The sequence below is a fragment of the Camellia sinensis genome, chromosome 12, assembly GCF_055761805.1.
Source record: "Camellia sinensis isolate YWXY chromosome 12, ASM5576180v1, whole genome shotgun sequence".
In the NCBI taxonomy this organism is placed as follows: domain Eukaryota; kingdom Viridiplantae; phylum Streptophyta; class Magnoliopsida; order Ericales; family Theaceae; genus Camellia; species Camellia sinensis.
In genome coordinates, this window is record NC_138972.1 from 86,959,909 (window position 1) to 87,031,997 (window position 72,089).

Sequence of the window (72,089 nt, forward strand, 5' to 3'; positions counted from 1 at the left end):
ATTTTGTCTCTAAATTTTTACTTTTAAAATTTTAATTTTTTGTAATAAGTTCTTGAAAAGCTTTATTTGGTGGGGGCAAGAAACAAACAGAGATTTCTGGTTCCGTTGATGAAGATTTGGTGATTGATGAAATTGAGAAAGAAGAATTTATTATGGAAAATATAAACTACGGGTTATGGTCCAAAATTATCCCACAATTAAAAGTGTCGTTTTTTTTTTGGTGACTGGAAAGTCTGTTTGTGGGTGAGGCAAGATTGTTTACTATGGTGATCATCAAAATCTCACGCAACGCGAAGGCAAACCTGTCTAATGATCAACCATAACTGTCTCTGACGAATCGCATTCAAGCATATACTGCTTTAACTTTGCTCCAGCAGCCTTAAGCTCCTTCAAAGAAACCCCTTGATTAAATAGGTTCAACAATGGCAATTTTGAAGCCGGAGGCAACTTCTTACTGGGCAAAAATCTCCTAAAATCTTCCCTCATCAATGGAACCTCAAAGTCGCTCTTGTCATGCTTCACAACATTGTCTTTTGCTGCAATATGAGCCCCGGGCTCCATATGGTTGGCTGAAAAGCCAACCTGACCAGGAAAATTTGGGTACAAACTCAAATACCATCTCAAATACATCATATCAATCAAAAACTTTTTCCATGAAGCTTGCCACCCATTAGTCCTAGACTTTGGGATTTGAACCTGTTTTTTTTTTCTTTTTCTTTTTTGCATCATGGATGAACCTCATGTTCATATAGACATAAAACTCTCCCCATTGCTTTGGGAAAAAAAAGGGCTGCCCAACTGCACGGTAATTGGTGGAGATAAGGCGTGTTTGGGTGGATGTGCTTGAAAAACTCGATTGCATTCCATTTAGGACTTTCTTTGATAACTTCAACCAAACGTGGCATGTAAAGAGAGATCGGTGAAAGGTCAGAAACGGGTGCTTCTTATTTCAATAGGGCATATTTGATCCATAAATAATAGTAAGGGGAGACTTCGATGTCATCTTCAAGTAAGAGACCACAGTCGTCATTAGAGGCGGGGTACTCGCTTTCGCTGATGGTGCGGATGAGACCGCCTGGGAAGATTCTTCTCCTTATGATGTGTTTTGTTGGGGGATTTGATAAGAGATTTGGAAAGGGAAAGGGAAAAGTTAGGTGAAATATGAATAAAATATACTTACATTTCATCTAGTTTCACACATTTTTTTCCTTTTTCTTTTCAAATCCCTTCTCAAATTTCTCAACCAAACACAGCATTAGGGTTTTGGTACCATGGGGCCATTTGAATGAGTTTACTAGTTTTATGGTTGGTTCATCTACTTTGCTATCCATGTTGACGGTGATGGAGATTTCATCTCCAAGATAGTAGGAGTTGTTTAGAGAGTTTAGAAGCCTTGTCAATGAATGAGCACGGTTTTGAGTGATGGTGTTGATAGAAATCTTCATTTTGTTCCAGTCTGCACACAACAAATTGATTATTTAGGAAATTGTACGACTTGGGAGAGGAAAAAAATATGAATCAGTAAAACTTCAAAATAGATGTCGTAGTTATGTCGGACTTGTATAGGACATAGTACGGTAAGGACATAGTACGGTAAGGACATGTGGTGACATGTTTGGCATGCCATGTGTTGTGTCATTTTTTTAGATAATTTTATTTTTCGCTGAACACGATGAGACACAGACATAAACATATTTTAACATTTTAAAACTAACTTCAGGTGTCATGTTATAATATTTGAAAATATTAGGGTTGAATGTAAAAAAATTATAAAACTCATATCAAACCTAACCATCGATAGTACAACATAGATCTAGCCACAGTTGTGAAATTGAACAATCCTTGGAGCCCTAACGCAACAAAATATCTAGTCTTTAAATGATTTAAATTTAATATATTTTTTAATATTAAATTAAAGATAATTTTCATTAGTTTTGGTTGCTTATGAATGTAATATTCATATAGATAATAAATCATATATATATATATATATATATATAAATTCTTGTCGTATTCCCTCTGTGTTATCATTATTTTTTTTTTTTAAATTGTCATGTTTCGTGTCTATATCATGCGTCATTGAATGGACTTCTATTGTATTTATTTATTTTTGTGAGATTAGTTAGTGGGCTTCCATTCATAAAAAAATGTTCCAACAGAGTCCTTTGCTTAATAACTTTGGCCAATTCATAACTCAAAATTCAAAACTCAAAACTAGTACTAAAGCCTCGTTTGGCAACCTTCAGTTTTAGTTAAAAAGTCATTATAAGTTGTTACATTATGCTCTCTACTTTTCTACACATTTTTTCGTAAAAAGTCAAAAAATTACTAAAATAGCTTGGTTCCTAAGCTGCTATTTTTTTTTTTGTGTGTAACTTACATGAATTCAAGTTCACATTTTTAACTTGAATGCTGATTTCAGTATCTAGTCCTAGTGTCAATTTTTAGCTATGGCAGATATGAAAAAATTGAGATGATTGTTCTTATTTGGTAGCGCTGTAGACCAGAGATTAGCCATCCAAAGCACCTTTGACACAGAAGCCCTCGGCAACAGAACCAATGCCGAACCATTTTCACTACTCTCTGAGACCATCTCCAAAGCTTTCATTACATCAGAATCTATATTAGACACCGTAAGCACAACACTAGGGCTGTGAGTTCTCATCAATCCTTTTACACTTGCATAAACTCCTTGTACAACCGACACTTGAGAATTCGACATTCCTGGCAAAGCCCCCCAATACCTAAATCGAAAATCTTAAACCGCCTCTCTTTGCAAACCACCTTAGGCCAATTTAAAGTTGCTATAGCATCTTCATAGGAGAAAAATTGTCCTCCAGAGACGACAATGTAGGCCTTTTTGCCTATGGTGGACTTGAATTTGTTGAGGAGATGAGCGAGAAATTTCATTTCTTCGTGTTAGAAAAACAAACTCAATTTGAGTTTAAAGATGGTGAATTCTAGAGAAGAAAAGAAGTTGGTAGAGAATTCAAGAGTCAAGAAGAGAAGTTCAAAATAAAGAAGAAAATGGAAGCATTTAGAAGGAAAATGAAGCTTGAAGGAAGCTCCATATGAAGCTTAAGGAGGAAGAGAACATTGTAGCACATGCAGTTTGTACACGGATTGAAAGTTTATAAATAGATATGTTGTGTGATTGCTTTAGATAGAGTGGGAGAAAAATGTAATCTCTGGTGAGAAACACAAAATCTCCAAATAAGGAGAATTCTAAGAGAGTAGAGAATTTGAGAGTTAACAGAGAGATAGCTGTGTTTTGTATAATTTGTTTGTGATTCAATAAAATGAGTGTTTATTCAATTTAATTCCTCTCTTTGTATACCATCACAACCGGTATATACTCCCTCCCATTATTCAACAGTGGTATCAAAGCTAGAAGAGCCAATTAAGGCCAAATATCTTGAAGAAACAGAGAAGAACATAGTGATTTCAAAATTTATCTAGATTTTGAAAGTGTCGAAATCAATTTCTAAATATATTAGAGGGTTTGTGTTGCCTAGAAGAGTCCAAAACCATTAGTCAAAAGAGCCGAGAAGTATTTGATGTTCGCCAATAAACGCAACATCCGAAAACAAAACTTTTCAAAGTTGTCGAAATTTAATTTTGAGTATAGAAGATTAAAGCACTCGTCGAGAGGATTCTAACGCAAAAAATTGCGTTGAAATCAGAGTGAAAACGAAGCGCAGTTACCGAATCAAAGCTTGTTAGAAAAAAGACATGCTAGAGAAGATGAACCAGAGTGGTAACAAAATAAAAGGAATTATCCAGTGTTTCGCAGTTAAGCTATAACCGTCAATTTGAACTGTCCAGATTGTTTTGGCTAGATTTGAGCCATTTGAGGTCCGTTTTGGATGATCCAATAGTGCTTTTCAATTATTTGGACTATTCTGGACACATCCATATGATCAGATTTGAAAAATTCCATACCAAAAATTTGCAGATTTTATTTGAAGAAATGAAATGAAAAAATATTCTTCGAAGCAAGAGTCAAAGAATACAATAAAGAAAATATCACAGATAAAATGATAGAAAACGTCTCAGATATCGTGGACAAGATAAACAACAAATTGTTGTTTCTAGCAACAAAAGACAACAGTTGATTGTTTCGCACAATAGAGAACAACATGTGATTATTTCACAAGCACCGAATAATAAGTGGTTGTTCCAAGAGACATATGTCAACAAGTGGTTGATAGTACTGACAACAAGAGGTTGTTTCGAGAGAGATAAAAGTCAATAAAAGATTGACTAAAAAGACCAGACAATAGGTCATAATGAACTCCACGAGTAGATATGAGGCATTGTGTAGAGAATCTAACAAATTCAGTTTGAGGGGGGATGTTGAAAGAACAGACTCAATTTGAGTTTAAAGATGGTGAATTCTAGAGAAGGAAAGAAGCTGCCAGAGAATTGAAGAGTCAAGAAGAGAAGTTCAAAATGAAGAAGAAAATGGAAGTAGTTAGTATGAAAAGGAAGCTTCAAGAAAGCTCCATTGATAAAGCTTAAGGAGGAAGAGAACACTGTAGCACACAGTTTGTACACGGATTAAGAGTCTATAACTAGATAGGTTGTGTGATTGCTTTAGATAGAGTGGGAGAAAAATGTAATCTCTAGGGAGAAATATAACATCTCCAAATAAGGAGAATTCTAAGAGAGTAGAGAATTTGAGAGTTAACAAAGAGATAGCTCTGTTTTGTATAATTTGTTTATGATTGAATAAAATGAGTGTTTACTCAATTTATTCATCTCTTTGTATCTATACAACAAGTATACACCCATCTCCCATTTCCAATACTTCGATGGAGTGGGCGTAGAAGAGGGTATCGATTTTTTGAGGGTGCATTTTAGCCCATTGTGTGATATAACTGGTGGATAGAGTTTTCCACCATTGGTCATTGCAGACTTGCATGATGTCTTTGAAGATTATTGTGGTTTCAGAGACATAGGTGAGTTTGTACTCACTGTCTCCCCATGTTTCTTTGTCATTTGGATTGATTGGTTAAACAAATGAGTCGGTATTTCTGTACTTTTGAACCTGATAGCTATAAAAATTATAGGGTAGAATTAGAAGTAGAAAAACAAATTGTTGTGAAAAAAAGTTTACAGTGGCAAGTTGTAACAACCCCGACCTGTGATTAGCTAATGATATTTGATTAAGAATGCCTAATAAGTAATTAAGACGAAATTCTGAATTAATTACATGTGCATTGCATTATTTGTGTTTATATCTGTCTGTTGTAGAAATATGTGTCTGTGTTTCTGTTTTGTTTTGCGAATTGAAGACTTATCGGCATTTGATCACAAAATTGACTTGATTTACGTGTTATTCAGAATTTTTAAAATATTATGGTAGGTTCAATTGAAATTCGATTCGGAACGAAGAAATTAGAATAAAGTACTTGTCATTAACTAGTCTTAAGCCAAGTTTAATTAAACTTCTTAATCAAGCCTATATAAGGCTTGTAAGCACTTGCTAGACTCATCACTTTCTACCATCCTTGAACTAAACGTGAGAGAGAGAGAGAGAGAGAGAGAGAGAGAGAGAGAGTAGGCTAGAATTGAACTCAAATAGAAGAGGTAATGAGTTGCTAAGGTTTGAAAAGAATATGCTAGGAGACTTGAAGAGTTGTTCAAAATCACCGCTAAACCTTAAAGAATTGAAAACTCTAGGTAAGATTCTTATCCTTAAACTTTGTATTCAAGACATATATACAAGAATTCTAGAGGTTTACGTGCTTAATCAATGATAATTGAGTTTAGATTAAGGAAATTGGGAACATTCACGCATGCATGTGCATACCATGAAGTTTTGAAGTTGTTTTTATAGGAATCTTCACATGCATGACCTTGCCTTGGCTATGTTCTAGGAATTCAACATGTTTTTGTACTTAACATCTCAATTGATCATGGTTTGAAAGGTTGAAGCTCATATCATTACATGCATGTCATGTTTCCAAAGTGTCAAGCTTGATTTTGTACCATCGACATGCTTTTGGGTTTTGATTTTGCGAAATGATTTTGAATTCACAATGTTTTACAAGTTCCATGTGTTTCCTTAAGCTTTTGGCCCAAAAGAACATGTTTTGCAACTTTGAATTTTTGAGTTTTGAGCTTGTATCAGTAATCTAGAAATTACAGAATTTGCATCATTCGCTCGAGCGGTACAGTCTGTGTTCAAGCAGAAAATGTGAGCTCCCAGTAGGTTTGGAGAGTTTGGGAGTGGCTCGAGTGGCAGAACCTACGCTCGAGCGGCCACCCTTGACCTTCCGCTCGAGTGACCGAGGTTGCGCTCAAGCGTGAAATGAGAGCTCCCAGAAGTTTTACAAACTTTTGTAGACCGCTTAAGCGACCGAAGTTGCACTCGAATAGAGATCCTCTTTGCTCACTCTTACGCTTGAGCGACCGTTGAGCATTTATCAAACGAAAAATCCATGCAACTAGTACTTTTGCAGACTTTACATATCGCTTGAGCTACCGAAGTTGTGCTCTAGCGGACTGTCTTGTTTTTGAAAATTTGGCTAAGTGTTTCAAAGCACATTTTGGCATTCTCATTGCATTTTAGGCATTCCTAAGCCCTAATTAAGACATAATAATGAGAATAAGGATTAGAAACACACCAAGATAGAAAAAAATTGAGTTAAGTGTTTTCCGAGCATGTGTTTCAGTGTGTGTGTCCGTTATTTGTTTGTGTAGGTCACGCACCGTGAGCTATTTGATACGTCTGCTTTTGGAGCCAACTGTGAGTAATAACTTAGTAAAGTTATTTTTAACATTATTTATTTTATGTATAATGAAATAAGATCTGTTTTCTGAAATGCTATGTTCTGTACAATGAATGATTGTCCAATTTTCGAAATGTTATTGTGGCATCCTCAGCATTATGTGATATTTGTTAGCTGTTACCCGGTATCGGAGGTTCCATTATGGAACTTAATATGTCTAAAATCTATTACCCGTATTGGAGGCTCCATTATGGAGCTTAGCATATTTGTTATCTGTTACCGAGATCCGGAGGGTTCATTATGGAACTAGTTACTTATAACCACCATCTGCTTTGTATCTACTCTGTATCTGTTCTATTAACACTAATGGATGTACCATATATGATTAAGCATGAGACTCTGTATTCTGTATATGATGTGAACATGAATATTAATCTGTTTTCCAAATCTGGTTTGGGACATTATTCAATTAAACCTCTTTACTTTGTTATTATTTACTGGGCTTCCACTGACTCTATTATTTATGTATGTAGCTGATCAGGTGTGCGACTGGGCTCACTGATGATTGCTTGGAATTTCATTTTGTCGGCCAACCTTTGTGTCTCCTGAGGAGTTCCGGAAAAAGTAAAGTGGTCATGTTTTGTGAGTGAAGTTTAAGACCTTGTTTTCTTTTTGTCAATTTCGAACAAGTCTCTGTTTATCTGTGTATTGGGGTAAGTCCTTTTTTGGCTTGATCTGTATGAGTGTGTGACGTAAGATTACTATATATATATATAACGTCACATGTACATGTATAAAGTTTTAAATTTTTGTCCTATATATGTTTGCACAGCTCAATGGACTATGTATGTTTTATATATTTGCTTCCGTAGCCCCTTATTACGTGTTGATCTGCTCAAAGGCCTTTGGTAATCCTAGGATTACTGGCCGGTTACGGCGCTAAATCTATAAAGGTGGGTTTGGGTCGTGACACAAACTATGTAGGCTTTCATCCTTGTGGTGGCATAGATATAATATGTTTGTTACCCTATTGATAAAGTCACATTGCTATCTATAATAGTAAGCTTGTGATAAAGTCACATTGTATCCCTGGCCTATTTTGACCAAAACTTTCTATAGCTTGGAATAATAAAATCCTTTTGTCAAAAAGGCAGAATCCTTCCTATGCTTCCAAAAACTGAGGTTTAGTACTTCTCTGTGCCCGTCACATGCGGTAAGATCTCCAACATTTTTCTACTGGGGATCATATCATCGTCCATGATGTACACAAGGTCAGATTTTGTCTGTAGAGCCATTTGGAACCTTCTATAGTACTTGAAATCGTTGCTTGATGCAATGAAACTTATTCATGTGTCGTTGTTGCTTTCGACAATTTGCTTGAGTGAGGCCTCATTTGGGCTTCCAAATGAAAGTACCCAAGCATGGTGGAAAGAAAGGGTTTGGTGAAGCAAAAAATCAAGTTGTGCACAAAGTGTTTTTATCTTGAAATTGTTTAGAATTACTCATTGTGATTTTTTGGGGGGGGGGGTGTTTCGCTTATCCCATTTTGATTTTATTGCCATAATCTCAGATAGTGTCTCGTGCCAAAGGATTTTTTTTGAAAGTCCAATACCTCCTTATAGAGCTCTCTCTTGAACCTGATCATGAGAGCATCATTTGACTTTTTCTGCTCGAAATCTATCTTTTTGTGCTCACAAACTTCACTAGGACTAATGGCTAATCGATTCACTACGTGTGGCTAGATTATGAACTGTTTCCAATGCCGTGAGATTCTTGTGGCCTAGGAAAAGTCCGGTTTTGGGCTTAAATCGATGGTTGGGCTCATGTAGTATAGATGGAATGTCCCGTAAATTGCAAAGGCAAATTGAAGACATGCAAGCGTGGTGACAAGATGAGTAGAGAGACTTTTTAAGATTTTATTTTTGCTTTTCCACCAACAAAGTCACTGAGCATTCATTCACTACAAGAAAATCAAGTTTTAGTAGCGTTTTTTATTGCAGTGGCCTGAAAAATGCTACTATGTATGAGCTATTGTAGCTGTTATTGACTGCAGCATTTTTTTCCTAAAATGTTGCCACATATATTTTTTGGCAACGGTTTGACCTCAAGCGTTACAAAAACCAAGCAAAATAAAGGCTGCCAAATAAAACAAATATTTCATGCCAAATCAGATTTTTTTTTTTGTAGTAAACAACATATCAGAATTTCAGTCCAAAAAAAAACAAAAACAAAAACAAAAACCATTCAACTATCCTTGATTACAATTTGTGCCCTAGTCTATCAAGACTTCTCTCCTGCAAGTATCATAGCCTTCGTTCATCCTTCATCACGGTATACGTTGACGACGTCAAGCTACAACACCACTGTGATTTCAAGGTCAGCATGCTCTTTCTATTTCTGTTTCTCTATCCCCCTCTTTCTTGTGGTCTCTCAATTTTTGTCTCTACCCCTCTCTGTTTCTTCTACTGTTTTCGGACAAGTTTGGATCTATGGAATTCATTGTTAAGATGAGATACTTGCCATTCCATGCATTGCTTCTAATATCTCCAAAACTTCTCTACTTTGAATGATTTCAGGAACATCTTGAATGATTTTGATTTGGGAAAATAATTTGGAAAATAGATTGATTAACATGATATGTATTATGATTATGATATTCACACACACACACACACACATTTGATCATCTATGATATTTATATTTCAACCAATATAATTAGTGAAGTGAATGGACAACAAAATCTCATGCTTGAGGAATCATTAGTCTAGTAGATATTTGATGAAGTGCCACAATGGAGTAATAGTGCCTACCTTTTTGTTTATTGGTTTGTTCTTTTTTTTTTTTTTTAGGAATCATTCCAATTACAAAATTTATCTCTTCTCGAAATTTACTTCACATTGAGCCTTTTATGATAGCATCACTTAACATTACTGATCATGTGGCTTGGTAGGTTGTTAAAACATCATCAGATATGTTTTTGCTTGTTCCTAACATCTTGGTGTATATTTAAGAAGGTCTTTAAGATGACTGCTAATGTGATGCTCAATATTGCTGGAGTTGATTGGAGTTAAATTTATCTAATGTAGGACACAATAGCTAGATTTTTACTTTACCTACCCCCCTTCCTTCCTTAGTCTTGCCTACCAAATGAAGCATGATGCCTATGAACTAATTAACTAGCAAACTTAAACCCATTTAATGGATTTTCCTTTATAATAGACCAGATGTAGAAAAAAAAAATATAATAGTTTCAAATGATGTCTACCAAAAAACTAAGTACGCATGGGCATGGTTACACAATGAATTAAGCATTAAGTTACAGTCAGAAACCATTATCTGTGTTTTTTAGATAAAACTGGAGTGTTCCAATTGACCACTTCAACTTCTTACATATTAGTGCTTCAGTAGGGCTCTAGAAAAATGGATCCAAATTGCACACATATTGTCAAGAATCTAAAAAATTTTGATCTACCACACACATTTATATTGAAAGCTGACACTATGTTTTATCTTTTATTTAATATTCTTTTTCTTCTTTTCTTTCTAAAAGTGAAGTGAAGCTGAGGTTATTACAAACAATTAAAACCAAATTGAATTTTAATGGAAAAATCATTGTGATAAATGAGGGTTAATCCATTGCTGATACCCAAATCCAAAATCACAACCTTGCCCAAAAACCCAAAAAATAAAATAAAAATAAAAGTATGACCAAACAGTACATACGCTTGGATTGAACCCACTGGCTCTGTTTACTTGAAGATGCAAACAGTTCCATACTTTCCTTGGTTCCTACCAAATATATTTATATTTAAATCTATAACAATAAAAAAATTAAAATATGAAAAAAAAAATCTCCAAGAAAATTCTCTAAATTTAGCTGGTGAGTTATTTGATTGGGATTGACCAACTACATGTTAATATAAAAGTCCTAGCCAACAGCGACTGTTTTAGAGATTCACAATAATTTGTTTAGAGCAATAACAAAAAGAAAGGGAGTGTTGTAAAGACAAGATCCCTTTAAATAAGAACTATACCTATTTTTAATAGTAAAAATACACACACCCACAAAAAAAAAAAAAATAATAAATAAAATGGCCCTATTAAGCAAGGTTAGGTCCATTTGCTTTAGAAATTAGATTTAAGCAATTCTAAATCATATTCTTCTTTTCAATTTTTGATGATTATATAATTAGAATTTAGATCTTAATGTCTTCAAAAAATTATCTTCCTTAACATTTCAAATGTATGACTAGCCTTTTTTTTCAAATTACAAAATTTACATCTAGTAGCCATATCATAAAACCACTTTTCACCTACTTGTCCTGTTTGAGTATATTAGGGATGGCAATTTGAACCCGGCCCGACGGGGACTCGACCCCCTGACCCCGATTTAAGCGGTTTTTCCTCGAAAAATATCATTGATGGGACGGGGTTGGTATTAAAAAATCAATCCCTGATCACTTTCGGGCCAGGGACGGGGATCAGTGTTCTGGCCCCGTCCCCGGCCCCGCCCCGCCCCGATTTGTCCTTGAAATAAAATTACCATTTTACCCATATATATATATATATATATATATAACTAAACCCTAAAACATTACCCAATGACCAGACCACCGCTTCTCTCCATCTTCTCTCTCGGTTTCTCTCTTTCTCCCTCTCTCTCTCTTTCTCTCTCCATCTTCTCTCTCAGTTTCTCTCTTCCCTTTCTCTCTTTTAGTAGATCGAGCAGCAGTAGTAACGAAGGGATGGTGTCGCAGTCTTTGATCGTGGACAGGGGGAAGCAGTCGGCGTCGGAGGCAGTGTACGTGACTAAGCGCCTCCTCAAGATCTTAGATCTGTTTGTGTATCGACGCCGGAGCAGTCGGCGTCGGAGGCGATTTCTCTCTTCCCTCTCTCTCTTTTTCTTGTCCACTCTCTTTCTCTCTCTGTGATAAAGATCTCAGATCTGTTTGTGTACTGTGTGCATCTATCCATTTTTTTTTTTGGTTTATGATTTGTTGATGTTTTTGTTGATATGTTGATGTTGATGATTCAGTTGATGATGATGGTTTTGTTGTTGTTGTTGTTGTTGTTGTTGATGGTGGTGTTGAAACATATTTGGGGGGCGGGGAATTTTCGGGGTTAGCGGGGATAGGGAGGGTGGTAGGTTCCTCGTTGGGGATTGGGGCCGGGGCCGGGGACATTTTCACAATCGGGGATCGGGGATGGGGAGTGTGATCCCCGGCCCGGTCCCGCCCCATTGCCATTCCTAGAGCATATAACTTTTTCCCTTATCTAATTAGCTTTTTTCAATGGTTTTGAATAAGCCAATCATAGATAACTCTATTATGTGTACCTACACTAAATTGTGTAGTGTTTTTTTATGTTAGTATAGATAACTCTTTATATAATATATTTAACTTTTTATTTTGTTTCTTGGTACTTTAATTTAGTTAATTATCAATAGATAAGACTTGGATGAAGAAAAGTAGATTGTCAAGAGATTATGTGCAAGGGATTAAAGAATTTTGGAGTTTGCTTCTCGCAATGTATCTAATGATGGAACAATTCTATGTCCATGTATGAGATGTGTCAATTCATACATGTTGGTCTAGAAGTTGTACATGATCACATGGTATCCTATGAATTAGTCCAGGTTATAATTGTTGGTATCATCACGGGGAAATTATGTCTGTAATGACTTATAGTAGAACTAGTCAAAGCCATGTTGAAGAAATATGACTTGAGTATGGTGATATACGTGACATGTTGCAGGACGTGTTTCCCATGCACACCTAAAATATGGATGAATATGCAGAAGAATGTAGTTTACCAGAGCCATCTGATCAAGGTCCAAGCGTGCAACGATCTCAAGAAGATCCTAACAAAGATGCACAAAAATTTTATAACTTACTCAAAGATGCTGAGAAGCCTTTGTATGAAGGGTGAAAGAATTTTAGCAAGTTATCAGCAATCGTGCATCTGTATCACTTGAAATGTCTTAATGGATAGAGTAACCATTCATTCACAATGTTGCTTCAAATTTTGAAAGATATGATTCCTTTAGATGCAAATTTGCCGAAAGACCCTTATGATGCCAAGAAGATTATTAAGGATTTCGGTCTCAGTTATGAAAAGATTCACGCTTGTCCTAATGATTGTATGTTATTTTGGAAGGAACATGCAAATGATGAAGTGTGTCATTGTGATGCTTCAAGGTGGACAACAAATGAGAATGATTTGCTGCATAATATGAGTACTTCATCTAAAAAGAGAAAGAAAAAGGCTGCAAAGGTTTTACGGTGGATTCCCTTGAAGTCTCGATTGCGGAGGTTGTTCATGTCTTAAAAAATAGCTGCTTCTATGAAATGACATGCTGAAGGTCGTACAAATGATGGCACAATGAGGCATCCTGCCGATTCTATGGCTTGGAAAACATTCGACTCTCGATATGTAGATTTTTCCTTTGACTCCCGTAATGTCAGGTTGGGGTTGGCATCAGATGGATTTAACCCTTATGGGAATATGAGTACTAGTTATAGTATATGGCCGATCATATTAGTTCGATATAATTTGCCTCAGTAGATGTGCATGAAAAGATCTTCTTTCATCCTATCATTGCTTATTCTTGGTCCAAGCTCCCCTTCGAATGACATAGATGTGTATATGCAGCCCTTAGTTGAAGAATTGAAGGAATTATGGGATGTTGAAGTACAAACTTATGATATTTCTTCCAAAGAGAACTTTCAAATGCATGCAACTCTAATGTGGACTATAAATGACTTTCCCGCATATGGTGATTTGTTTGGTTGGAATACCAAGGGTGCTCTTGCATGTCCTTCTTGTAATTATGAGACTCATTCTCAATGGTTAAAACATGGAGGAAAAATATTGTTTTATGGGCCATAGGCGTTTCTTGGATAAAGATCATAAATTTCGTAAAGATAGAGCATCATTTGATGGCAAATAAGAAATAAAACCAACTCCCAATATGCTATCTAGCTTTGAGATCATGATACAAACAGAAGACCTTGATTACAAATTTGGGAAGACAAAGGCAAATGAAAAAAACAAAAAAAGAAAGAAACAAGCGAATGGTGATGAGATACAACCATGGAAGAAAAAAGGTATATTGTTTATGTCACGACCCAAACCCGGCCCTATGGGTTTAGCACCGTAACCGGCCAGTAATCCGAGATTACCGAAGGCCTACAGAACAGAAATACAGTAAAACAGAGTACAGGGCCTGGCGGAAGCTAATACAGTAATTAAACAATGTCCAATGAGCTGTGACAGTCTGTATGCCAAAAAGATTTTTCATGCATTCATACATAAACAGTACAGAACAGTATGTACAATATATACATTCATTCAAACTAGGGACTCAACCCTAGGTAGCGGTACAGTGAACAGTCAGTCTATACAAAACAGTGAAACAGTACAGAAGGGGAATTCTTAAAACACCCCTAAGCCTTAGCAGATAGGCTCGGAACCTCGCAGTGAGGCACAAAGGCTGGCTTGACAAAACTGAAGTTACCCTGACGCTCCTAGCTCCGATCTGGTGCCTGTACACCTACATATATATATGAGCAGTGAGCTAAAGCCCAGTGAATAACATAAAGCGTAAAGGGGTTTAGAACGAATGTCCTTACAGTAATGAAAACAGTTCAATTCAATCAGTATTTCAGTTGTTCAGTACAGTAAACAGTCATATGTGGTACATCCATTAGCATAACAGTAACAGTAGGTCTTAAAGACCAAACAGTAATGATGGCCATCAGTCAGTAAATAGTAGTGGTTCCACGAGGGAACCGACAGAGAATTCTGTCACAGTAACAGTAAGCAGTAGGTGCTAAGGATGCCACAATACAGTTCAGAATATAGGACATACATTCATTCAAATAACAGTATCAGTTCAGAAAGCAGTACAGTTCAGTTGTTCAGAAAATAATCATTTGTGAACATATCTTTACACAATCGTTACTCACAGAGTTCTGGGCTACGGTATGCTAGAGCGTGTCTCCCCAGTCGCCAACCCTACACAGTTAACAGGTTGAACACACTAAGCTACACAGTTGGGAAATCTCATAACTTAATCCCTAATTTGCCTTGGTGTGTTCTACATCTATATCCTCATTGAGATGCCTTAAACTAGGCCTAAGAATGCCTAGGATGGGATGAGGATGCAAAAATACACTTAGAAAACATTTTGCAAAGTTTGCTGAAAATGGGAGCCTCGCTCGAGCGAGACTTTCTCCGCTCGAGCGGGCTTCCAAAATCAAAGGCTTCGCTCGAGCGAGTAGTCCTTCGCTCGAGCGGTCTGTCGAAATAGTAAAAATACTGGATGCTGTGATTTTACGCGCGATGGTCGCTCGAGCGGATTCCTGGACAAAGGTGCTCGCTCGAGCGGGGAATCCTTCGCTCGAGCGAGGAAGCCAAATCTGGGATTTCCAGATCTGCTTCCCAAGCTCAAACCAAGCATTCTACCACTCCAAACTCGACCTCTTGGGCCCAAATTCTGGAAAACATAACTAAATTCAATGTATAACAAGTTTCAAAGCTCAATTTATGAATTCAAGCCCCAAAGGTGAGTCAATTAAAACCACATTCAAACCCATTTTCAAGAATATGAAGAACATGCAAACATGCATGAATTCAAATCATTTCAAAGCTTCAATTTGATGCTCTAAGGAGCCAATTGATCCAAAAACAAGTTGAAAACATGAACCATTACAAAATTATGAACATGCATGCAACATTTCACCATGAATTCAACTCAAACTTCTACATTAACAACATGCATGCATGAATTACACTCTATAACAACATGTATGCACCAAAACATGGCTTAGCTCTACAATTGAAGCATGAATTGTGCAAGAATGAATTCTAAGACAACAACAAGGAGATGGATGTCCTACCTTAGTCTTGTGTTCCAGGTCTAGGAGCTCAAAGTAGCAATCAACACTTCAATCCTCAAGCAATTCCAAACAATTCAAGATGAAAACCAACTCCTCAAGTCTCTCTCTCTCTAGGGTCGGTTGAGGCTCCAAAATGTGAGAAGAAATGTTGGTTTAATCAAATACGTGGAGTGTATACAAGTTCCAAGTGTGTGTATTGAGTGGGCCACTAAGGGTGGCGATTCGGTAAATAAGTCCAACTCTTTAATTAGCTTATTTTAATCTAATTTAATCATACCTAATCAGTTTTCAGATAATTATACTATAAAATCACATTAATTCAGACGATCATAGAACACTAATCGGTTTCTGATTCGGCCGCCGATAAGGCCTTCAATTAGCAGTTTAAACACATAAGCATGAACAGATAACCATACAGTCAAACAGATAGAATGCAATTAACTAACATATACTCAGTCAATTCGGTTTCCAACTTCAGTCAGTCAGTTCAGTATTTTTAATCAGTCCAATTATCAGTCATGATCAGTTCAGTTATCAGTAATCAATGTTTAATGGTAATCAGTGGTGAGGGTTATTACAGTTTACATTGCCGTGTTGGGCAAATCAAAAATTGTGTCATAATCTTGACGTGATACATATAGAGAAAAATGTGATTGATAATGTATATGGAACATTGTTGAATTTAGATGGGAAGACAAAGGATAACTTGAAGGCACGTCTTGACTTACAAGAGATGGGTATAAGACGTGAACTTCACCCACAAAAGATTAGTTTCAATAAGACATATTTGCCTCCAACTTGCTTCTCAATGATTTTAAAAGAGAATGATGACTTCTTGAAAGTTTTAAAAAGGGTAAAAGTCCTAGACGGTTATGCTTCAAATATTTCACGTTGTACCCAAGTTAGACAACGTAAGATTATAGGTTTGAAGAGTCATGATGGTCATATTTTCATGCAATAACTTCTTCTATCGCATTATGAGGAGCATTACAAAAAAAGTCGTTTTATCTCTAATTAAGTTATCTTGTTTCTTTAGGGAACTATGTTCCTAAGTCTTGCAAGTGGAAGAGCTTGAATGACTTGCATTTCGAATTGTAGTTACTTTATGCAATTTGGAGAGAATCTTCCCTCCCTCATTTTTTACTATTATGGTGCATTTAGTCGTCCATTTGGCTACTGAGGCTAAAATTGTTGGCCTAGTTCATTATAGGTAGATGTATCCCATTGAGAGGTTAGGCGTGATGACTTATATCCATTTGTGTTTTTAATCTACATCACATTGACATCCAATTTAGTCGATCTATAATTATACGATTTTTTATGTAGGTATCTCCAACGACTAAAATCTTATGTTCGTAACAAAGCCCATCCAGAGGGCTCTATTGCAGAAGGATATATAGCTGAAGAGTGCTTAATATTTTGTTCGCGGTATTTGGAATCTGCTGAAACTATATTCAATCGACCCTTAAGAAATGTTGAAGATTCTACAGGGGCAATAATGAATATCGAACTTGATCAAAAGTTATAGATACAAGCACATCGTTATGTGCTATTTAACAAAGATGAAATTCAACCACATCGGATGTAAGTAATATTTATGAGTTATGGCATATAAATAAGTTTGAGTTTCTCATTTTACTACTTGCAATAGTAACACAAGTTAGGTTTGTATATACAGAGAACACCAGGAGCATATAAAGAGACAAAGTCGTCTACGTCGTCTAATTGATAAAGTTCTTAATAAGATGCATATGGAAAAGTTTTGTGTGTGGTTTCAATCATATGTAAGTATATGGCTATTAAATAATACTATTGCCATATACAATTTTTAGCGTAGATTAATGTAATCATTTAATGGATCCTATAATATATCAGGTTGTAGCTATGGATGACACAAGAAAGCAACAACTTACTGATGAAATCAAGTGGCTTGCTCAAGGCCCAAACACTCTAGCTAGACGATTCAAATGATATGTTGTTAATGGTTTTAATTTTTGAATTAAAAATGACGAGGAAGCAAAACTCAAAATAGTGGGGTTTGTGTGGCTACTGAAGGAGGCACCATGTATTATGGTGTTTTATGTGATATCATTGAGTTGAATTATTTTGACAAGTTGAAATATGTTCTATTCAAATACAATTGGGCTGATGTAAACACAGGCAGACGCTACAAGATAGATGAATGAATTTTTCGCATTTAATACATACTGGGGAACGGTTAAATGATGAACCATTTGTCTTGTTATCTCAAGCTTCATAAGTTTATTATGTGGGAGATGTAAGGCATGAAAATTGGCCGGTTATTGTTAAAACAAAAGTGAGGGATGTGTTTGATGTTGGTATTAATGAATTGTGTAATGGTGATGTTGACACTTACTATGATAACGAACTGTATAATGTGATAGTTGAAGACACTCATGTATATACGAATGAAAACCTCAATTAGGCTAGAAATGATGCAGATGGAATGACAATCAATATACCACTTCCACTTGATAACCAACTAATCGATGAAGATGATTTAGATGAGGATGTCTAGTTGTTGAGTTGAACTAGTTTGATTTTAATTTATTTATTGTGATGTTAATATTTGAAACATTATTTGGTTTTGAATATAAATTTCAAATTTCTTAGCTTCATATATGTATGGCAACCCATGTTTTGCATTTTCTTTCTTTTATGCATTATAGATATTGCTTGTCTTTTTTGTTATAGAATTCTGTGTGTGAATAAAAGTTACATCATACCCTTCTAACCATGAAACAAAATGACCTGATCAACAGAGTTCCAAAAGGTTCACGTCCTACTCTTCTATACCATCAACCAACAAACGACAAAAAGGAAAAACCATAGGACTTAATCACATACCCTACCCTAATTGATCAAAGTTGTCCCCAATCACATATTTCTTCCTCTAATGGACTAAACCTTATGCACCAGCTCATGGACTTACAATCAAAGTTTCCCCCAATCACATACTCTGGTCTAGTTGAGAACCAATGAACTTACAATCATTTTTTCCCTTCCACAAATACCACAGTGCAACAAAAGGCAACACATCTCATATTTTCCTTTCCAAGATTCTAAATTTATAGCCAATCCACCATTGTAACAAACCTCTTTCTCTTCTCATGCATTGTGTACAAAAATCTCCTTAGAAGTAGACAAAGAAAATAATCTTGTGAGGTGTATATGAGCTTTTCCTATGGCTTACGTTCTTTAATATCTTTAGTATACTATGATAAATGCTCATTTAATTTGATTAATATCTTTGTTTTTGATTAATTACATCTATTGTTTGTCTAGTAGATATGGCAAAGAAACGATTTCGAACTTGCAATATTGAGAATAAGTCACAGCTCAAACGATCAAATGGCTCTTCATAGCCTAGCTAGCTAAATAACTCTTCACAACTTAACTCACCAAGAGGAACTTCACAACCTAGTCACTCAACTAGCTCTCCACAGCTGAATTGGCCAAATAGAACCTCATAACCTAGTAGTTCAAATGACTATTTACATCTTAATTGGCCAAATGGAACTTCACAACCTGGTCGATCAAATGCCTCTTCGCACTCTAGTTGGTCATATCCCTCCTCACATGCTCGATCACATGTTCCACATCCTCAACCTCAAGAATCAAAGGTTAACCCTTCGTTTGAAGATGATTTAGATGAGGACTGGTTAAGGGAAGAAGAAATGCAATGTACAGGTATTATTAGATTTTTAGTTGAGGTACAAAGTACAAGTCAACCTTTACTTCCATGATATATTTCATTGTTGTATTGCAATAGATGAATTGACTAAACGAAACACGCGGGAATTACATGTATGGTTGAAGTGTGGAATTTGCCTCCAGAAGAACGTATTTGTAGACGTGCCTCGAGGGCCTTATGCTACAGTTCGGACTCAAATTGTCACGGTTCTTAATATGATCTCACAATGTGCGATGTGAGATTGATAAATCACCAAAGAGTCCAAATCCGGCAAATCATTTTGGAAAACTGATTTTTAAGAAAGAAGTGCCAAACATGGACTGCTTTGCCAGATACAGAGTAGTCACCTAAATATTTTATTTTGGGAGAATTTAAGAAATCCTGACTCGTGCCTAAGGCCATGTGTCCGTCATTACCAAAGTTGCCTCGGCTCGGGAACTTGGGTACGATTGGGGAAGGTTAGCTACGAGCACCCCCGCTTGCCCGATCAAAGATTGGCCACTACTAAACATGATATCTTGTTTTTGAAACCACATGCGTTCTTATTTCGGTTAATTAGCTAGAATTACTATGTGATGCGCACAATAAAACAAGTATAGACTAGATCGCCTAATTTGGAACAAAGCATTGCATATCCATTTGTTTGGAAAATAGTTTGAAGTTTGCTACTCGTAAGCAGGCTAAATCGAGGATTTTGATGAATTGTTCCAACTCAAGCAATCCAACCTTCACCCACAGGTATTCAGGCAGTTATATCACATAAGCAGTTAGCCTCATGGCAAGCATGCTATTATGGCAATATTAACACATATGCAGTATGCTAAAGCGTAAACACTGACAGTGTACTCCGTGCCAAAACAGAAACTAGTTAGTAATCAATGCATGATCCTAGTTCATGTTAAGATGGCTAATGTAACACATGCAAAATGCAACTAGAAATAGGCTCGACTGTTCTAATATGGCATAGAAAATGCGACATTTGATACATGTATTCAACTTGGAATTGAAATACAATGCAGTTAGTACGATGCGCCGAGCCCGGTGCATGCAAAATAGATGAATGGATGCAAACATGCAGGCATAAGTATTCTAGACAAATGAATAGATGCAAACATGCAAAGCATAAGTATGCCGATTAAAAAATGACCTAAAACTAACCAACAAAAGCGGGTAAGTAAAAGGGAGAAAGACGTGGGGTTGGAAGACATGCACACACGCACGCACACTTATTACAAAATTGGCCCTCTTGACGGAGGGTCCGAATAAATAATACACGCCGGCTAATTAACTAACTAACAAGCTAATTAATTATTACATAACCGAATTGAATAACTAGTTACAACTAATTATTACAACACTTAATTAATTAACAAATTAACTAACTACAAAATGAAAAAGCAACAAATAAATCTGCCCCAGCTCTGTTCACAGAAGCAGAAGGGTATGCATGTTCGCATTCGGTTTCTCGCCTCGAAACGCTCTCCGGTTGCTCTTTAGAGGCTTTGTCTGTAAGGTGTCCTCAAGGAATTCTTGCTGAACCTTACCAAAACCAGTTTGGGGAATGCATCTGTGGCCTGCCGGCCATGGGGAGACACTGCCGACCAAAAATAAAGGGGTGCTGGCCAACAACAAGGCATTACCGGCCATCTGCAAGGCACTGCCGGCCACTGATGTGCTGGGACACCAAGCTGCAGTAGAGCACAAAATAGAGAAAATGGAGGGTCTCCCAAGGGTATGTACACACTATGCCACCCCATATCATCTCAAAACATTAAGGGAGAGGCATAGTCAGATCTACGACCATCAATTACGCATCCCGATGCATGATGGCCAAAGATCCAACTTGTGCAAATCAATATGAAATGAATGCACAAATAAACACACAAAGCCTAAAACTCTATCATGAATCATCAAGAGCGTCGACGACCGAGAATTGAGACACGTTTCATCACTTGAAGTATGAAACGCCCCTCGTTCCTCATGCTCGGATTAACACTTTAATCCAAACGACAATGCAAAACAAGCACGGCATAGACAATGCTAACTCGAACACGCAATCATGCAATATGACTTAAGCATGCAAAATGCAGTGTAATAAACATGCAACAACATGTAATGGAACTAGCATGCGACAACATGCAAAGGTAGAGCAAGCATACGACAATATGCAAGACGAGCATGCAACAACATGCAGGGATGGACTTAAACCAAGATGGGCAGACCTCAACTATGCCCAAATCGGTGGCCATTAGTGTTGAAATGATGGTATGAAAAGCATGAAAAGGCAAGACAAACATGCATGCCAATGGGCCCAAGAATTAAGGCATAAAGATGCAACTCTTAAGCACACTTGAGGAGTGAAAAGCATGCAAGTATGACAATACTACATCCTCTGAAATCTCATGTAAATTGATGCCAAATCAACTAAACAATGCATGCATAGCATGTTAGAAAGCTCGAAACTCAAAACTAACAAAGGGATTTAAGTCATGACCATGCAAGGCAAGCCCCAAAGGGCTAAGGGAACCTAAAACAATTCCAATGCAGGTCCAAACAAGACCAACAATAAGCTCGAAGCTAGCCAACACAAGCTAAAACACAAGGCCAAAAACATGGAGCATGCAAGGCTACAAAAGAGGCAATGCACTACACCTATTAAAACCAAACATGGCATGACTTGGACAACATAAAACAGAGTTACATCATGATATAACAATACCAAAAATGCACTGATATGATGACCCAAAGGCCTAGGCTTAATGGCATGCACAATGATCCATTCCTGAGGCATAAAGAGCCAAGGCTTCAAGGCATTAAAAGCATATCAAATGCAAGTGTATGGCCATATTTCATGGACTGAAATAACATTTAGAATGATGGCAAAGCATGTAAACATCACATGTATGGCATGGTGGGGGCCTCAAAACCCAAGGCTAGCCTAAGCATTTGTACTATAGCTATACAAAGCATGAGTGATATGGCCATGGAAGCCTAAAACAGTCTAAGAACAGCCCAAAATAAGAACAAAATCATGCTAGAGCAAAGCCAAAATATGCTAGGATGATGAGTCAAGACATCATGCACATAAAGCTAGTAAGCAAGATTTGTTCTACAAGTATATGGAGCATGCAAAATATGACCAAACCAGTAAAAGATAGAGTCATGACATGCCAAATGATGACCAAATACATGCTGAAATGGACTAAACATAAGCTAGGATGACATGCTAAAGCAAGAAGCATATAAAGCTAGTTTATGAGATTTACACTACAAGTGTATTGCACATGCATGGAGTGACAAAACCAACTAAAAAAAGATCTAAGGCATGGTAAAACATCACCAAAAACCTACTGAAATGTACTCAACACAAGCTAGGCAAACATGCTACTTTGATAAGCTACAAATGGGATTACACTACACATACAAGATGCATGCAAAAGGTGACCAAACCAGCCATGGACAGAGCTAAGGCAGGTCCTAAAAGTCACAAAAAAGGGCCTGAACCAAGTCTCAAAAGTACAGAGAGGCATGCTCCTTTGGAAGGCCAAAAATGCAAGCAAACAAAAACCAAAAGAGAGGGGGCCACCCCCTCTGATTTGAGGCCTCAAAACCATATGTCTACCACTGAAAATCCATTGGATTTCAGTGGTCAGAAGGACAAACCAAGGCTAGCTCTGAGGCCTTAAGGCATGGCTCAAAACAAGGCCAAACAAGGCCAACAAGAGGGTTGAAGACCCTCAACAGCCAAAAGACCTTAAACAAACTTCAAAAGCACTTAAATACAAGACTTTTTTTAGTTGAAGGCAAGGCCTAAAATAGTATGCAAGGATGGCCAAAATGAGGTACAAAAAAAGCTAAAAAGGGAAAGAAACTCACCCTTGAAGATCAACTTCGAAACCAGCAACTTCAAGGGGTAAAACCTCACTTTCAGAGCTCAAGAAGTCCTCCCAAGAACCTCAACCCAAAGATGGTGGTGTATCTCTAAGTGTTGTAGTGTAAAAGTGCAAGGAAATAGACTTCAAGGCACAAATGAACAACAATATATATAGAGAGAGATATTTCTTCTCAAAAATGCTGAACCTCTGTTAAGGAGAGAGGCTCTCTCCTTATATAGAAGAAAAGAAATGCAAAGCTTCTTCAAGTAGCTTGGCAAGAGCTTCATCCCTCCATACACGTGTATGGAGGGTAGATAAAAGGATTCCAGCTGGCTCAAAAGATCTGAAGTGAAACCTGCTGAGACAGGGGTTCTGCCGGATGGCCGGCAGTGGCTCATTGATGGTCGACAGGCTCAATCAATGGCCGGCAGTAACAAAGTGAAGGTAGGCAGGGCCAAAAGGTGGCCGGCAGTGCACCAAGAAACACATTCTGAAAGGACCAAGTCATGGTCTAAGAATGGGGCAGAAAGGATACAGGGTTTGGAAAGCTCGAACCTGTGACGTTCCGCCGCAAAAGTCGAATACCCGATGAGCAATCGAACTTGTGTCCGGATGTACCTGCAAGCACAACCGAGTCTTGAGGACGGTCAAAAATGGGGTGTCTACAGTATTGTGCTCACCTTCAATAACAATTTGCAAGTTGTTTCTACAGAGGGTGGTATATTCAGTCGTTTCATACGCACCATTGCTAGGAAGCCACACTTATGCCCAATTAAGTACAAGAATTGGCATGAAGTGCCAGATCAGTATAAAGAAGATTTTTGGAATATTATCGAGGTAATTTTCTAACCCCATTTGATGGGACTTAAGGCATGGTTTGGTTTGGTTTAACGAGGTAATTTTCTAACTACAAGTATTTTGTGATAATTCTACTATAAGAGAGATCATATGTATGTGAAAAAGATAATCTTCCATGCTATTATAGTTCAAGTAAAAATAAAAATGTGAGAATTAGGCAAAGAAATGCACAAATTCAGTTTATATTATTGTATTCATAATTTTAAGAATGTTCATAATATGAAAAAACATATAATTGTAGTCTAAGTTTGCCATTCCTCAAGATGAGAGAAGGGATATGATTAGGCATCAAACATTGAAGTCAATGGAAAAGAATTGGAGAAATTGGAAATGTAGTTTAAAAGCAAAGTATTATGATGAGACAAAGACAGAAGCACAGATAGTAGCTATTGCGCCTTTGACGGTTAACCGTGAGCATTATGCTAACCTTGTCACGTATTGGTTTTCAAAGGAAGGACATGTATGCATAGATGTATGTATAGACACCCCATTTTGACCGGCTCTAAGACTTAGGTGCTTTCTTTTGATTACCTGATGATGAAATCAAGGTGTTTCTCACAAAATTCTCAATAAGAAAACTTAAAATTTGAGCCCTATTTCCAACCCTAAACAACCATAAATTATCTTTCCAAGGAAATATTTTGACGTCACAGTTGTGTCCAGAATGGTTCGTTTAGCTAGGATCAACCTTCGCTGCATTTCCAGGGACTTCACTGAAAAATTCTCCCGAAATTTGGGTTACACCACAAATATTTGAAACTTCTGGGCCAAATTGTAATTTTCAAAACTCAAGGAATATTATGTTATGTGAGGGAATATTTTGTTAAAGTCACGGAATATTTCGTCCATATGCAGAATATTCCGTCAATGCTGATGTGGCATGACTAGATTGGTCATTGCTGATGATGTGGCGCTAACATGTCTTTTCCCAAAAAAATGAATTTAAGGAATGCTTAGAAGAGGGTTTGAACACCTAACTTATTACTCAACACCCGACATCTTAACCACTATTCCAAAGCTTTGCCTTGTGTTATATTTCTCTTAAATAATATTTGACCATTTCAAAGCAGCAGGCAAAGAAGGTGTATTTTTGTATTTTTTTTCTTGTGTGTAGGACACTCCCTTACCTCATTGGCCGACCCATATATCACCAAAGACATACCCAATCATCCCCCATTATCAAAAAGAGGTTTTGTTTACATCCATAAAAGAGTATCCCATGTAACCACTTTGAAAATTTGTCCTCCTATCACATTCTTGTATCCCACCTTGCCTCCTACCTTCTTTTTGACCTTAACTCTCCCTCATTGCCTTTATAGATTGATCAAATTGTAAGAGAGAGGGAGGACCACAAAATTGAAGAGAAAATAGTGAGAAAAAAAGAGAGAAAATTCAAGTTTTGAGCCAAAAACACTTTCATCTTCCATATACACCTTCCATGGCTTATACACACTAAAATTTCACCTTTTATACATCCAAAACAACTCCAAAAATTTTGAAATAGCTAAATTTCAGTAGTGATTGATCAAAGGAAAGAGTGAGTCTTGTTGAAAGTGAGGAAAAATAAGAGAGTTAGGCACTTTTCCACCACACATGTCCAGAGCTCCATTCTAGTTTTGGATTGAGGATTGAGAACACACTTCCTAAACTTGAGGGTGATCAAGAGGAAGTTTGGAAATCAAGGAGTTCAATCTTTCTTTGGAAGGTGAATTTCTAGTCTTTCATTTTATTATATTTTCTATCTCATATTTATTTTCTTATTTCTTATTTCATAGTATTTTGTTATAATCCAAGTGGTTTGTTTATCTTGTATTTATTTTCTTGCTTCTTATTTCGTAGTGCTTTGTTATAATCCAAGTGGTTTGTTTATCTCATATTTATTTTCTTACTTTATAGTTCATAATGTTTTGTTATAATCCAAGTGGTTTGTTCATCTCATATTTATTTTCTTACTTTATATTTCATAGTGTTTTTTCATAATCCAACTCATATTTATTTTCTTGTTTCTTGTTTCTTATTTCATAGTGTTTTGTCATAATCCAAGTGGTTTGTTTATCTCATATTTATTTTCTTACTTTATATTTCATAGTGTGTTGTTATAATCCAAGTGGTTTGTTTAGCTCATAATTATTATTATTACTTATTTGCTTACTCTTTCTCCATATTAGTTGTGTTGTAAGCTAACCGGTAGTGGTTAGTTGAGCCACCTACATATTTATTGTTTATTCCTTTTCTTGATTTTGCAACAAGATAGGTTTTGCTCGACCTAGTTGGCCGGCTGGTTAGCTTCTTTGGACAAGATGGCATAATTTCCCAATGTTGACCAATCTCCGCCAATGGTTCCAATGAACATGAAGTTTTTATTTTGTTTCTTTTTATTTTGATTGTTTTGTGAGGTTATATTTTATTTTATTGTAATATTTGCTCATTTCTCTCTTATTTGGTTTGTAATAATTTATTCAAAGTGTTGTAATAATTTTCCACCCCACTTCTTTCTATCTCGTTCTTTTACTTGCTTTCCTTATTTGTGGATATGCATCATGTTTATTTTATTTTATTTTTTTCGTTATATCCATGCTTTGCATCCATGTGTCATGCATCTTGATTTGGCTAAGTTTGCATTTGTGGATTTAATTAATTCGTATGTGATTATGTGTGCTACCTCATGTTCTTGAGATGATTCACATGTCATATCTTAGAAACCGAATCTTTAGTTGTATCTCATGAGTGAATTGCATTAAGATTTTGTATATAAGATCATGCATGTTTTACTAACTTTGTTTTGTAGCTGTTCGCGGACGTTGATAAATATGTAATTTTTTATGCTTTAGCATCCCGTTTGTATATGTTTTTCCTATTATGTTTAAGCATCCTACCATATGGTTACTTGTTTACTTGATATAACTGTATGAATGCCAGTGGATGAAGGTTATGTCGCTTAATTTGAAATAATGTTGATTTTTCATGTTTGTAAACTCAATTTATTTGAGTTATACATCTTCAAAACTCTTTCAAAATACAAGAAATCAAATTATTCCAAAATAAATGACATAATCTATACTTGGATGCTTCACATAGCAATTTTTAAGATTTATTAAATAATCAAAATATGAATATATAAAATAAATAAAATTCATATCATGGTTTAATAAAGACCGATCTTTTGATCGGGTGAGAAGGGGTGCTCAATTAATGACCTTTCCTCTCATACCTAAGGTTTTGAATCGAGACAACTTTGGTTATGACGAACAGTGGCCTTGGCACGAGTCATGGGTTTCTTTATTTCCCAAAATATTAGGTGGCGACTCTGAGATCTGATGACGCAATCCATTTTTGGCAAAAGGTTTTGCAATAAAATGGATTTTCTAAAAGTTGCCAAATCTGGACTCTCATATATGTTTCACATTGCACTAGTAAGACTAGATCAAAGAGATCGAGGGTTCGAACTATTTAATGCACACGGGTACCCCCCGGGCATGTTACAGTTACTAGCGACTCTGCTAGGGATTTTATAAAACCTTGACTTGAATTCCATGATATGACTTTTATTTTCAATTATATGTTTATTGCATTGCATGCATTGGTGCACTTCAAGTCCCTGTGTTACCCAGATACTGGTGGGAGCACGTGCAAGCTTTTTGTGACACTACACCTATCTCTACGTTACTTTGGAGGCCTTGTGTTATAACCTTTTGAGATCTGTCAAAAAGGTAGCTCTGCTATCTAAGGTTCTCAGATTTCAAAGAGAGGCTATATTGACACTTCTGATTTCCTGGGATCTTCATTGGTTATGACCTAAAGTACTCTTTGGTAATGTCACCTTGACTTCAACCCCTAGAGTAGAGCCAAGCTTGTGTATATAATGAGCTATAGTACCTTTCAAAATTAGGACAAGATGCTCTCCCATTTCTAGGATGTATGATACCGCTTGTTTGAATAGTGAAGCCTTAGATCATTTCAAAGCTAGGACAGGGTAACCCTAGCCCCATAGGGGTGTTTGTTCTTTTTCTTACCATGTGCAATGTTTGGGATCTAGGGTTCTCAAATTCTGAACAGTAGTTCAGGCATTGCAGTTTGTGGGAGTGTTGCCAGAATTCTAATTAGAGGTCCTATTTTTGTTTTTGCAAAGTGCTTGTAGCACTATAGCTTTAAAGTGGTCTATTATCCCTAAAGTCCTATAAGACTCGCACCGGTAGACTGTTCAAAGTACCCTTCCTTTGCCAACTAGATCATCCATAATTTCCTCCCTAGAATCAGTGATGGCTCAAATTCCAGAGAATATAACAAACATGTTTTTATCCCTCCAAAGAAGTATAGATGCCATCGCCAATATGGTTGCCACTCACAGTGATGCTCTCGTTAAATTGCAACACAAATCTAGAATGTCCACTGTCCAACCACCTCTGGTGACCTATCTCGATCCACCTCCACTTGCTAATGCCAACTCCTCAAAAATTAACATAGTCGCTGCCACCGCTACCACCATTGCCAATCCCTTTAGCAATACTGGTCCACAAACAGTTGAGTCAGCCCGACCCCTAAATAAACCCTTTCATCCACTCAATATGTCCCCAAATCGTGCCATGGAAATCCTCATAGAAAAGGGACACCTCAAGCTCCATGATCCCTGACCTCTCCCTAATATTCTACCAGCCAGACATGACCCCAATAAATACTGCGCCTTTCACCAACAACATGGTCATGAGACTGATCATTATTTTCACTTACGCCATGAGATTCAAGATCTCATCAACAGTAAAGCCATAGTTCCACCTCAACTCTAAAGACCCAAGGTCATCACCGCACCTAAAAAACCCTTAAAACCTATCGATGAAGTGTCAATAAACTTGGGGGATAATGCGACTAGCTTTGTGATCGAGGGATGAATCACCTGCTGATTGCACACATTTTGTTCCAGGCGTGGTGGATGACACGCATTGTTTTAGCAATTTGAGAATGATTTCATTTGACTTTCTGAATTGAGTGTTGAGTCTAAGTTTGATTCCACCAAGTTTGTAGAGTTGGGATTAGGCTCGAGTCATTCTAGTGAGTCAAAGTCTGTTACTTTCGAGAGTGCTAACGTAGACATTTCTGTCATGTCTAGGTCTTCTTTGTCATTTTCTTTTGAGTCTGTTGTTATCATTGAGTCGTAGTTTCTTTTTAATAAAAGTGCTATAGATTTTCCTTACTTCTCTGTGCCTTTAATTCATTACATTGACCAAAAATTCCAAAACTTTTTTCCAAAACTTTGATAAAAATGAAGAGGAAATTTTTTTTCGGGATTTGTAAATTTTGATCGACTGAGAGGAAGAGAGGTGTGCTAAGCCCTTGATGAATGAGATCATTTCTGTTAATGTGGGTACTGAGAAGGATCTGAGCTTGGTCTAAATTGGTTCTATATTGTCTTCATAAGAGCACGAGCGATTAGTCACTTTGTTAAAAGATTTCAAAAAAATGTTTTTGCGTGGTCCTATGAAGACATGCCTGTAATTGATCTTGAGATTATACAACATAAAATCCCTCTCGACTTGAGGTCTGACCTCCGTAGCTTTCAAACCTTGATTCAGAATGTTCAATAATCAACCAAAGTATAAGGCTTGCATAGTCGAAATGGAGGCAGCCCTTGAACTAGGGGTAATAAGATCGAATGTAATTTAGATTGGAAGTAGCCCTTGAATTAGGGGCAATAAGGTTGAATGTGACAAAGATTCAAACTGGATCGTTTGTCAAGTTAATGAGGACTGGAAAAGAAGTCAAATCCCGGAATATGAGAGAATGTGTTTTATTACTGAAGAACAATCAAGTTTTTATCCACTACACTAGGGGAAAATTTAGACCCAATTAGCCTAGTCCTTACATCATCATGTCTATCTAGTCAAGTATCGCAGTCATTCTTATAGATTTAGATAGCCTAGAGATCTCACAACCAATCAACATGGACAAGCTAAAATGAAAGTACCACCCTTGAGAGGCTCGCTGGGCTGAAAATCCGGAAGGACGACCCAAGCAAAAGTTAGAGCAGAAAAAAAAAAGAAAATAAAAAAGAAACTAAATTTTTTTTTCAAAAAAATGAAAAAGCTCGCAAGATTGAAAACCTGGAAGGGCGGCTTTGGCAAAAGTTAGAGCACAAAAGGAGAGTGTTAATACCTGAGTGAATCTTAACCGGAACTACGTAAGGCTTGATTCCTATCTTTAAGATACGTAGGTAGCTTCATCCTGAAGTTCGGCCATAGCCATTTTTAACTCACTCATCCTGTCCACATTGTCTGATGTATCTTTAGTCGACTTGGCTGTTATATCCGCGGTTGCTTGGCTTGTCTCCGTTCCACTTAATTCAGTTCGGTTCGATTCAACTTGGCTTCGTTCAATTCGGTTGGGTCTAGTTTTGCTCGGCTTTGTTTGGTTCGGATTAGCTCAGTTCGGTTATCACCATTGCTACATCAGAACCAATTCGGGATTATCTGGCTTGGGACTAGGCACCCCAATGGTTGATTCCATGTTGGTTGGGTAATGGCCATTTGTAAAAATAGGTTTTGATTATGTTGAATGAAGCTGACTAATTTTTCTCAAAAATTATTCCATTTTTTGCAAAACCAGACCATTCTTTGGACTTAAAAAAGGGAAAAATTTCCAGTGCTCACAGCTTGACTTACATAATTTCAAAATAGAAACTGGAATAAGTATGCTAATCTAACTCTTATGTTGATCAAAACATTTTTACAAAAAATCAAAAGAAAAAAAGTCAAGGCAATGAATTAGAGGCATAGTCGAGTTAGAGATTTTGTCGTCTCCCTACTCGAGTCAACTATTAACCGCCAGAAGTTACTATTTATTTAGCGGGGTTCGATTCCAGTCGTGTTGTTTCATCTTTTAGCTGGCACGACAACTCTTTGGCCAGTTCATCAGTTCATCGGCCAACTTTTTGGTCAGTCCACCAGTTTTAATTTCAAACCATCATGACAAATTGCAGAATCACTTAGGCTCAATGGTTGTGTTTCACAATCACGTTTTTAAGTTCCTTTCATACCAGTCAGTGTATATAAGTGTGTTTGGATTGTTTTGCTAAGTTTTTCTTTCGTTAAGTCATTCTTTGATTTTGGTCAGTATGGAATCAGTGTCCAATTTAGAGTTCAAAATTCAATCATTCTCAAATTCAATCAAACAAATTGTTTTCAAGCTTAAAATGATATGCCAGTCAAGCCATTGATGTGTAAAAACAAAAATTATTTTATTAAAGTTAAGGGATGCAATCCCCGACTACTGAAAAAATGAAAAAAAAGAAAAAAAAGAGAGGAGGTAATTATTTTCTCAGTTTTCCGGTTGCTGGCGAAGATTACAACGGTTTTATTTGCACACAGCTCCGTTGCTCGACTTTACTATCAGCTGCCTCGCTTTATCTTTACTCTCGGGGAGCTCTTGAAGACTGTGCCTCAGCATTGGCAGAGCTTCTAAAAGAAATTACTCTTCGTCGGCCATCAAATTGGTTGTGCGAGAGAACTCCGAATTGGGCCGCGGAGGTGGCTGTCGTTTCAATTCTTTGTTTTGCTTTTTCAGTGCACTAATTTCTACTCGAAAGTCCTTGTACATACGTTGGAGCGGGGAGAGTTGTGTATTTAACTGATGTACATTAAACATCCTGTTCTGTAGTTGTTAGGACAAGTTGGAGACCGCAGTGACGGTCTCTACACATGACCTCAGCATATACGAGTTAGCTTCAATGTCAGACTGTGCTGTCATTATTTGCTCAACTGACATCGCTGGAAAGCTAAAAACAAGAAAAAGAGGAAGAGCACGTGGTTGAGGTTCAGGGGAGTCAGAATCGGTCATCTCTGTCGTGGACTTGTTAAGGTCTAGAAAGAGAGTGAGAGAACCGCGAGAAAAGGCCATGTTAGAGGAGAGTGAGGCAAAAGAAAGGGGTTGCAGAGTGGTAGCAGAAAGAGTTTGCAGCCGTTTGCTATGCCTCTCCCACATGCCTCAGTTTAAAAAGAGAACAAAGAAAGAGAAGAAGACAAGGGGGTGAAGGTGCCAAGGCAATCGTTAAAAAAATCAGTGAGGGTCTGCTCTGTTGGTCAGGCACCGTGTTTGTTGAAATCACGTGCCAGACACGACGTTCGAAGAAGACAAAGACGGAGAGTGAGACAAAAACAAGGGGGGTGGGAAAAATATAGATTTGTATATGTATTGTGTCTATATGCATATATCTTGTATATATATATTATTTGTGTATATATATATATATTTTGTCAAAAGAATTGGTTTGGCTTAGTGGTCAAGGATTGAGAGGCTAAACCTGAGGTCAGAGGTTTGAACCTCCATAGTAGTAAGTGTTTCTTTTTGTGTTTTGGTTTTGTGTGTATATCGTGTATATATATGTATGAATTTTGTATATATATATATATGTATATAATTTTCAAAAAAAAAAATCAAAAATTAGAAATTTTCCTCAAAAAAAAAAAAAAAAAAAACAACAACAAAGAAAAAAAAAATCATTTTGTGTATTGCATCCGTATTCATCTGTTGTGCATCTGTATGTATTTGTATTTTGTTGTCTCACATTGCCCTTTTTGTTTTTGTATTCACTATCACACTTACACGAACTATTACATCTATCTGCATGGTTACAACTATTACACTGTTGTATCGCTTGGCTACAATCAATTTACATTATTTGCTTATAGTTGTTCAAACACATTGGTTACAACCCTTTTCTCCTTTCACTCAGTTAAAACCTCCCCCATTTCCTCATGAGATATGGTTAGGTATGCCTGTTGGTTACACCACATTTTCTTTTTGCACGTGAAACGTGTTAGGATTTGATATTTACCCGGTTAAAGTATTCCTCCTCTCCGTATCAGATACGATTAGGTATGTCTGTTCATTACACCATCTTTGTTCTTTTCATGTGAAATGTGTTAGGATTTGGCGTTTACCCGGTTAAACTTTCTCCCTCTCTGTATGAGATACGGTTAAGTACGCCTATTGGTTACACCACATTTGTTCCTTTCACGTGAAACGTGTTAGGATTTGATGTTTGTCTGGTTAAAATCTTTCCCCTTTTCGTATGAAATACGGTTAGGTACGCCTGTTGGTTACACCACCTTTGTTCTTTTCACATGAAATATGTTAACATTTGATGTTTACTAGGTTAAAACCTTCCTCCTTTCTGTATGAGATACGGTTAGGTACACTTGTTGGTTACACCACCATTTCACCTTTCACGTGAAATGTGTTAGGATTTGATGTTTACCCAGTTAAAATCTTCCCCCTTTCCGTATCAAATACGGTTAGGTACGCCTGTTGGTTATACCACCTTTGTTCCTTTCACGTGAAACGTGTTAGCATTTGATGTTTACCAGGTTAAAACCTTCCCCATCTCCATATGAGATATGGTTAGGTACGCTTGTTGGTTACACCGCCTTTTCACCTTTCATGTGAAACGTGTCAGGATTTGATGTTTGCCCCAATTAAAACCTTCTCCCTCTCCGTATGAGATACGGTTAGGTACGTTTGTTGGTTATACCACATTTTCTCATCTCGTGTGTAACCCCTTTGGATTTCAAATTACTCGGTTGAAACATTCCCCCTCTCCGTATGAGATATGGTTAGGTACGTTTGTTGGTTATACCACATTTCTTTATCTCGCATAAAATGCGTTCGGATTTTAAATTACTTGGTTAAAGCCTTCCCCTTTTACCGTATGAGATACGATTAGATACGTCTGTTGGTTATACCACCTTTTCTCCTCTCGCGTGAGACGCGTTTAGATTTGTTCACTATTTCTCCTCTCGCATGAGATGCGTTTGGATTTGTACACCATTTTTCCTCTCGCATGAGACACGTTTGGATCTCAAGTTCACTTTTCTTCTCTCGCGTGAGACGCGTTTGGATTTGTTCAACATTTCCTCCTTTCGCATGAAACAGGTTATGTTATTGTTTTACTCAGTTAAAAACATCAGGTACGCTTGAAGTTCATACCATCTTTCATCCTTTTGCGTGAGATGCGTTAGGTTGTTGATTTACTCAGTTAAAAACATTAGGTGTGCCTGGTGTTCACACCATCTTTTCTCCTTTCGCATGAGACGTGTTAGGTTGTTGATTTACTTGGTTAAAAACATCAGGTGCACCTAATGTTCACACCATCTTTCCTCCTTTCGTGTGAGACGTATTAGGTTGTTGATTTACTCGGTTAAAAACATTAGATGCTCTTGGTGTTCACACTATTTTTCCTCCTTTCGCGTGAAACACGTAAGGTTGTTGATTTACTTGATTAAAAACATCAGGTGTGCCTGGTGTTCGCACTATCTTTCTTCCTCTCGCATGAGATATGTTTGGATTTCAAGTTTATCATTTGTGTTGTGGTACATTTGTATGTGATGCACCCCTCTTGTATTTGTGCGGTATGCACATTTGTATGCAATGTACCCCCTTCTTTCATTTGTACGGTATGCTTATTTATACGTGATGCACCCCCTTCTTTCATTTGTGCGGTATGCACATTTGTATGCGATGCACCTTCCTTTCTTTCATATCATTTGCATGAGGCTTGCTTCACTATATATTATATCTTGCATTGTATACATCATGTGTTTTCAAAATAAAAGAAGAAAAAGAAAAAATCGACTTTCACTTGAATTATTATATCATTTGCATAGTTACATGTTGCATCACTTGGCTACAATCTATTCACATCACTATTTGACACAGTTTATGCCGGCTCCCATTTTTTGGGTTGTAAAAGTCACTTGTTTGTATTGGCTCTTTATCAGGATGGCGAAACTATCCTTTTCTCAGTTGACAGTCCAAACAATTATTAGTTAATACCTCTCTTTTCTTGGGTTGTCGGTTAAGACTATTCCTTGGTTAATACCTTCCTTGTTTTGGGACCATTCATCGGTTACATTTCGTTCTCTTACGTGGATGTATTCGGGTTATATCCTTTTTTATGCTTCATATTACTTGTTGTATTACAATAGTTACGCACTTTTTCAAAAAAGACAAAAAAAAAAAGAAAGTTCAATTTTCAATTGCATATCATTTGCATTCTGTCCCTAAACTACACTAGTTTGATTCCTTGCAAAGGGATACGTAGGCAACCTTTGGGTTTAACCAATTGCATTTGCATCTTATTTGTTTGCCCAAGGCTTACGACATTGTCAAAAGAATCGTCTTCGGGCTTTGACATTCACTTATGTCAAGAAATGACTTTAAACTCTGTCAAAGAGGGGCAACTGTAAACACCCCATTTTGATCGGTCCTAAGACTTAGGTGCTTTCTTTTGATTACTTGATGATGAAATCAAGAAGGTTTTTCTCACAAAATCCTTAATAAGAAAACTTAGAATTTGAGTCCTGTTTCTAATGTTGTATTGTGTGTTACGTAATGTTGTATTTGTCTTTGGATTTGTGCCGTATTGTTGTTGTAGTAAGTATTTACATACGTGTCACGTTACATTTCACAAACTTATTGGTTTTTTAATTTTTTTTAATTGAATGTGAAAATGTTGCTGGTTTGTGAAAAATGGTATATCTATACGTTGGCACACTTTCATTAGCCTCCAATGACGTAACATTTAGGTTGTAATATTTTTGTATTATGTGTGTTACGTAATGTCGTATTTGTCTTTGGATTTGTGCCGTGTCGTTGTTGTAGTAAGTGTTTACATATGTATTGTGTGCATTGTGTGTGTTACGTAAGAAATCTACAATGTGGTTATGTATTGTGTGTTACGTAATGTTGTATTTGTCATTAGATTTATGCTGTGTCGTTGTTGTAATAAGTTTTTACATACGTGTCACGTTACGTTTCACAAAATTATTGGTTTTTTAATTTTTTGAATTGAATGTGAAAATGTTGCTGGTTTATGAAAAATGGTATATCCATACGTTGGCACACTTTCATTGGCCTCCAATGACATAACATTTAGGTTGTAATGTTAACCCACATTTGCAATGTTGTCATGTTTTGTGTGTGTTATGTTCGGTTGTGTTGTGATGTTGTTGTATTCAGTGTTTACGTACATGTCACATTACGTTTCGTAAACTTACTAAATTTTTAATTCTTTTAATTGAATATGAAAATGTTGCTAGTTTATGAAAAATGGTACATCCATACATTGTCACACTTTCATTAGTCTCCAATGACGTTACATTTAGGTTATAATGTTAACCCACATCTGCAATGTTGTCATGTTTTGTACGTGTTACGTTCGGTTGTATTTGTCTTTGAATTTGTGTTATGACGTTGTTGTATTCAGTTTTTACATATGAGTCACGTTACGTTTCGCAAACTTACTGGGCTTTTGATTTTTTTAATTGAATTTGAAAATGTTAATGGTTTATGAAAACTAGTACAACCATACATTGACATACTTTCATTAGCCTCTAATGACGTTACATTTAGGTTGTAATGTTAACCCATATCTACAATGTTGTCATGTTTTGTGTGTGTTATATTCGGTTGTGTTTGTCTTTGCATTTGTGTTGTGACGTTGTTGTATTCAGTGTTTGTGTACGGGTCACATTACGTTTCGCAAACTTAATGGGTTTTTGATTTTTTTAATTGCATGTGAAAATGTTGCTTGTTCGTGGAAAGTCTTGGAATCTATGTGAATGAAACTCTTGGTTTTCATTATATATTATTGAATTCAGAGTTAGATTGTTTCTCTGTAATCTTTCTTATGATGGCGTGTGAAATGAGTTGTGAATATCGGAACCTTGGTTCGTTCGTTCATGTTTAGAAGCAAAACGACCGTATTGAAATCCAAGCATAAAAAAAAAAATATAGTGTCTGGTTGCTCTAGGTATACCTTGTGCCTCTTGAATTTGATTTTGGTCAGGATATCTCTTATTTTTTGTTTACCATTTAATCCCATGTTTGGTTCATTGGCGTTCTTGTAAAGATTATTAACATATTTATTTTTCTTAGTTTACCATCAAATCAAGATTATGTAAGAAAAAAAATTTACTGTGTTTTTAATTTTTTTAATTGAATGTTTGTTGGACCTCGTAGTATGATGTCAAAGTTAATGTGCTCACATTTGATTATACATCTCATATGTTGCATGTTGTTTTTTTTTTTTTGTTTGGTTGCGGAATGTAGTAACACGTTTACTGTTTCATTTATTTTGTTGCTACGAATGTGGACATTATGCTATTGTGCAAGTTTGGTTCATCCACTGTTGCTGTTAGGGGTGTTAATAGACTAACATTCACGCAGTTGGATAGTAATTTATGTGAAAGGTGGGTGGACGTGACACCATCATCAATTTCCATATCTTACAAATTACCTTGTCACGAGAACTAATTCATGATGAGCACTGATGTGGACGTTGAAAACATGTTTTCCCTTACAAGATTCTTTGGCGTTACCCATATCTACGTTATGGTTGGCTCACAAAATAGGATAAATGATCTGATTTGAGGTAATCAATATGGTAGGACTACATCCGCAAGTCAAATGGATCATAACACGGAACAATTTTCAGAGGCAGAAACGGACGTAGATTTGTTGCCCAGTTATTGTTGCCACAGTGATAAAATGTTGATGACAGTTGATTGGTCACATGGTATTAGTCACGTAGGCCAATATTTCGAAGGGGGTGTTGCTGCATTCCGTTTGGTCCTATCCAAATATGCTATTGAGTGTGGGTTTGACTACAAATTCATTAAAAATGATTCAGTGTGGGTCACGGTTGTGTGCACGTTGTGAAAGCAAAAAGGGTGTACATGGTTGATATATGGAAGGGTTCAAACATGCAATGGATGCTTTTACTTGAAGAGGTTGAACAACTTGCATAATTGTGGTGTTGTTGTTCGCACTGGGAAGAATAGTAGAATTAACTCTGAATTGGTTTGCAATGTTTTTGGTGATCGGGTGCGTGACAAGTCACTTACATGTCCCACTGATGTCGTGTTTGACCTAAAAAAGAGTACGGATTGACTGTTAGTTACCACATAGTCTGGTTAGGTGTAGAGAAGGCAAAAGGCGAAGTGTATGGTGACTATTATGTTTCATTCGATCAACTTAGGTGGTATGCTGATGTAGTTATGCAATACAATCATGGGAGTTATGTGAACTTGGATTTCGAGCAGTCAACCGGCCGATTTTAGCGGTTCTTCATATCATTCAAAGCTTACATTGATAGATTCAACCATATCTGCCCATTATTGTTCCTTGATGGCACATTCTTGAAAGGAATATTTAAAGGCAATTTGCTCACAATGACGGGGAAGGATGGTAATAAAGGTACATGTCTTATTATAATTACTGCAGTATTTTATATAGTAATGCGTTACGTGGCCACTAAACACTTGATTAGTATTCCACTACAGCGGTGGGGGAATTTCCATGGAAAATGTGTTTCTAAATTAATGTTATTTTTTTACCATTGCCCATGTTGCGGATTCAAATGTGAGCAATTCTTAATGTGAATGTAAATATTGTTGAACCCATTACACATCTAACTTAACACTTGTCATAACTCCCAGGTTTATTCCTATTAGCTTTCGCTATCGTTGACTCGAAAACGACTGCAAATTGGACTTGGTTTTTACAGCAACTCGCTAACGTTGTCAAAAGTGATTGAACATTAACTTTCGTATCTAATCGGAATGCTAGGTTGCTCGAACCCTTGCCTACTGTATTTCCATCTGCACATCATGTGTACTGTTTGTAACATTTTCAAGCAAATTTGAGGGACAAATAATGGTGGGTTGACAACTGTATCCGTTTTGGTTTAATGGCCAAGTTGCGTAAATGTGCATACGCTCCAACCGAGGCTTCGTTTCAGCACCATTTTGCCAAGCTAAAAGGATTAGGATGATCTAGGATAAATAATTTTTTGGAAGATATGCCACCAAACCACTGAGTCAACGCATTTTTCAGGTTTGTATGATATTTACATGTACTACTTGCATTTGCTTGTCAGTACATATTTTACACTGTAAACCCAATTTACATTTGAAAATATCCAATATTTGGTAACATCGTCATGTTGTTTTCAAAATGTTGACAGGGGCAAATGCTATGAGAAGATGACCTCCAACGCTTCAAAGTCATTCAATAAGTGCATACTTGATGCCCATAATTACCCAATCACTAAGTTGGTTGATATTATCAGAAATCAAATAATGACAATGAGGGCAGAGCATAAATTATTGGTTACTAATTGGAATGGCTTACTTTGTCCAAAATTGGAAAGCCGCATAAGGGAGGCATACTCTAGTGGTTGCACGTGGATTGTTAGCCAGGCAAATGAAGACATATATGAGGTCCATTCATTTCCAACGGTGTTGGTAGACATTGGCAAGCGTTCATGTTCATGTTTCCAGTGGCAATTGAATAGATTCCCATGTGCACATGCGGTGGTTGCAATATAGAATAATGGAAGGGATTTTAGTATATGTGTTGAACCATTTTTCACCATCGATCAGTACAAAACTGTTTATTTCAGATACATTTAGCCAATACCAACAATTGACAAACCGTCATTTTTTGGAAGATGATTTCATCATATATCCATCGGTAGTTAAATGTCCTCTAGAGTGACTGAAGAAGAATCAGTTACCATCTCGGGCAGAGAAACTAAGTCAGATCAGATGCATGCGATGTAGCCGTTTGAGGAGTCACAGCCGAAAGACATGTAAAGAACAATATAGTAATGGACACTTAGCGGCAAAGTTTTATAATCACTTTTGATTATCAGCATCGTATTATCGTAGTAGAATGTAGCGAAACACAATGATGACAAATTTTAATAAGTCAACACATTGTTGACATGTGACAGTTTAGCTGGTGTTGTCCTTCACACCACTTTCATTCATATATTAATGTTATATGTTTATGTTATGCTTCATGAAATTGTATTTTTGAAACCAGCAATACACGTTTGCGTAGTGCGTTGCACACTGGCCTTCTATGTGATAATCCATAGTTTTTGAAGCCATGTCACGTTGGTGTTGTTATGTCGGTGTGACATAGGTGATCTCACAATCGGTTCGTCAATCTTAATTTACAGCATATCCTTTAAAAATTAAATTGACAAAGCACATTTACCATTTGAAAAGTATATGTTTTGCCAATGTGACATATGTCATTTGATACATGAACCAAATCTACACAAACCACAAACCACCACCTGAAGTTGCACTATTCGTCACGCATGACACAATTGACGTTGTAATGGAAATTACATGACCACATATTTCACAAACCAATCACATAATAACATACCCACATTTCAAAATACGTTCACAAATGTGCCACCAAAGTGCTTAACGTAAATGTACCTAATGTGACATATGCCATTTATTGTTCAGTTGGATCACCATTTTTGTTTATAAAAATTGGGTTCACTATATACTTCAACAGTGGGAATAAATTGTTAATCGAATCAAATCATTTAGAATTCACAAAACAATATTGTTTACAAAGTTTTTTAAAAAAATTAGAATTTCTAGTCTTGGGAATTGTTGGAATTGTAATTTTTAGCAAAAAAAACGAACATCGTTTTCAAACAAATGTGATTTTAACTATAATATTTTTTAGAAAAAAACTAAAAATGTGATTCGCCAAACAAACCTTAGTATCATTGAACAGTATGACCATATGAACGATAATGTGCTACATGAGGGGTGACATATAGCACACTACGAACACGAATGAGACACCATATAATATAAGACAATACGCAAATTGACATATACCAACAATGTCAAGCATGATATAACAACATATAAAATAACGGTACACATGTCGATTTATCGAACAATACAACAGTATAAACGAAAATGTGAGGTGCAACGATTGATGTATGACACACCCCCAACATTAATGTGACAACACATATACTGGGTATATGACAATTTGAAAATGTGACACATTTAAAGACAATGTGACATTTGATATTTGAAATATGAACCAAATCTGCCCAACAAAACCCACTACCCTTAACACCCTGTGACAAGTAAGAAACATTCTAATATAATCACACTCACAATCTGGGTAGTAGACATGGAAAGTCAAAATTGGTTAGAACAATCCACCATTGACACGTAACATGAATGAAATTTAGACAACCTAGATAACAAATTAACTCGTATAATGTGCTTTACAAAAAATCAAAGACAAATCTCGTATTATACTATTCAAATGTCAGATCATCAATCCTCAATTGTGTTAGTTGTATTTTTCAACTCCCTTTGACAAGTAACAAACACTCAAATACATTCACATTCACAATTTGGGTATTAGAGATAGGAAGTCAAATTTGGTCAGAACAATCCACCATTGATACACAACATGAATGTCAAAACTAAAAAATTAGACAATCAAGATTCGTACTGACATTAACATTCCTACTCACATTACTAACTGAGACAAACCGCCTTATTGCAGCAAATAAGTGCACACAAAAAATTATGAATGAAACATTTTAACATATTCCCAACAAAAATGTACGAATCCTCAAACCGAATTGACAATGCTACCCAAAACATCCAAAAACATGATAACAACAAAATTTGTTTTGATGTCAAACGTACTGTGCCATTCAAAAACTAAGTAAACGTGAATTTAGACAAAAAAAAAAAAAAAACGATGCACCCACTTGGCACCGTTGGAAGATTGTTCCGATTGTCAACTGTTATCAACAAATGACCTTTTTGGATCGCTCACAAATGACTTCACCATATCGGCTCGCATCGTCTTGCAGCTCTTCCCTTCCATTGACTTGTCCACATTTAGGTGACACACAAGTTACTTCATAATGAAGCATACTATAATTCCACAATCAACCCTATCAAGAATATTTTAAACATTAGTAAATACGTTATGGAAACATCAACGACATTCATTGCAAATAAACATAATTCACACTTGCGAGTCTGCTTTTTGTTGCGGACAATAATCAACCACTAAAAGTTCCTTAACCAAATCTTGCATTTCAACTGCTCCAACCTTCAGTCTCTACCTTATGTAATCCTCAAAGTATCACTTCTACATTATTGTCAAATTTATATTACCAAGTAATTAGTATTGTTGTTAAATATAAAATACAAAGACTAGTGAAATTAACTAATTCACATTTACTAACCAACAACGATGTTTCCCAGTAATGTTTGTTTTCCCTCCCACGTCTTGGTTTCATTGAGTTGTAATGTATCCAAAAGCCCTCTTCGGTGTCATAAACCATTAGTGTCCAATTGTTATCTAAGTGGATTGGAAATTGAATATATTTAGCTTTGAGGGCATGAAGGGCACAGACCGCCAAGTACCTGTCATGTACATCTTCAACCACATCTCTAATCGTAGGCTGCACGCATTCGATTTTGTGTTACTTACCACAAACATAAAGGCTCTGTTTGGATGTGTTTTGAAACTACATTTCTACCCTATCACTCCCGCTTCATGTTTGGATACCACTTTCAAAATAGAATTCCACTTTATAATTCAAACTACAATTTGAAAACCCATTTGGTAGCTTTGTGATTCATTTCTCCACTTTCAACATCTTCAGCCTTCTTCCTCTTCCTTTCTGAAAAGCTTCAATGTTCATCGTCTCTGAAAAGGTTCACGTGAACTGATCTACTCATCTTTCTCTATTTCAAAGATCATGACTGAAGATTCGTCACGGGTTGTGTTCATAGAGAACTCAGACCATTTATAAATCATGAATCCTATGAACTCGTTCCCTACTCATACCATCTCCCACAAATCAAGTGAGTTACAATTTGTGCGTTGTGGAAGATTCATTCTACGGGCAACCAAATAACGACGACACCAAGGTCAAATAAATCACAAATTTATTTCACATATTTTCTTACAGGTCACTGATTTGAAAAAAATATCCCTAATTTTATTCCCAATTTTTTTTGTCTCAAGTCAAATTTATCAAACCTATTGTCGAATCAAAAGACTACCAAAGAGTCGCACATTCAGTCATGATACCCACTCCATCACCGGTGATAACTATTCAACTCCCACTAATCTGGTAAGTATATCCTTCAATCATCTGTTATGTGCAAATGAGTTCTGAAATGATTTTTGAGAAGTCCAAACGAGTATAGAGATAGTTTCTGATTTGTTTGAACTCTTTGAACGGTTGAAGCTGAGCTGGTCGTCCCCCGAGTCATCCGGCTGGTCGACCGGCCGGTCGACCTCCCTGCTCATCCTTCTCTTTAACTCTTCTTCTGTTCTTCTTCTTCTTCTCTTTTTCTGCTCTTCTGTTTATTTCTTCTTGTGGCCTTCTTCTTCTTCTGCTTATTTGTGGTTATTTTTTTACTGTGTAAACTTGCTCACAAACTTTTTACAGACAATGTTATGTGATTTTTGTTTTGTCTATGTTTTGACCTTCAAATCATCTGTCTTTCCTACAGTTCAAATAAACATTAATGTTACGTGTTTTTATTTTCTCTCTGTGTTGCCCTTCAAATCATCTACTTCTCCTAACATTATTTGACAAGTTGAAGTAAACACTAACGTTATGTGGTTTTATTTATTTTTATCCGTGTTGTCCTTCAAACCATATGCTTTTCCTAACATTATTTACCAAGTTCAAATAAATATTAATTTTGGTTCCTACATAAATAATTGTAATTGGTTTTTGCTCTGTTATTTTTTTATATCCACTCCAGAGTAGTTTAAATATAAATTGTATGTTTATAGATGGATGGAAACAATTCCGATGACAATCAGGATACAAAAATGTGGACTCCCAAAATTGAAATTAAATTAATAAACATGTTAAGAGAAGAGGTTAAAAAAAATCAAACAACGGGCCGTACTATTGTGTGGACAATTAGGCATTGGAATCAATTTGCAAATCACTTGCACAATCTGTATGGATTTCGGTATACAGCAAAGCAGGTGCGACAAAAATATCAGCGATTAAAAGCTGATTACCAGACATTTAAGCGACTGTAGGCACAGACTGGTCTGGGATGGGATCCCATTGTAGGCACTGTTGTTGCACCCGATGAATTTTGGGATAAGGTTTTTCATTAACCTGTACCATTTTCAAATTCTTTTTTTTAACATTTCATCACACATACAGTATGCTTAATTCAATATTTTCAATTGTTGTAGGCTACCAAAAATGTAAAGAAGTTTAGGACAAAAGGATTTGAGTATTTTCAAGAAATGACAGAAATTATTGAAAATTGTTGTGCCACAGGGGCGTTGTCTCATGTATCCACACAAGGAGCCCTTGGCTCAGATGAAGAAGATGAAATGCTAAATAAATTTTGGAACCCTAAAGTTGGTGGGAGTAATGTTGCTGAAGCCATTCCTGTTGACTTATTCGACGATGAGTACATGGATCCAGCGAATGACAAAAGTCACAAGAGAGACCCTACAAGCAGCCAGTCTGACAGTGGTCATTCGAAAAAGTCACGATCAAGTGGGTTCGATGATGTGTGCACAGCTTTCACATCCTACGTATAGGCAAAAACAGAACATTCATGTGCACGATCAAATGAGACAGAGGCTGTAAGTGCAGGTGGTGATGAGTATTCCCTTGATGCATGTCAAGATGCATTTCTAGAGCTTGGGGACATACCACCGGTGCAGTACGTTAGGGCACTAACACTATTTAAAGACAAGGAATGACGAAGGTTTTTTATGTGTACTCCTACCCATATGCGCCTAGCTATGATCCTCGCTTTGTAGTGAAGTGAGAAGTTGTGTTTTGATTGTGTTAGCGAATCTCCTTGCCGTTCTGCAAGATGATTTGATGATTCTTGATTTTTTTTTTTATCATTTTTTTTCATCCCATGAGATGCTCTTTCTTTTCCATCTTCGTATGTTTAATTTTATTGAACTTTTAAGTAGTTTTTGTTTTACATCAATATGTTGTGTTAAGATGACTACATATTAAACAAATTTTCTTCTCGTATATATTTTAGTGGATGCTGGTAAATGACTAAGGCCGACTATTCATGTAGCCGCTTTTTAATTCAGTTTCACCAATAATGGTAAGCGTTAGCATATTGTCAAATATTATTTTATAATTATGCTTTTACTGTGATGTAGATGAAACAATATGTCATCCGACACAGAAAACAATGCAATGGAGATCTCATCAGAGGAGGATGAGGTTATTGAAGATTTTATGGATTTTTTGATGATTGCTTTTATGCATGACCATATCAACGCGTCAAGTAGTTGCCGACCGCAGCGAACTTGTCCATTCAAAGGTGATGATTACATCTTTAGCTTATTAAATGGCCATCCAGAAACAATGATGGGCATTATGCGAATGGATGCACAAACATTCATTTTATTGAAAGACACCTTACTCTAAAATGGCTTTATCGATACTGAACATATGCATATCAGTGTCGAGGAATCGCTTGGAATTTTTTTATACACTTTTGCACAAAATGATCGCCATCGACTACTAGCAGATAGATTTCAACACTCCACGGAAACAATTTGTCGGCACATCAAAATTGTTATGCGGGCATTATGCAAGCTTGCATCAACGGTTATCAAACCACGTAACCAAGACGAGATACTGGCAAAAATTTTAAATAACAGGAGGTTTTTTCCCTGGTTCAAGGTATGAATTTAATGATTGTCCTGTAAGTTTTAAATAACAATAAGGGACGATATATTTTTTTTCTCCTGTTATAAAAGTAATATCCAAGTTTGTTTCGCTTTTAATGTCAAACAAATATTTTTCAATTAGGATTGTGTCGGTGTTATCGACGGCACATTGGTGGATGCATGGGTCCCTGCTTCAAGACAAAATACATTCCGCGGTTGCAAATCTATGGTATCGTAAAATGTACTCACAGCTTGCGAGTTCGACATGTTGTTCATATTTATTAATTTTGGATGGGAAGGTAACGCTCATGACAACGCTATTTTAGTTGACTCTATTACAAGAGCTGATCTACAGTTCCCACACCCACCCAATGGTGAGTGCCACGAAATAACATATGGTACACTTTTCAGAATTATTTTTTTGTACATCTGTTTAACAGAACAGTGCATTCATTTTTTACATGTAGGCAAGTATTATTTAGTGGATGCTGGTTTCACGAACATGCTTGGATTTCTTGCCCCATTTCGTTCCCAACGCTATCACTTGCAAGAGGTTCATGGCTATCATTATTCAGGATCTAAGGAATTGTTTAACCATCGACATTCGTCGTTATGCAATGTCATAGAAAGAACATTTGGTGTTCTGAAGAAGTGATTCCCAATATTGTGGTCCATGCCAAATTACAAGTCTACAAGACAAGGCCCTCTCGTGATTGCATGTTGTGTACTGCACAAATGGATCCGTTTGCATGCAGATATAGACCTATTCTTCATGGAAGCTGATAATGAAATAGCGACAGAAGCGGAAGCAGATGGGCTTGTTGGAGACCCAACTAACTATGTTGACATGTCACAACATGGGTTGACATACTAATCTAACTTTGGGGATGCAATTGCTACTGCTATGTGGCAAAATCATGTTGGCCATGGATAGATTTGTGATGTGAACAAGGCAAGTGAATATCGTAGTGACTAATGGTTTTAAATGTATAATTATTTTACTAGTTTCAATCATTATGACACCTTTATTACATAGCTTCGCCCACTTTACGTAACTATGAATTTAATGACTTCTTTTCTCTTTTTGTAGGATAATTAACAATGAGGACAACGATTGGGTTAAATGGAAATTAAAGGAAAGGGAACACAAAGATCATCACATGGTCAATCAACAAAATGTTATTACGTTAATGATGACACTTAAATATGTTGTTGATGCAATGTATAATATGCAGGGTCAAACACTTTATTGAATTTGATGGTTGAATGATACATGCAAAAATTGTAGTTTATGATATTCATTCAATTTATGATGTTCATTAACTTTTTATTAAAAAAAAAATTGTTGGCCATGAATAGATTTGTTATTAATTTTAATTTTTTTATTAATTTGTAGGCGACATTTTTATTACTTTATTTTTTTTCATTTTATTGAAATTTTGGCTTTGTTATTAATTTAAATGTCTTTTTATTAATTTTTTTTTTGTTCATGTTATTAACATAATGGTTTTGTTAGTAATTTTTATACCAAACAAGTTTTTATTAATCTTTTTTTTCCTTCTTATTAAAGAAAATGTATAATTACTAATTTTTAACTTTTTTTTATTTCATTTTAGCCGAATTTTTTTTCTTAATTTGTTTTTTTCATTTCATTAAAATAATGGTTTTGTTATTAATTTAAATTTTTTAAAATTAATTTGTAGACGACATATTTTTATTAATTTACTTTTCTCATTTTAAAACAATTTGAAGGCTTTGTTATTAATTTTAATTTCTTTTTATTTATTGTTTTTTTGTTCATGTTAACATAATGGTTTTGTTATTTTCAGATATTATACCTGTCACGACCTAAACCCGCCCCTATAGGTTTAGCATCGTAACCGGCCAGTAATCCTTGGATTACCGAAGGCATCTGAACAGACTAACAAAATTAAGGGGCTAGCGGAAGCAAATACATAAATATAGTTGTCCAATGAGCTGTGCTGACTTATATGAAACAGAATATTTAAAACTTTACATACATAACCGGTAGTCAACCATACGTTATACCCACACACATTACAGTATTTTAAGTACAGCCAACGATATTAAATCAAATCTTACATAAATAGAAACCACAGAGCTTAAACACAGGACACTTCGGGAACCTCCACGTGAGGCACAATGGTTGGCTGACAACAGAACACAGATCCAGACAAAAGCCTTCAGGCTCGGGCACCAGAATGCTCACCTATACATATATATACACACAATGAGCTAAAGCCCAATGAATAGCATTAAGGTAAAGGGTTTAGTGAACGAAATCCGAATATATCATAAGCCGAAAACAGATCAGAGCATAATCATTCTCATATCAGAACATAATAATTGTACATCCCATAGAACACATCACAGAATGTCTTTCGACTAGAGTAATCGGTTCCAGATACCGATTAAACACATATCACCACAGTGAAGTGGCTAACGAGATCTCGTAAACTTGTATGTCATGGACCCGCATTTTCATGCCGTCCCCCATGACTTGGGACTATCTACGGATGCCATAATAGATTTCAAACTTGGGATATTCGTTCACGTAAACAGATATCATTTCAGAAATCATAACTTATCACATTTCATTTGGAACATAATTCATATCAATATATCTTTACAGAAATGTTACTCACAGTGGTTCCAGTAAGCGGTCAATCAATCCTCAAGTCTTGACCTACAATCACAAAATACATAACACAAGCATGTCTTATCATTACACATTCTAGTGGCTATTAAGGCTTAGCTTACATTACATTGGTTCTTATTCTTTCTTATCACATTGCCTAACACACACATACTTGCAGTCTCGAAACTTAGTACATTCTTTCCTTAGTGTGCTTCTAATTAATAACCTCATTACTATGGCTTAATTAAGGCTTAGGAATGCCTAAGATGCAATGAGGATGCCAAAACATGCCTTGGAACACTTGGTAAATTTTCTGAAAATAAGGTCCACGCTCGAGCGTAGCTTTCCTCGCTCGAGCGGACATGCAAAATGTGAATGGTCGCTCGAGCGCACATTCCCTCGCTCGAGCGATCTATAAAAGACACGAAACTTCTGGGAGCTTGAAATTCACGCTCGAGCGGACCTTTGGTCGCTTGAGCGGAGTGCACGCACTCAGAGTGGTCGCTCGAGCGTGAACTCCCACGCTCGAGCGTAGATGCAAATTCTGGAATTTCCATATTGCACCTCTAAGCTCAAAACTCGAATTCCAACCTTCAAAACACATCTCTTGGGCCCCAAAACTTGAGATAACATAGTAAACTTGTAAAACATGAAGAATTTAGGATCATTTCATAAAATCATGGCCCAAGGGTTTGTTAAAAACTCACAATTTCAACTTAAAACATGATGAATGTTCATGAACACAATATGCATGAATTTTTCTTGTATCAAACTTCTCAAAACATGATTAAACACCACAAAACAACTTGAAACTTGATGATTTCCCAAAATGAAGATGGATTTCAAACATGCAAGAGAAGATTCATGGAGTTCATGCTCAATTTGTGAGAAAATGTACATGCATGCATGAATTGTAACTCAAATCTCTATTCTAAGCTCAATATACACATCAAACTCATAATCTTGAAGAAATTTCACGCTAAATGACTTAGTTACACAATCTAGAGGTTGTAATCTTACCTAGAGTCTTGAATTACTCTTGTTCTGGCACAATCTTTGATCAATTCAACACAAAACCTTCAATCTCTTCCTTCCTCTCTCTAGAATGTGCTCCTTCTCTCTCCAAAATGTCTCACCAGATTTTTCCACTCAAGGGAGATGAAACAAATGAGTTCAAATGAGCTTATTAGGCTCATATAAGCTTATGGTGCTAAAACACATTAATTAGAATATAAGGCTTGCCAAACGCGACTTAATTAATCATTCTGAATCAATTTTTAATAAAACTTGCCATATGGTTCTAAAAATTCCAAATAACATATCGGTGTAGTCAATTTCGTTTTCGGGTGCCGATAAGGCTTTCAATTTACATATTAAAGTGGAATTCCAAACAGATATTTTTATAAGTAACAGATAGAAAGCCAAATATCATGAAAATCACATAATAAACCCATAATCTATTTGAATCCTCTCGTTAACATCATTAATTACGGATTAGTGGCTAATTATGGATAGGGGTTGTTACAATACCAAACAAGCTATTATTATTATTTTTTTCCTTCTTATTAAAGAAAATGTATAATTACTAATTTTTAACTTTTTTTATTTCATTTTAGCCGAATTTTTTTTCTTAATTTGTTTTTTTCATTCATTAAAATAATGGTTTTGTTATTAATTTAAATTTTTTAAAATTAATTTGTAGACGACATATTTTTATTAATTTACTTTTCTCATTTTAAAACAATTTGAAGGCTTTATTATTAATTTTAATTTCTTTTTATTGATTGTTTTTTTGTTCATGCTAACATAATGGTTTTGTTATTTTCAGATATTATACCAAACAAGTTTTTATTAATTTTTTTTTCCTTTTCATTAAAGAAAATGTATAATTATTAATTTTTAACTTTTTTTATTTATTTTTTTTCTTAACTTGTTTTTTTCATTTTATTAAAATAATGGTTTTGTTATTGATTTAAATATTTTATAATTAATTTGTAGACATTTTTATTAATTTACTTTTCTCATTTTAAAACAATTTGAAGGCTTTGTTATTAATTTTAATTTCTTTTTATTAATTTTTTTTTTTGTTCATGTTAACATAATGGTTTTGTTATTTTCAGATATTATACCAAATAAGTTTTTATTAATTTTTATTTCCTTTTTATTAAAAAAAAGTATAATTATTAATTTTTAACTTGTTTTATTTCATTTGAGCCGATTATTTTTTTTTTAATTTGTTTTTTTCATTTTATTAAAATAATGGTTTTTTTATTAATTCGTAGACTTTTTTAATTTTAATTTTTTCATTTTATTGAAATGAAGGCTTTGTTATTAATTTTAATTTCTTTTTATTAATTTTTGTACGAATTTTTTTTTAATTTCATAATATAACTCACAAATTGTTATAAAATTGTCACTGGTTAATTTTACAGTGCAGAAAAAAAATTTACGATTCATTACGTCAATACAAAAGATTACAACAAAATGAGAATATAAAATTACCACAACAAAATGAGAAAACAAAATAACCACAACAAAATAAGAAAACAAAATATAACCACAGCATGTGTGAACCACTTAAATGCTCATCGAAACAAGTTAAGCATCATTGTCAGGTGGTGGTAGAGGTGGAGGGAAGTAGTGATAGTACACCTGAGTGACTCGATGGTCAATCTGATCAATGCGGTTCCTTATCACTTCATCACGTCTCCTTGAGTCTACACGGAACTCACCAAATTGTTGAATTAGTGAGTTCTGAGTGGCGGCAAATTTATCGAACCGAGTACCCAATGTATTGACCTGATTAGCCATTTGTTGTTCCCATTGTAGGCCCTGATTGTACCGTTCTTGTTCAACGCTAAATAATCAGTCCAGTATTGAGGTTGTTCATTTGGTGGCATGGCATTGTCATTGGGTTCTTCCTCATTAGGTATTGGTTTATTTTCAAAATTAATAGAGCCTAGTAAGTTTTCAGCACCACCAGCTCGGGTCAGTGTGTACTCAGAAATTAGTGAAGTGATTCTCACATCTATTTCACCTTCAAGGTTGACATGATGCACTTTGAAAATTTTGGTTAACAAAGCTCCAAAAGGTAGTGACTGGCCACTGAGAGTACCAAGTTTTGCAACCATCATTTCTTTCAGTAATACGTAGCTTAAATCTAATTTTTGTCCAATTTCCAAATAATATAACAAATAAACATTAAAACATAGAACAGGATCAAAATGTCCTTTTTTGGGAGTGACATTTTCAAATATCCATCGATGAAGAATACAAAGGTGGAGTTTTAAATATCTTGCTTGTAAATTAGTGCCGGTGAATCGGCTCTCACAAATTGTGGTATAAACCTCAGTTAGATCACCAACAATGTTAGCTAACTAAGCCTCAGTTTGAAAATGGTATTGTAAATCTCCTGTTTCAACTCCAATAATTTGTACGAAAGTGCGGGGGTTGAGTGTGATTACTTCCCCTTTCACACAAGAGGTCAGACTGAACTGTTCCACTTGTCCCTTAACAGATGTCAAGTGAAGGTAAAATAAATATACAAGACGGGGATATACCTTATGTGGTAAATTAGTTAAAGGTAACCATCCCATCGTATCCAGTCTGCCCAGCAACAGTGGATCATATTGAGAAGGTAGATTTACCTTTTTCCCCGTAACAATTGGTCGATTAGCAAAATTGGTAGATTTACGCTTGTTTGTGATTATATGTGAGAAAATCAACAGTTGGATAACGATGATGTTGTTGTTGTGGTTGACATTGTATAGGATTAGAGGTTTCGCCATGTTTGGGTCTCTCTCTTTTTGTTCTCGGCATGATGATTGCAAAAGTTAAGAAAAATGTATAGTAAAATGTATGATGTTGGTGTGAAAAAACAAGGAACAAATAAGCAAACTGAACCTCTGCTAAAAAGCAACCAACAGATAGCGAAATTGAGCGCAGAAGGTGAACTGGTGGTTGAAACCGGATGACCGGCAGGTTTTCTCGTATGGTGGATTCTTCGCCTTCCTGCAACTCAGCTCTGAAGCTATCAAGAATATGAACTATGCTTCAAACTAACCTCTTCTCTCTTCCTTCACACGGATATGTAGATTGAATGTAGTCAATATTATAAGGTGAAGGAGTTGCTGAAGTTGTTGGAATGAGATGGTGAAGATGGTGTGGTTAAACGAATGTAGAGATACTGACTTATATAAAGGCTCAGGTTCAGAAGGTCTAGAAGGGGTTTTTTTTATTTTTTTTCTTATTTACTTTTCATTTCTTACTGATTATTATTATTTTTTTCCTTACTTATTTTTAATTTTTTTCGTATACTGATTATTGACTATGTTTGCAGATTTTTGGCTTATTCTTTCTTTTCCTTTATCGTACAGTGATGAACTGACATGCTGTGGGTCTATTGGATGAGCAAAATTACAATATTACCCTTTTCATTTTGTTCTTGCATAACAACCTTCCATTCAAATCAAAATGGTTGAATTGGTCATTTTGTATACAAATATCACTCTTGCCCCCGATTATATGACCTTCACGGGTGGATGAGAGTTAGGTGACAATAATGCACCAACAAAAAGAAACGATTTTTTTATTAAATTAATAAAATTTAATAAATGAAAAAATGTTGATAATGATTGGTAACGTTTACGTTTTGGTTTGTATTTAAAAATATTAAACACACTGATTTTTGTTAATTTTTATCAATATGTAATCTCCAAAGTTGTTGACTTCAACAAATTTTTTGAAAAATATTAGAAACGTATTGTACAAAATGTTTGTACAGACCTAAAAAATTAATTGACAGAAAAATTAATTTACACAAAATAATTGACATAGAAGTTATTTTAAAAAAAAAATTAATTGAAAAAAAAATTATTCAAAAAAATTACTTAAAAACAATTAATTGAAAAAAAAATCATTTTTTTATTTGAGCATTTTAAAAATAGTTTGGTTATGATTGTTGATCAAAAATACGGATATCGATATATGAGTTGTGTGTTTGATTATCAATTATAGGTTGAATTAAGTTTTGAAAACTATTTTGAATACTTATCATCAAAGAAATTTTCTTATTTCACATGTCACATCAAACTTTCAAAACTCAATTCAACACTCTATTCAAAAACCATTACCAAACAAATTTTCTACACTCAAATCATAATTCTACAACTCACAAACTCAAAATACAACTCATTCTCTCAAATCATATTTACAAAACTTTATCAAACGCAACCAAAATTTCTAACAACAATTTATCAAATGTCACATCTTACCAAACACAAAGTGCTGAAAATATATGATTTCTCTTCATCTGTGGATCCAGGTGGCATGATTTGATGCTCATATATCAACATTTCCGTGTACGCATCAATTACCTATGTGCACAAGTAAAACATCTATGACTTCACTTGACTCATATACATTTACATTACTAAAATGCGTTCGCTTGTTCGCAATCTTCAAACGTTGCAAGAATAATGATAGATACCATACTTACATTGGCTCGTAACGTCAGTCCCTTAACGAGTGCCCGTATGTCATTGAAACACACATAATTGGAACTATTCTACCCAGTCCAGACATGCACACTAACAATTCAACAAGACATTGTTAAACACTAAATTCATATACAAATGCAAATTAGTAAAAGCAAGTTTGGAAACGTACCTATCCTCACCTTTCTCGTAAGCTTCTTTAAGCTTGTCTTTCTCTTGTGTTGATAACAACTTCCAAATCGGCAAACGATTAGTCAAGTCAAATCGACAAAATGTTCTATCCGGCTCTGTAAGGTCATCAACCTCTATAATATCATCGTGCATGATATGCTTATCGGCACACTCACCTACATCGACCACACCACAATCGGATGGTTTCTTCAACCTCCCCAAAACCAAGGGGTACTCATACTCTGGCAGTTTGTGCTCCTTCCTATTTTTATTTTTAATGTTTCTCACAAGCGAGTTCTGCAACATAGTTGTTATTCCAGTATCCACTCCTCGTAACTCTGCATTCTCATTCACGTCAGCTGGAGACGATTCCGACAATGGCATAATGTCAAGTATGTTTGTCTCACAATGGTACATGTTCGGATGACTTTGTTTCATATCCTATACACCAGCAGCTGCTTTGGTGTATTTATGCACTGCATACTCCTCTAACTGATCCACAAGCTTGGCGTTTTTGTTGTTAAGCTCAGCCACTAGCTGTTTTATCCTTTCTATCTCACAATCCTTCTGGTTATTGCACAGTGTGTATTCATTTGCTAACTTCCTACATTTTTCTTCATTTGATGCCCTCATTGTTGATAGTTGTGTCTCTAAATCAGATATGACATCACATTTACAGCAGAGTTCTAGCTTAAGCACACCAATTTACCCAATGCTTTCTAGTATTCTTCAAACGTAGACATAAACTGACCACAATGACCATTACTATCAGCACCACCTCTGTTCTCACCCCTTTCATATTGTACATTTTCTTTTACGTTATCGAGTCCATGGACACGAATACCATCAGTCAAACCCAAAATGCTGTCATCTGCAATTGTCCCACTACTTGAACCCGTGTTCCCACCAACCCCACTGCGATACGAACATTCGGCATTTGCTCTAAGTTTCTTCACCTCATTCGCCTTCGTGATGGTCCGTTCTATTGAACATGGGACAAATGATGCAACCAAGTGTTTCAGTTCAACATGACTCATGTGCAGCTCTCTTATTATAACTCATAAAAAGAAAAAAAAAACAAAAACAAAAACAAATATCACAAATATAAATTGTCACATCTCATATTTACGCTAACACTAACACAAATGCATACTTGAACATCATGTGGCTAATCAATATCCACAAATCTTACCTTTGTGACCAATCAATGTTACACATCCAGTAACTTTCTCAGGCTTAGAGTAGAATCCTTTAATTGACTCCATCAATGTTGCGCATATTGTTTCTGCCCAATCATATGCTTTTATGTTGTCCAAATCCTCAACAACCCGGAAAAACCTCCATCCCACGGTCTCGCCCGAAGTGGCAAAGAACAACTTTCCACATAAGTACAAACACAGTAACTTTGCGACATCCTGGTGGTCTTGACTTGTGTTCTCCAATAATGCATCCATTAACAGTTCCTTAATAGTCTTCAAGTTTATGCGTGCTATGTAGGGACACCTTCGTTGGATAAAGTCGGTTGGAAGTCTTGGCCCATGTGACACATCTAAACTTTGCTTGCCACCATGGATTCCAAATATTTGTTGTATATCGATGCTTGTCAACTCAATGTGTTTTCCACCAATCATGAAAGCAAACTTCTCTAGAACAAATGTTTGAATGATTCTCATTACAATGTCATCGTATTTTTGGAAATCATGTTGATTTGGTTCAGTTTTGCGCATTGTATCAAACAGAAGCCAGTACGGTGTTTTCTGAAGATGATGCAAATGCTCATCTTTCAGATTTGATGCTACCACAGCCTTCACAATTCCAGCGATGTTAGACCGGTAGCAAAATCTAGGTGGTTTGGTCAATGGTTGTTGAGGTTCGTATTTGACCTTCTTTCCTTTTCCAACACTGCTTTGCCCTACTGCGTTCGCATTTCATGACAGAGATAGACACCGTCGTCTTTTAGCAGATGTAGTCCCTTCATGGGTGTTTACTTTCACATCGGACCCCTTTTGTGGTGTAGCCTTAATTGTACCTCCTGATAAACATGCCACAAACATTTCACATTTCGTATACAAACAAATAGCCAATAATAGCTAAAGTGAATTGGAAATTAATAGTGGTATGTGACAAGATGAGTGAATATGTTCATTGTGAACATTGACATATAATAAGATAAGATGTAATAATACATGTATTCAATTCACACCCATTGACAGATCCACACCATACATTAACATTCTAATTGGATGACAATACAACATTTCAAGTCCAACACATTCAATAAGTATGCCTGAAGATATGTTTTTGCTTCATTCGATAAACATCAAAATTAATTACAACATTTTCACGTGTCATTACATTTCACTTGTGTTAGATTAACATGCCTTTTATGAGCTACACAATTTAATGCACATCATTCTTTAGTATGAATGTACTTATAAATCATGTGAACATAATCCAAAGGGCACAATATCGTTGTGATTGAAAGCACCACAAAACTGTTGGTTTATTAGGAAAAATTAAAAATGACGAACATGTGTTTATGGGTGTTAACGTTTTTAACCCAAAAACAAACAACGTAAATATCACATTTTACAAAATATTATGCAAAATGACATATACGGAACAATGTGATACATGATATAACACAACATATAACATTATCTGGCGCATGCCATTTTATCAAATAATGTGACAATAAAAGCCATAATGTGAAGTGAAACGATTGCCGTGTAACACACCCCGAACACGAATGTGACAAAATTTAATAGATATGTGCAACTTTGTGACTATGATGTTGTGAGAGACAATATGACATATGGAAATTGAAACATGAACCAAATCTACCCAACACAAACAACAACCCGTAGTAATATTATTCATTCCGCACAATACAATTGATGTTGATACGGAAATTACGCCACCACATATTTCAGAAATTAACACATAACTATGTACCCACATACTCACACACGTTTACAAATGTCACACTAAAGTATGCAACATGAAAGTCAACAATGGGACACATGCCAATTCGTTGAATAATATCAAAATATAAACAAGACTGGGTTGCATGAATATTAGTGTACAACACACTACCAACACGAACATGAATGTGATAACACAAAATGTGCAACTGAAATCACAACCACAACCCAAATTAGTGTTATGCGCACTATTCGACTCATTGTGACAAACAACTACTATTCTCCTAAAAATTCACATTCACATTCAAAGTTAAAAACATGTTTTATTCGTCCCATGGAATACACTTGACGTTATAAAGAAAATTACCTCACCACACATTTCACAAATTAAGTCGTAATTATGTACCCACATACCCACATACACTTAAAAATGTGACGGTAAAGTACTCGACATAATTATGAATAATGTCACGCATGCCGATTCATAAAATAATGTGAAATAAAATATAAACAAAAATGTACTACGTGAATCTTGACGACCAACCCACTACGAACACAAACATGCCAACTTCAAATGGTGACATGAAACACAACCACAACCACATCCCCAAATCATGTTAATTGCATTGTTTGACTCACTGTAACAATGTACACATAGTCTCCCACGAATATTTGGTCACATTCACAAACCTTAAAGTACGTCAAACATGGACGTGGCACCAGCTACGTTCGACAACTTACTTTTTTTTACTAAATGCAAACAACCAAACGACATCGTAACACAACGTGACAATGTACAAATAGTCCCACTAATTCACGTTCACATTCAGAAATGAGGTCATGTTAATATTCACAAAATATTCATATGGGGTCCAATTCCCATTTATAACTTATTTACATGGGGTCACATTCACATTCAAAGTAATTTACCATTGGGTCACAATCACATTCAGAAACTAGACAACACATAACACAAGGACGTGGCACCAATCACATCTAACAACCTATTTTTGTTAATTAATGCGCATAACCAAATGACATCGTACCACAACATGAACTCCCAAAAATCAGACTACCAAACGCAATCATTTGCATGATTCCAAAAAAACAAATCAGCAAATAGACCCCATAACCGGCAACACAACAACGAATCACGTATAACACACCCAAATTTGACAACCCGCCGAACCCTCATCCTATAACACCAACAACTAAGTCACATAACACACAGTCGACAACCCCCACATATATACTATCTTCAAACTGAGAACTATAAAAATCTTTAATCCTCATAAAACTCACAGAATAAACAACTACCATTACATCTTCTGACTGAAAGAAACCGAAATTATCAAAAATGCCATATTCACATAAACCCTAGTTATGGGTTGTTAATCAAAATCAAATGAATGAACATTGCAAAACAGGAGGAAAGCCACACTTATGTTTTGGAGCCATCCTTCCTCGTCGTTAACCGGAGACGGTATTTCGTTCCCACCATTCCGTCGAACCTAGCAGTCGGATCGCGCCCCTTCTCCTCTCGGTGGTGGGTTTCGACACTACAAGAAAATACACTTACAATATTATCCTTTTTTTTTAATTTATCCCAACATAACTTTCCGCAACCAACTTATTTTTTGGTCGCCAAAAGGCGATCTTCCGCAACTAAATTTGTAGTTGGTCACCAATAGTTAAGTTATTCGCGACCAACTTATTTTTTGGTCGCCAAAAGGTGATCTTTCGTGACCAAATTTGTAGTTGGTCGCCACTAGTTAAGTCATTCGCGACCAACTTATTTTTTGGTCACCAAAAGACGACCTTCTGCGACCAAATTTGTATTTGGTCGCCAAAAATTAGCTATTAGCTACCAAAAAATTGTGGGTTGTGAAAACATACTCATTAGCGACCAAAAAAAATTTAGTCGCAGAAAGTGGACTATTTGTGACCAACTCAAAATAGGTGGTCGCCAAAAGTGTTTTTTCTTGTAGTGCGAAATGTTCTCAAATGAACCAACAATTCACATTAGAATGAAGACACAAAACATATCTAATTTATTTAGTTTCCTAAAATTTTGCCTAATCAAAGCAGAAATCTCCAAATATCACGTGTATTTTGAATTTCAAATTCACATCCACATAGATATGATATATGGTAACATTGAATTTCCTATATATGGTTTTGCCATTATTTATGATATTAACAACTAATTTCGAGGGTAAATGTGTCAACCAACTTCTCCCAAGACTTATGAGAACATAAGTTTTTACTTAGAACCATATGTAGAATAAAGTCTCTATAATAGGACTTATAAATAATTTTCTCAATATTTTTTCATATTTTGGATTTTTCTTTTTACTTTTTAAATACACCAAAATTAGATACATCTAAAAAGTTTAAAAAAATAAAAATGAAAAATGAAAAACAATTCACTAAAAACTAACAAAAACCTAAACAAAAATATACACATATTTTTGATTGAATTTTTATTTGTTTTTAATAATTTTTTAAAACATTTTAATCAATTATTTTATTTTATTTTTTAGATGCATCTAAATTATGTGTATCTAAAAATATATTAAAAAAATGATTAAAATATGAAATTTTTTTACAAAAAATAAAAAAATCAAACCAAATAACCAAGTGTATGTTACACACCCAATTTCTCTGTATTATTATTAATGTTGGTGACCATTGAATTCTAAGACAAGGAGTGATAAGTGGGGGCAGAGCTCAAATGAAAGAACATGACAACTGGTCTTAGATCTTGCTCAACCTTTGAAACAATCCCAACAAAAACCATAAAAAATAAGGCATAGGCACAGTTCAGGAACCAAAGTTTGGGGTTAAATTAGCCTTAAATCCTAAAAAAGTCAAATTGTTTCAAAGAGTAGCCTAAGCCATTGACCAATATTAAAAAAAATAAATTTAAATATAAAAAAAAAAAAAAAGTAGCCTAAGCCACTGTCACGTTGACAGCCTACTACTATCACATTGACAGCCTACCACCACAAGTAGTAAATGACAATTTTGCCTCTTTAGACTAATTTTGAAAAAACATGAATGTATTAGGTTAGGGACAAATTTGTCATTTTAGCTTTAAACATCATTTCAAACACATTTTTTAATATAACAATCAACCAAAAAATCAACCCAACTTCCCAAACACAAAATGCCTAAAGTTGTGATTTTAGCCAAAAAGTCAAAAAAATCACCCAAAAAAAATCAAAAAAACCAACAATTTATACCAAAAAGTCAAAGATTCCCTCTTCTGTCTACTTTTTACACATTTTTACGTAAAAAATCAAAAAGTTATCACAAACATACTAGTTTGTTTATCTCATATTTTAGCCAAAAAATAAAAAAGTTACTAAAATAACTTATTCCTAAACGAGGCCTAAAATAACCAAATAGCTAAAAAGTAAAAAAATAATCACTTCCCAAACGAGGCGATAATGTGCTAAAAAAATAAATGAAATCATAATTGGATGAGAGTGCACTTGGCCAATACATATCCATAAATTAAAGTGAGGTCAAGAGAATGGTATATAAAAACAATATGTGATTTGATGCCAAAGTTAATCTAATCAAATAATTTGTTGAGTTGATTATTCGTGTACAATCCAACACGAGATTAAAGATCAATTCTTACCAATAACAAAGATTGATTATTTTTTTTCTTTTGCTGAGCTTGTAACAATACATTGTTAGATTACAACTGTCCATTTTCAATATGCAGTATCGTTGTTTGAAGGCAGATTTTACTGTTTTACTCAGTTGCCAATCCCAACCATTGGGTTAATTGTAATTGTTGTGGTAATGAAGTGTTCTTTTGGATTTTTTTTAATACGTTATTCAGTAACTTCATATTTTTAGTGAGGCTATTAAAAGATCAATACCAGGATTAAAACTTGCATATTTTTTTTAAATATATTTTTGGAGTCGGTCTATTTCTAGTGGCTTAAACTTAACAGCTTGCTTTGGTTGACAAGAAATAGATAACAATCAGGGGTTAGAATCTTGCCAACAACCATTGATTATAACTCATAAGATTTCATATTGTCTTCCTTTTATTTCTAGTGAATCAAATTAACCATCAGAAGAACAATTACAACCCCCCCCCCCCCAAAAAAAAAAAAAAAAAAAAAAACTTCATATATTGAGGACAAATTTTGCAGTTGACAAAACAAGAAAGCAAAAACAAAAACAAAAACAAAAATGAAAAAGAATTCCCTACGCGGGGAAAATTTGAAGTCTCCTAAAATGAGTCCCTCCATGGCAACAACTTGATCTCTTCCCGGACCTACTCACCTTGAGATATCCGATTTTGGGGTGTAACCTAATTGTTCTGTCTCCCAATTCAGCTTTGAAGCAACTCTTTCATGCCCGGGAATGTACTCCTGAAAACAAAAACCAATAAAAATCATTCATTAAAAGTGCTGTTTCAGTGCATGAGACTTTTGTGACAAGAAGCAGTTATCTACATTAATTGTCTTCCTATTGAGTGTTTTTACCTCCAATTTCTTCACTAACTCCCTCGCGTTAGGGGCTGATATGATGATGTGGCGCGAGCTTGGGCTAATGAAACCTTCCTCTACTGCTTTGTCAATGAATGACAAGAGAGAGTTGTAGTACCCATCTACATTCAACAATCCAACCTACACACATATTCACCAAAGTGGAGCTTGTCTTTGAGATGGTTCGACAACCTTTCTAAACTTTCTTCTTCAGAAGACAGTCTTGTTTTTGTTTCTGTTTTCATTTTTTAAAAAATACAAAACAAAAGGAACATGAACAATTACCGGTTTGTCATGGATGCCAAGCTGAGCCCATGCAATCACTTCAAGAAGCTCTTCAAGAGTTCCATAACCACCTTTATCCAAGAACACAATTTTATTCAATCAACATCTGCTATTACTGGTATTCATGTAGTTCAATGGCATTCGGTTGTCAAGTTAAGTACATGGATTGTTCAGATCATGAGTTCGAGTTACTCTCAAGTATGTGATGTGACATATTTTGTCTGATGAAATTGTTGGACTTTGTTCGGTATATTGTATTTCCCAATATTAACCAATTATCTCCAATCGACTAGTTAAAAGAAAAAAAAAAAAAAAAAAAAATCCTTATAAACCAACATCATTGGGGACCAAACCTAGACTAGGTCTAAGTTTCAAGAGCGAAAACATGTCATGTTAAGGATAGAGTGAAATTTTCTGTCTTAATTTTTTCTATCACCTGTCAAATAAGTAATTATTTTTTAAAACGAGAACATAAACATTATATGGTGGGGAGATGGTTTGAAATATGAGGATGTAAAAAATCAAAACAGAGAATTCCGTGCCAACAAACATAGACAATAGTCTGCTGTCATTTTTGCAATTGACGGGGCAAACAATGGACAGTAGTTGGCAAAGGTACTGTTTTTTCATTTTTCTTATTTTGGTGAATGTTTGGTACAATAAACAACCAAAATACAATAAACGACCAAAATATGGGACCACTACCAAATTCCAGGGGTAAGAAAATTTAGTGTATGGTTCACTTGAAATACAATGGGCCCGAATACTCATTTCTGTATTTATTTTGGGAAAAATTTGGAGAAAAAAATGTAAATAGAATTACCACTCACCAATTTATTAGATTTTATTTATTTATTTTTCATGAGAAGGTAGAGAAATACCCATTCTATTTAACACTTGTTTGGTTCGTTGGAATGCATTTGGTCAGGAATGGAATGACCATTCACCTAAATTAGTGAATGATAATTGCATTTGAAATGTACTTTTTCTTTTCTTTTTACTGAACTAAATATGAAAATGAGTGTATCTTCAATGAAATGATCATTTTATTTCAACTTGTATTGCAGTGAACCAAACAATGCCTAAGAGTTTGAGGAAGACAAACCAGGCAATGCAATAAAGGCATCTGAATTTCTAGCCATCTCTGCCTTCCTTTGGTGCATGTCTGCTACTGCCTTCACTTCCCCAACTGTTTCCCCAGTTAGCTGCAATTCAGTAGATCACCATGTTTGTCCAATGCCCCATACAAAAATTCACATATGAGAGAGAGAGAGAGAGAGAGAGAGAGAGAGAGAGAGAGAGAGAGAGAGAGAGAATTCTTAGGCTGCCCAAATTTCTGAAGAAACTATTCAAGAGTGTTTGTGCAAAGAGGCAATGATGAGTGCTAATTGGAGGTAGGAAAATGTTTATTTTTTTATTTTTTATAATATCATTACACACAAAGTTCCGAGTCTCGCTCATAATTATTAATGCAGACCCTACTAACAATGTTCAATGATAATTAGAAATCTGTTTTTATATAACATTATTTTTAGAATAAGATTCAACTTGTGGTACGTGAGGTTGACATGGATTAGACGATTCGGATATCAAATGAAATGTAGGGCTTCATGTCACACAAGTTTCTAAAGATGATGTTATGGAAGCGTGCGGTCTATTATAGTTTTGGTGGGCTTAGTATTTAGTATAGAATAGAACATGAGTCGGAATATTCTAATATTTGGGAAAGATAAAAGATTAAATATCACTTGATGTCATATGTTCATAAGACTTTAGTCTTTTGATGTGTATGTCAAGTTTCAAACTTTTTTTGATGTCTAAATCTTTTTGATGCATTGATCAAATTTTCATGTGTCAGAATCAATTTAATAGATAATTTTTTAGCAGGAAATAAAAGTAGAAATAAAGAAAATGCATATCAAAAATAAATAAATAAAAACAACTTCGAGACCAAGAAAAATATCAAGGAAGTGAAAAGATATTGAAAACCCAAGTGAAAAAAGAAAAAGAAAAAAAATTTAACCACTTAGAAACTTCCACATGGTACCTTTACAAAAGTCCCTGAAGAGACAAGTGTGAAATCCATATCCATGATAACAAGTAATAGTTGCTACCACAACATGAAAACACCCCACTCAAGAGCTAAAGGAAAAAATTGTAGATAATGCTCTCTCTCTCTCTTATTTTTCTCTCTCTTCCTCTCTCAAATTTTTGACATGGAATCTTCCAACATAGGGGCATTTTGAATTATTTTTATTGATTAATCTTAAATACGTGCAATCATTCATAAATTATAATTATTTAACAGACAATTAAAAATATTGTTGGTCAGAGCTGAACACAAATAGTAATATTACATACTTGAAATATTTAATAAAAAATATAAGTATGTAATTCAAATTAACGTACCAATTCAATCTTAACCACACTATAAAATTCTTGATGAAATTTTTATCACTTCTTCTCAATAAATTAGGTTTACTGAAACACAATTTTTTTGAATTTACGTTTGGTTCTAGTGACAACTTTAAACTGTTGGACTACTTCCATGGGTTGATTTTTTATATTTATATTTTATGTCAATTTTTTTTTTTTTTTAAATTTTTAAATAACAAGATTAGGGTAGTAGCAAACATACCTCTCTAGGCATAAGGGTCTTGGGAATTACTCTGGAGACAACAACATGACAACAAATTAGTTAGTTACAAACAAATTTTTTACATAAAAAATTCATAAAACAGTAATATTTTTACAACTTTGAGCCACAATGATAGATATTTTTATGCCTTAAAATAGAATACAAAACATTGTATCATTCTATAAATAAATAAATAGAAATTGTATAAAAATCCTGTTTATATAGCAATATCAGGCTAGTAAGACCAAAAAATATTTCCAAACTCAATTAAAAATTTGTTGTCAACCCTTGATATTTTATTTTTTAATCATATATTGATGAAAAAGTTGGAGAAAGAATGGAAAATAAACTTACCCGAGAACATGGCGACCCCCATTGTAAACAGCTTGGGAAATCAAACCCATCAATCCAATACTCCCTCCTCCATAAACTAGATCTATGCTCCTTGAAACCTTCATCAAATCAATGAAAAAATCATCCAATTACCCAGTTTACCATTTTTGAATTCAAAGTACAATTACAGAGAGGGAATCATCAAAGTACATGTCATTAATGTTGTGTTTGGTTAAAAGATTTGAGGAGGAATTTGGAAAAGAAAAGGAAAAAAATGTGTGAAACTAATGCTGTGTTTGGTTGGGGTTTTTGGGGTGGGATTTGGAAAAGGAATGAGAAATGTAATCCTATTTATGTTTGGTTATAATAAAAAATATATGGGAAAAGAAAGGGGGTGAGAAATAAATAAAGAAATAGGAGACCTTTTAGGACATCAATTCTATTTTATAACCAACACAACCAAACATAGTTGGGATTTGGAATTCTATTAATTCTTTCTCCTTTTCCTTTCATTTCCATTTCCCTTTCCATTTCCCTTCCCAAATCCCCCAACCAAACACAGCGTAAGTGAAATATAAATATATTTTATTCATATTCTACTTATATTTTCCATTTTCTTTTCCAAATTCCTTCTCAAATCCCCTAAACAAACACAATTTGATTTGGTAGAGAAGAAAGATGAGCTGGTGTTGTTAACATTCATTGAAAGAAGAGTACAAGTTAAGCACATCTCATACATTCAATATGTACATAAATAAGATGGGCTAACACTAACTAAAATGTCAGAAAGAGAGAGAGAGAGAGAGAGAGAGAGAGAGAGGAAAACCCTCAGTCTGGAATTTTCAAATGGGACATCTCAGAAAATTTAGACAAGGACATGAATTGATGAATCAATTCATAGTAGTGATCAACAATAGAGCTTTTGGAACATCTTTTGATTCAATAAATAGAATGTTTCATGACAGAAAACCACTTCTTGAGAAGCAAAGTAGTTAAATTGCTAGAAACAGAGCTAAAAACAGAGAGCAGTAGAGTAATATATACCAATTCCCTCCCAAGCTCAATAGCAGCATCTTTGTAGCTGCTCTTCTTTCCTGGGCTACTCCCACAGAACACACATACCCTCTTGAATTTTGATTGCTTCATTTCCTTTTCTCTCTCCATCTCTCTCTCTCTCTCTCTCTCTCTCTCTGTTCTGTGTTGTTATGGGGCTTCTCTGTTCTGTGTTGTTATGGGGCTTTTGTAGTAAAACACTAGACCCGATAACACTGACGGTCCTGGAATTTGAAACTTGTGTTATTTTGATCACACAGTTTTTAATTGTGATATATTTAATTTTAAATTTTGAATTTTATTTTAAATAAAGATAATTGAACATATTGCTATTCTATTTTAAGGGTAAATTTGTTAATTTGATAAAATATAAATTAGTTTGACTAAAATAAATATCAAAAAAAATTTAAAAAATTTTAAAAATTATTTATACACACCAAAGATAAAATTATATAAAAATGATAAATCTTTTATATTTTTATTTTTTTACTCAATTATTTTTTAGTATGAGTTTGGATGATGATCGAGTGTTTAGTTTTGTTGATATTTTTGGATGATTTAATAGATAATTATATTTGTTGTTAATAGATATTTTTAAATAGTTATTATGTAATAGATATTTATTAGGTTTTTAATGTGTAATTAATATGTTTAATATATGAAATTTTTTAATTTGAATTTTTTGATTTAATGAATTGGTTTAATAATGACATTAAAGTTATTGACATGTTTGATTTTTAAAAAAATAGAAACTAATTTAACAAAAATAAATATAAAAAAACTATTATTTGAAAAAAATTATTTCTACCCTCCCAAAAGATAGAATTATATAAAACGATATATTTTTATTTTTATTTTACCAATTTAATTTTTAGTTTCTTAGAAAAAAAAATTGACAATAGATTTTGAAAACTAAACAAATAGAATTTTTTAACCAAGAAAGTCTAACATTATTCATTAAAAAAAGTTCATTACATTTCAAACAACGTACAAGTTAATCAATACAAAATAAATTATATAATGACTTTGCCTTTAAAATGAACCGTTTGTAAATGAAACATCTTTGATTATTTTTATTTGAAACAAAATTCAAAATTAAATATATCACAATTTAAAAGTAAAAAATTAAAATAATATATTGTAAACTACAGAGGCTGCTAGCATAATTAATCCAAAACACTACTATGCCCGTCTCTCTCTCTCACTCAATTTGGGAGCACCATGCAAATATTCACAGCCCAAGTGACCCCACAAGTTTGACAAATTTTTTTTTTTTTTTTTTTTTTTTGGGAGTTGAGGTGCTTCAATACTTGATGCCTTTTCAATATGCATATATACAAAGGGTATCACACACATAGTACATTAGCACAAAGCCAAAGCTACACTTCATATGCCATGTTCTTAGATCCCTCCTAAAGCCTAGTTGCACCTACTTGCATCACCAATGAGACACAAATTATAGCCGTAATTTCTATAATTTATTCTTAAATCGCTTTGAAAAAAGTGAATTAGTTATTTTATTCTTCGATTTCAGTTCAATTCTTAAAGAAACATTATCAACTTGATAAGTTGACTCTACATGAAAAATGTTAGGATAAAATTGACGCAATTATGATTATAATAACCAAATTATGACCCAAAAAAAAAAAAAAAACAACAAATTGGTAGTCATTTAGTCAATGATACAAGGCTTTTAGTGTGTCAATGGCTCCATTTATATTGTTCATTGAGCACAAATCATATATTTCAATCTCTGTCTCCTATTTATTATATATTAGATATCACCAAAATTAATGACAAAGAGTATGGAGGAGAGAATTATACAAGAAGCGTGACAGATAATCCCACACTGTTAATTGAGCATAAATCATCTATCTTACTTTCTATTTTGTCATATGTCTCATATTCCATCACATATTGTTATACTTAAATCCATGACAGAAATAGTATGAAACAAATAATGGTTTAGGGAGTGAGACAAATGTTTTCATACTTTATTCACCCTCTTGATAATTAACATAGAGAAGTAAGTCTTGTTTAAAACAATAGTCTTTACTATTTTAACTAATTGGAGATGAAAATTTGCTTACACGATTAGAAGGTGAAAAGGGAATACAATTATGATAGTACTTGAAGAAAAATAAGGGTTCCATTTGGATTTATAAGTATAAAATGAGCGGTGTTGGACATCAATAAAAAAAAAAACATTACTCAAATTGAAACATGGATTTCAATAATGAATTTGAGAGTTTTAATAGTCAACACTCTCATACTTTTTATAAAGTGTAACCTTAAATCCTTCGATTGGAAATTCATCTATCGCAATTTCCCAATGGAATCTAAATTCTTTAAAGTCTTTATTTGGTAAATAGACCAAAATATTGACTTCATTTAATTGGATTTAAAGCTTTTGATATGTTATTTTCATGAGTTCATGACATTACTTTTGATCAAAAAACTTAGGGATGGTTCTTGGGAGATGCCTCTATATATGAACAATAGTTCTATAGGCTTCACATAAATTTCATCACCAAACTTCCCCAATTTATGTTTTTCATGGTTGTATGAATCAATTTTTATTGACAAATTCCACTCTTTTTTTGAGAAGTATCGTTTTCATTTTTAATGCTTTCGTATTTTATTTCGCTTTCATAATGTTTTTATTTTTGTGTAAAGTATTTTTTGAAAATTCAAAAAACTTCTTGAAATTGGTTATTTTAAGATTTAAAAAAAAATTATAGTGAATAAAATTTTCATGTCTATCTTCTTTTTTTTTATTTTTCAAGATTAAAAAAGAAAAAGAAAAAAGAATAACACTTGATTGTATGCGCAGGAAACATTAATATTCATATAACAAAAAATAAACAATGAAAAATAATAAATAGTACGGGAAATTACAAATGAGTGGGAACTTCTTAAAATAATTACATATTCATAAAAAAAAAATTAACACTTTAAGTATTAAGATTTTTAAATTTTACCACTAATCAAAATTTCTTTTTTCAAATTTTCACTGAATTATTATTTTTCCTCCATTAATTCCTCAACAAGATAGAAACATGTTGTCTGCAACCCCATGCCCAACTAATAGCTTTTGTCTCTCACGGCTGTTTTGGGAACACATCAAAAAGGTCAATTTTTTTACTTAAAATAACTCAGTTTTTTGTCAAAAAAATTATTAAAAAAGTCAAAAAATTAAAAAATTAATTTTTTACCAACTTCTGAAAACACCACTCAATCTCTGCCTCTCTTCTCCTGTTTTTTTTAATTTTTTTTGTTTTTTTTTACACATAATTAATTTTATTGAAATCATTGTAGATGTTGTGAGTGGTATCTTGCAGTAGAATAGTAACCACACAACATGGGTAGCCAATGGAATAAAAAATTTACTTAAATAAATTAGTCCCCTCCCGACTGTTTCCATCAAATATGGTATGGGTTACACAAATTTCTGCACCCTTCATTATTATGGCTTTAAAAAAATAAAAAATAAAAAATAAAAAGGGGGTATGGTCTGCACCCTTCACTTAGATATTTGATTAATTTTTATTTTTATTTTTATTATTATATTATCATAATCTAAATTTAGTTTGATGGAGACTTATCATCGTAAGAATGGTAGTACAAGGAGTTGGATCAGCTAAATTGGGACAGAAGATTTGAATCCGTAATTGGAGGGGGTGAAATAAATATAACAATAAATTGCATTTCTCTTTATTATTTAATTTTTTAGTATAAAACTATACCCAGGCCTATTTTGGTAATTAAAAAAAATTAATTTATTAATTTATTAGCATATTTGAATCATATTATTATTATTATTATTTAAAAAGTCAAAAAATTCAAAAAATTAATTAATTTTTTTTTTTAACTTTTCAAAATAGGTTAAATTTAAAAATATATAAATCGATTATACAACCAAACACAAAATTGTTAAAGAATTATGTTGGATACTATGGTCAAGTTTGGGAAGTGTAAAAAAAGTTAAAAAGTCAAAAAATTATTTAAAAAGTTAAAAAATTATCACTATTCATCAAAAGTCAAAAATTACGACTGCACAACTCTCAATCCTAATTTTCCCTTACACACTAATTTATACAATTTTTTAGTACGTTTTTTTTTTTATAAAAAGTCAAAAAGTTAACCCAAATATTTATATTTTTTCCCTCAACTTTTTAGTCTAAAAAGACAAAAAATACACTTATTTAAGACACCCCAAACAACCCCTATAACTAATTTCTGTACAAGAAAAAAAATGTTTTTTTTTTATGCATCCATTAACTGACACGTGTACCAGCTCCTCCATAACCCTCCCCCTTAAAACAGGTGACGCAAATAAATCTAATAGGTGTGCCAGTGAACTGTCGCCCCATTATTGATGAAAAAAATGTAAAGTTTGAGAGAGAGGATCGGACAGGCTATGATGTATTGACACGTAGATAAGACCCAGTTTTTGAGAGTGTACGTAGGAAGTCCAGATCCTCTGTAGCCCTAACTTTGGTCAGCCGTCAGAATTTAGCCACGTTAAAAAAAAAAAAAATTAAATTAAATTCAGCACAGCAAAATAGAGACTCTCTCCCTCTCTTTCTCTGTCTGTCTCCTTCTTCCTTAGCACATTCATCCTTACTCTGAAGATTTCAGCCACGAACCAGGGCTTCGACGACCGCGAACCCAAGCCCTGTTTTGTTGCTGTTTTTTGGTCATTTTAATGTTGTTTGTTGCTGCTGTTTTAGTGCTATTTCGCTGCTGATTTGCTATTATTTTGTTCTGAAAGTAATTCTCTATTGGTGCTGTTTTACTGCTTTTTTTTTTTGCCATTTTTTGTGCTGAAATTTCTGCTATTTGTTTTTTTTTATAACGCAAGTATCTCCAATCCTCTAGTTTTTCGGGAAATCAAAACTAATCCTGCGGGGTAAGTAGTCCGGGAAAAGCCGTGTACCCCTTTCAAACTACTGCAAGCACTCACCCAGTGAGAAATCGAACCCGTGACCATACGCCTTACCCACACAGTTACGTGTGCACCCTTACCACTGGGGCATCTTGCCCCCCTAAATTACTGCGATTTGTTGCTGTTGAAATTACCGGTAGTCACTGAACAATAGTCGTTAGACAACCCTCCCTCTCTCTATTTTTGTTTGTTGTCTCTTTCACATCAAAACTTGTCTTGTCTTTGTTTTGATGTGCCGAATTCAATTCAATTTTTTTATTTTTTTGTTAGCTTATTTGAGCAGTAGCTTTTGTTAGGAATGACATGGTCAAATCCTGGCCATTGACCGGAGGGAGGGCGGGCTGGAGAGGATCTAAACTCTCAAATAGGCCCACTTCTCTCTTTCACTGCAAAAATAAAAATAAAAATAAAAAAGAGAGAGAACATGCAATGCAATCCCAGCCCTCCATTGTGTGTGCTAGAAGGACCCGTTTGCCTGTCCCAAAATAGAATCAGCATCTTTGATGCTGTTTTAGCTAATATAGAAATACAATTATGACCAAAAAAAAAAAAAACAATCACAAAATATTAATTATATTACAAAAAAAAAAATGATAAAGAGTTGCACTAAACATAAGAATAAATTTGTATCATGGACACAGGAGAGTTACACTATCATGAAAATATTTTTGCCACTTTTCTATTGAAATGAAAATTTTCTAAAAAAAATAAGGAAAAATATCACATCAGTGGAGTTTTAAAAAAGTAATTACAAATCAGTGAATTTTTTTTTAAATATTAATAATTAAAATTGTAAATTTTTTCATGATTTTTTTTTTCTTCTAACATCCACTGGAATGTAATTACTCCAAATAATAAAATTATGATTATCTTTTTTTTTTTTTAGAAAATATTATACAAATTAATAAATGAGTTATGCTAACAAGTGTTTTTCGGACACTCTATAATAAGTACTCAATAATATTTTATTTCATTTAATGAGTCTTGATTATTCAATTTTAAATAATAGGTTAAAAATAAATATAAAAAAACTATTAAATGTATTTAATTTAAATAATTGGTTTAAAATAAAAGTTACTAAACTCAATATATAACATTAAATACACATTAGTAAATTAAAATTAAAAAATTACTAAACTCAAGACAATACTATTATGGACATTATCAAATATCCCAGAAATACTTGTTAGTATTAACCTTAATAAATTTTATTTTATTTTTCTTACTAATTGATATGTTATGTAATACACATTTATAAAAATTATGTACCATATGTGCCTCTAATTTATATTTTTTTCCCCTTGCTAATTGATATGCTATGTAATAGAGCGGTGCACTGGCGAAGTTTGAAAATTAATCGAGGATCCATTTTATGATGTGGTTGGTGCCACGTCAAGTAGTAAGAAAATTTGTTTGGTACTTATTTATTTACTTAGGTCT

At 34.7% G+C, this 72,089-nt stretch overlaps 1 protein-coding gene and 2 pseudogenes across 1 annotated transcript; all 3 read right to left on the reverse strand.

Annotated features, from left to right (window-relative positions):
- Positions 1-273: 273 nt before the first annotated feature.
- LOC114274549 (uncharacterized) lies at positions 274-5,511 on the reverse strand (annotated as a pseudogene).
- Positions 5,512-7,831: 2,320 nt separating this feature from the next.
- LOC145789050 (uncharacterized) lies at positions 7,832-12,738 on the reverse strand (annotated as a pseudogene).
- A 48,274-nt stretch (positions 12,739-61,012) lies between these two features.
- Positions 61,013-65,889, reverse strand: LOC114302732 (cytokinin riboside 5'-monophosphate phosphoribohydrolase LOG1). The gene is made up of 7 exons (XM_028247800.2): positions 65,693-65,889; positions 64,670-64,767; positions 64,316-64,346; positions 62,783-62,882; positions 61,678-61,748; positions 61,390-61,533; positions 61,013-61,275 (listed from the first exon to the last, which is right to left on the reverse strand). Exons 1-7 carry the CDS (start codon positions 65,810-65,812, stop codon positions 61,183-61,185), a joined length of 657 nt encoding a protein of 218 aa, XP_028103601.1. The 5' UTR covers positions 65,813-65,889; the 3' UTR covers positions 61,013-61,182.
- Between the last annotated feature and the right edge of the window lie 6,200 nt (positions 65,890-72,089).

What these genes read in the sequence shown, in the direction of transcription:
- LOC114302732 (XM_028247800.2), bottom strand. Translation starts at nt 65,812, where the DNA reads ATGGAGAGAGAAAAGGAAATGAAGCAATCAAAATTCAAGAGGGTATGT. An exon ending in TTGGCATCCATGACAAACCG is followed by an intron (nt 61,534 to 61,677) that starts GTAATTGTTCAT and finishes ATATGTGTGTAG; the next exon opens with GTTGGATTGTTGAATGTAGA. An exon ending in AGTTAGTGAAGAAATTGGAG is followed by an intron (nt 61,276 to 61,389) that starts GTAAAAACACTC and finishes TTTTGTTTTCAG; the next exon opens with GAGTACATTCCCGGGCATGA.